The sequence below is a fragment of the Mauremys reevesii genome, linkage group 2 (genome assembly GCF_016161935.1).
Source record: "Mauremys reevesii isolate NIE-2019 linkage group 2, ASM1616193v1, whole genome shotgun sequence".
NCBI classification, from domain to species: domain Eukaryota; kingdom Metazoa; phylum Chordata; order Testudines; family Geoemydidae; genus Mauremys; species Mauremys reevesii.
In genome coordinates, this window is record NC_052624.1 from 281851450 (window position 1) to 281919330 (window position 67881).

The 67881-nt window shown below is 51.8% G+C and overlaps 8 protein-coding genes across 15 annotated transcripts in view; 4 read left to right on the top strand and 4 right to left on the bottom strand.

Annotated features, from left to right (window-relative positions):
* LOC120399541 (nicotinate phosphoribosyltransferase-like) overlaps positions 1-2901 on the top strand; it is a 22793-nt gene extending 19892 nt beyond the window's left edge. For 2 of the 3 annotated variants that reach the window (XM_039527880.1, XM_039527882.1), the window contains 2 exons: positions 361-471; positions 1283-2901. In XM_039527880.1, coding sequence (XP_039383814.1) covers positions 361-471; positions 1283-1342 — 171 coding nt within the window. In that variant the 3' untranslated portion in view covers positions 1343-2901. The remainder of the gene's footprint in view (positions 1-360; positions 472-1282) is intronic. The other variant, XM_039527881.1, reaches the window with a different exon arrangement.
* Positions 2902-4937: 2036 nt separating this feature from the next.
* Positions 4938-6102, top strand: LOC120398391 (heat shock protein 30C-like). The gene has a single exon (XM_039525793.1). It carries the CDS (start codon positions 4978-4980, stop codon positions 5635-5637), a length of 660 nt encoding a protein of 219 aa, XP_039381727.1. The 5' UTR covers positions 4938-4977; the 3' UTR covers positions 5638-6102.
* A 7421-nt stretch (positions 6103-13523) lies between these two features.
* On the bottom strand, positions 13524-14312 carry LOC120396844 (heat shock protein 30C-like). The gene has a single exon (XM_039521960.1). The coding sequence runs from the start codon at positions 14215-14217 to the stop codon at positions 13531-13533; it is 687 nt and encodes a 228-aa protein (XP_039377894.1). The 5' UTR covers positions 14218-14312; the 3' UTR covers positions 13524-13530.
* Positions 14313-15199: 887 nt separating this feature from the next.
* Positions 15200-16230, top strand: LOC120399670 (heat shock protein 30C-like). The gene has a single exon (XM_039528135.1). The coding sequence runs from the start codon at positions 15303-15305 to the stop codon at positions 15987-15989; it is 687 nt and encodes a 228-aa protein (XP_039384069.1). The 5' UTR covers positions 15200-15302; the 3' UTR covers positions 15990-16230.
* A 7610-nt stretch (positions 16231-23840) lies between these two features.
* Positions 23841-24832, bottom strand: LOC120399671 (heat shock protein 30C-like). The gene has a single exon (XM_039528136.1). The coding sequence runs from the start codon at positions 24758-24760 to the stop codon at positions 24083-24085; it is 678 nt and encodes a 225-aa protein (XP_039384070.1). The 5' UTR covers positions 24761-24832; the 3' UTR covers positions 23841-24082.
* A 1076-nt stretch (positions 24833-25908) lies between these two features.
* On the top strand, positions 25909-26922 carry LOC120399672 (heat shock protein 30C-like). Its single transcript, XM_039528137.1, has one exon. The coding sequence runs from the start codon at positions 25977-25979 to the stop codon at positions 26610-26612; it is 636 nt and encodes a 211-aa protein (XP_039384071.1). The 5' UTR covers positions 25909-25976; the 3' UTR covers positions 26613-26922.
* A 2345-nt stretch (positions 26923-29267) lies between these two features.
* On the bottom strand, positions 29268-53042 carry LOC120398869 (ubiquitin carboxyl-terminal hydrolase CYLD-like). The gene is made up of 15 exons (XM_039526614.1): positions 52789-53042; positions 50506-51000; positions 49608-49889; positions 48955-49030; positions 46765-46973; positions 45467-45620; positions 43986-44121; positions 40213-40321; positions 37526-37634; positions 36239-36305; positions 34948-35080; positions 34500-34608; positions 34148-34266; positions 33429-33648; positions 29268-32896 (listed from the first exon to the last, which is right to left on the bottom strand). Exons 1-15 carry the CDS (start codon positions 52798-52800, stop codon positions 32712-32714), a joined length of 2415 nt encoding a protein of 804 aa, XP_039382548.1. The 5' UTR covers positions 52801-53042; the 3' UTR covers positions 29268-32711.
* Positions 53043-60335: 7293 nt separating this feature from the next.
* Positions 60336-67881, bottom strand: part of LOC120398927 (1-phosphatidylinositol 4,5-bisphosphate phosphodiesterase gamma-1-like) — a 76187-nt gene continuing 68641 nt past the window's right edge. For 5 of the 6 annotated variants that reach the window (XM_039526701.1, XM_039526700.1, XM_039526699.1 and 2 more), the window contains 7 exons: positions 67842-67881; positions 67026-67174; positions 65377-65491; positions 64345-64506; positions 63432-63520; positions 61649-61833; positions 60336-61304 (listed from right to left, as the gene is read on the bottom strand). The exon at positions 67842-67881 is cut by the window's right edge and continues 185 nt beyond it. In XM_039526701.1, the coding sequence (XP_039382635.1) occupies positions 61253-61304; positions 61649-61833; positions 63432-63520; positions 64345-64506; positions 65377-65491; positions 67026-67174; positions 67842-67881 (792 nt within the window). In that variant the 3' untranslated portion in view covers positions 60336-61252. Of the gene's footprint in view, positions 61305-61648; positions 61834-63190; positions 63302-63431; positions 63521-64344; positions 64507-65376; positions 65492-67025; positions 67175-67841 lie in introns of those variants that run through there. The other variant, XR_005594826.1, reaches the window with a different exon arrangement.

Sequence of the window (67881 nt, forward strand, 5' to 3'; positions counted from 1 at the left end):
ACTTTCAGCAGCATCCATGGTTTAGTGCTGGGTTCTCTCTTCTGCCCTGCCTTTGGCTTGCTGGGTGACCTTGGGCAAGTCACTGCCCTTCACCGTGCCTCAGTTTCCCCCCTAAGTGGGGATCATATCTTCGGGGGGGAGGGGCTTTGAGAATGAATGTGTACGAGGCGCTTTACACTTACTGTCTCCTGTTCTGCCATCGCAGTGTTGTAACATTAAATCTTAGATGTGGGGAGAAGCAAACCCCAGCTCTGAACTCCCCCAAACTCAGCTTCATCTTGGATGCAGACCCCTGTTCTGCTCAGGCCCAGCTCTTGCTTTTAATACAAACCTTTGTCCTTCTGTCCTCCCCCTTCCAAGCAGGTTTGCCAGGCTCTTCCCAGCCTGCTGGAAATCAAGAGCCACGCACAAGCCTCTTTGAGCATGCTCAGCCCTGCGCACAAGAGACTCCGGGACCCAGAGCTGTACCAGGTACGTGAGCCAACTAGCTGTGACAGGCCATCTCCAACGGCAGGGCGTTCTCGAGCTGAGCTCTTCCACCTCGACCTGGGATCACGCCTTGCAGGGGCAGGCCTGATCAGTACTTGGCTGGGAGACTTCCAAGGAGCACCCAGGGTCTCCAGGTGGTGCTCTTCCTTCTGACCCTGCTGTCCATGCAATACTCAGGAGGGTTACGCTTCAGGGAGCAACGTGAGTGGCTGAGTAGATGTGCTCTCTGGAATGCCCTCTCGCAGCACTAGGGGGCGTTGTGCTGCCCCCTTTCAATGATGCACCCCTGGGCGGTGTGCCTCTGCAGTGGCATCTTTCAGAGGGGAAGTAAAACTGAGGTCCTGACAACCTGTGATCATTAAAGACCCGCTGGCACTTTTTGCAGGAGTTAATCCTGGCTGCATTCTCCATTCTGTCTCCCTAAACATGCTTTGCAGTTTCAGCTCATGCAGGATTTCCTCTGCACAGCATTGCTATGTGCTGTTAAATGACTTTCCCGTTCCACTGCAGAGGTGGCTGCATTTCGCTGGTGGATGAAGTGTTTCCTGGCTAGAGTGTGTTCATTGCTTTGTGATGAGAGCCACCATGGAGGCGCCCATTCTGATAATATATCCGACCTTTTCCTTCTGTTCTTCTCTGCCCGTCGTCTGGGGTCTCTGGCAAGTCGGGAGCCTTCATCCCAATCGTACAAGGCTCCGTCCCTCATAGCCTGTGATGACACAACAAGAGAACAAGAGTGGCATCTTACATCAAACCACTGACCGGTTTCCTCCCATCTCCCCCCTGTTCACAGGTTGCTGTGACTGAGAAGCTGCACTTTCTCCTCAGTGACCTGCGTCGATCCAGCCGGTGAGCTGCCCTGCCTGCATCATCTCGTCCAGCAGCAATCTGCACCTGTGCAAGCCCGAATTAACCTGCACAAAGACCTGGCCGCCCTCAGGGCCTGGGCCTTTCTATTTAATTGTCTAATCCTTTTTGAATGATGGTTTTGCTGTGCAGGGCAGTAGCTACAGGGCAGTCCAGCTCCAACAGGTACAGCAAACATTCCCAAACAGGACCTGCGCAGACGGGAAGGAGATTTTTCTGATCTGATTTGAAATGCAAGGGGAGGCGTTGATGGGGGCAGAGATCCAGCAAGGCTCTGCCTAGTTTTACTCTACTAACAGTGTGGCTTAAGTGTTGGGATCCGCAGCTGTCCTCGGTGCTGTTTTTCCGCCATCTCTACCATGTGTTTTGGAAAGTAGTATCTCCTAATGTCCCTCCCAGACTGCGGCACTTTCCTCAATAGGCCTGATTGCTGCGGGTCTTTGGAGTCGCACCTTCTGACTTTAATGCCTAAAATAAGGGGGTGTTTGTAGTGCAGAGCCATCCCAGCTATGGGAGAATGAGCTGGATTCTACTCTGGGCTCGTGCATCATGAACAAAGTTGTTTAAGAAACAGCAGATTCATCCTAAGCAGAATCAAACTCTCATCATAGACACATTGATTAGGAAATTCTCTGTTTAAAGTCTAGGGCTATTAATTCTCTTTAGCTTATAGCTAAGCGTAGGCTCTCAGTAATTGTATTGGGCCAGGACTTGTTCTGTATCCTGTCCAATGGTGGCCAATGCCAGCTGCTTCAGAGGAAGGTACAAGAAACCCCATGGGCTGCATCTAAACTGGGGAAATTTATGATCTAATCCTGAAATGAGCTGTGGCCAGGGGGCTTCCAGTGGGGTTCTGCACAGAGCTCCTTGCAGGAGCAGCAGTTTAATCTTCAGTTGTAAGTTTAAGAATACAAACTGACCTCTTACAGTTGGATCTTTGAGTAGGAATCAAGCCCATTATTTCTCCCAATCCCACTTTGCCTGCAGATCCCAGGAGAGGCTTTGCAGGGTCTTCAGAAATACAAGTACAGTGTAAACAGCATAGAGGCAAGTGATTGGAGCCCCACAATCTGCTTTGTGGAGCTTTCGTGAAATCTCTCTCTAAACGTGATGGAAACGCTTCCCCTGCAGTGATTGACAAACTATTAAATGTTTGGATTGCAAAGGCCCCGTTGTGCTGCACAAAACAAGGAGAGATGTGGCCCCTGCTCTGAAGAACGTACCCAAAGTCAGTGCCTGAAAGCTAGAGTGTGAAACCAGAAAGAGAGAGAAATGAACCGGTTAGCTTGTTTTCACTGTCCAGCTTGAGAGAAGTACAAAAAGGTAAAAGAATTTTTAACAGGGTAACTGACCATTAGGGATGGGGTGGATTCTCCGTTACTTGGAGTCCTTAAATCAAGGCTGAATGGCTTTCTAGAAGCTGTAGCACAACCACAAGCTATGGGCTGGCTGCAGGAATCACTGCGTCAGGGTCTGGGACCTGTGCTGTGCAAGAGGTCAGACTAGAGCAGGGGCACGCATGCCAAAGGCGGCACCCGAGCTGATTTTCAGTGGCACTCACTCTGCCTGGGTCCTGGCCACCGGTCCAGGGGGCTCTGCATTTTAATTTAATTTTAAATGATGCTTCTTAAACATTAAAAAAAACGTATTTACTTACATACATACACTAGTTTAGTTATATATTACAGACTTATAGAAAGAGATCTTCTAAAAAACGTTAACATGTATTACTGGCACGCAAAACCTTAAATGAGTGAATAAATGAAGACTTGGCACACCACTGCTGAAAGGTTGCCGACGCCTGGACTAGATGATTGTAATGGCCTCTTCTGGCCTTCAAATCTATGAATCTTTGAATGTTTCTTTAAATGTTTATCCTCTCAGGTGTGTTTAGTAGCACAGAGATCAGTTTGTTTTCAGATCATATTTGTACCCTGACTCTTGTATTGAAAAGTTATTCCCAACTTTCTGGGGCAGTTTCTGTTGAACAGCAGCGATCAAACTTAGCATCTTCGGCAGTTCCCTGGAACATTCACGCACATTCTGGCTGAAGCGTTTCCTCTTTAGAAAAGAAGAGAAAACACCACTTGCCTTAAACCAAATAAATGTTAAAAATAAAAGATCTGCCCCCTGCTCTAGCAGAACAGAGGCTGGTTCTCTCCAGTCACACACGGGGGAGAAGTCGGAACCTGCTGGCTTTAGATGTCTTTCCTAGCGTTCAGTTTAATGAAGATAGCAGTGGGTGCAGCAGGGGGTTGGCTGGAGGAGGGGGGTCAGCCAGTTAGATGTGTCTGTTGTCTGTGGAGTAGGGATGGCAGTAACATCGCTGTAAAGAACCCAGGAATCACGTGGCCTCTGCTGTGGGGTTTGTAATGGCTCTGTGACACTCTTCTTAGGGAGCCTAGAACAGTAAGCCAGGCTGGTACCCTTCTGCCTCCGCAAGAGAGAGCGTGTGTGACAGCCCCTGCCACACCGGTCTGGCCACCCCTCCAGCAACCACCTACAGTCTAAACCACGCCTGGCAGGTACCATTCAGTGAACAGGAGTTCCCCAACACATCTCTTCGCAGTGTCCAGTCCCTCCCCCGGGCTGCCGACAGAAATGAAGTCCCCGTCTCCAAGGAGACAGCACACGCACATACTAGCCTTTAATACATGGCACTGAGGTGGCTTATAGTAAAACTTAGAATACGTTTACTAATAACAATGATTGACATGATACTGAGCGAGAGAGAGACAGGGCTGGTTACAAACCAAACAAAACAACCTGCTTTCTAGGCACTAAAACTTAACTTTAGAAAGTATCAGAGGGGTAGCCGTGTTAGTCTGGTTCTGTAGAAGCAGCAAAGAATCCTGTGGCACCTTATAGACTAATAGATGTTTTGCAGCATGAGCTTTCGTGGGTGAATACCCACTTCTTCGGATGCAAGCACCTGCTGCCCCCGCGGGGGTCGGGATCTGCCGCTTGTGGGGCGGCCAAACTTGGAGGGTTTCTCAGCTGCCCTGAAGCTCCTGCCTGGTGCTTGTGAATGGACGGGGCGCTCGGACAGGGTGTTCTCCCTGCCGCTCACCCCGGGCCTCTTCCTAGGCTCTGGCTGAGGCGAGGGGGGGTCAGAGACAGCTGCAGGTTGTGACCCCCCCCCCCCCGACCGGTACAGGACCGGACACGAGTCTCTGTTACTGTTTATTGCACGCGCGCTGTGGGGGTGTTCGCCAAACTCACGGGTCTGCTCCGCACATCGACTGTCCAACCCGCCCCCCGGCCACCGGCCCGGGAACTGGCTCCCCGGGTCCCAACCCCCGCCGGGTCCACCCCTGCCCCCGGCGCTGAGTCCCACCCCCCCCCCCCCCCCAACACAGCGGGATCGGGGAGGCTCCACCAAAGCCCAGCCCGGGAGCTCCGCCCACTAGCGGCTGCTAGAAGCTCCTAGGCCCCAAGAGAGCCAGGCCCCGCCCCCATCCCGCAGGAGCGGGAAGGTTCCCGAGGTGCCCGGCCCGCCCCCAGCCCGGTATAAAAGGCGGCGCTGGGGCTGCCGCAGCCAGTGAGTAGCAGCCAGGCAGGGCGGCGGCAGCGGCAGCAGCAGCAGCAGCACTCGGACCAGCTACTCCAGCCCCGCGCAGAATGTTCCCGCTCCGAGTGTGGCTTCGCAGCAGAGCCCCAGTGTCCAGCCTCCTGCGGCCGGGTCCCCACAGCCTCTGGGACCAGCTGGTGGGGGACGTGCAGACGCACCTGGACGAGATGGAGCGAATGAGACGCTCCCTCCTTCTGGCTTATCCCCTTCTCTGCAGGGAGGGCGAGGGGAGGAGGACCCCGAGGCAGAGCAGCCAGTCCCTGGCTGAGGGTGCTGGGAAGGAGCCTGGGTCCCAGGCGCAGGGGAAGGAGACGTACCAGCTCTCCATGGACGTGAGCGGCTTCTCCCCAGCTGAGCTGATGGTGAGAGTGGACGGGAGGAAGCTGACGGTGACGGGGAAGCATGAGAAGAAAACGGAGTCGGAGGCTGGAGTCTGCTCCCACGAATACAGGGAGATCCGCAGAGAAACTCTCCTGCCGGAAGACGTGAACGTGGAGGCCGTGCTCTGCTCCCTGTCCCAGGATGGGCAGCTCTGCATCGAGGCACCACATCTGGCCCTGCCAGGGGCACAAGGGAGAGACATTCCCATCAGTGTCTGCCAGGGGGTGAAGGCAGGAGAAGGAAAACTGCCCACGGAGGGAAAGGAACCGGGGAGCAGCGAGATGGAGACAGGAGGAGAGAGCGAGGCGACCAGCCCCATAGATTCCTGAAACCAGCCACCGACTCCAGTAACCCTGGGACTCTGTTCCATTGATTCCCCTCAGCCCAGCTAGAGCAGCCCTTGGTCTGGGTGTGAATGGTCCTGAGCATATTCCTGGGCTGCCAGAATCTCTCTGTAAGAGAAGTGACTGGGGGATGCTCCATTTCTCTGCTCTTTGTTTGTTTGTTTTTGTTATAATGTTTATACTTGTTTGAATTTGAAAATTAAATACCAACCTTTCTAGTAAATACAAACCATGCTGTCTGGTGAGCTCTGTCTGCTTGATTCACCATTTCGCGTTATTTCTGGAAATAAACTGCCATTGTCCCAGCTCAGTTCTCATCTCTCTCTGCAGAGACCCCTTTCAATCTGCAAGGGAGGGAACATGATGGTTTTGAGAGTTCAGAGCTGTTGATTGTAGGGTGCAGGTCTAAGATAAGAGCAGAACAGCTGTGATAAAGGGCCGGGTTGCTGTTTTGAGGGGGAGTGGGGAGAGTGCCTGATTAGGGAGGAGACGAGTAACCAAATACCAGGCCCAGAGGCATGTAACCCTGTAGACAGCTGTGACATATATGGCAGTGCCCTGCAGTACTCTTGGGAGCTTTGACTGTACAAAGTTTACATATCACTGTGGCCCAGGGACTGTCTGTACTATAGTTCTAAGGGGGGTGGGGGCGTGGAATCCTTAGGGAAGGGCTTGAAGGATTGACGCTTGCCGGAACCCTTGGCTGGAGCTGGGCTGACTTCAGCTTTGTAGCATGGTCACCCTCCCTCACGTGTGGGTTCTTGTCTGGCTGGGAATGTGCTTTCTCTGTAACGCTTTCACCGTATCAGTGACTGTGCTTGAGCAGAAAGAGCTGGATAGTAACTAATCATCACTGAGTGTTCCGGCTCTGAAGAGGAAGCAAAGCGCAGATGCAGGCTGTTTGGGTCAGGGTGGGCTGCAGGAGGGAACTGTGGAGCCTGGAAAGTTGCCCGTCAGGAGGGAGAGAGATGGGGGTCTCTGCCAAGGAGACGTGATGACTGGGTGCCAGAAGCCCAAGGCTGATGCCATTGCTGGACCACGCAGGGGGAATACAGGTGCCATCGTCCTGCAGTGTGACAGTGCCTATAGGGGCCAACGTTTCCTCCAATCAGCACTTGCAAAGCCGGCTAGGTGCTGAAGCCCTCCCCAGCTGCTCGAAGGCTGAGCTGAAGCTGAAGCTCCAGAGGTGCCGGAAACAGAATTCTCAAACTAGTCAGGGGAACGATTCTCTCCCCAGCTTCATCCTGTAGGGCTGCTCCACCATGCATAACACCTCGGACCTGCCAGCCCTCACAAGAGACGAGCCAGAGACTGGTACCCACAAAGGACAGCTGGAGCCATGGGAAAATAGGGTGAACCAGGAATCGTGCGACACAGAGAGAGATGTGGGTTTGGCTAGTAGGACATGGGCTACGTAGGAGGCTAATTTGGCATAGGTGCCTGGCTCCGGGAGAGGGTTTGAGGCTGTGGCTCCTGAGTGGAGGGAGGCACTGATCTCTGGCCCATCAGCCAAGGGTACCAAGTCAGCTGCTCAGACACCTAAACCCCTGTTCTGTACCTGCCCATCTGATTGACAGTTTCAACTGCCTGGCTGCAGACAAGCCCTTCCTTCGGCACCTACCTATCCCCATGCGATGCCTGGTCTTGGTGCTATTGTATTGATAGCAGGGGCCCAAAGAGTTAAAGGTGTTATAAACTCCTTCACGGTCCAACAGTGAAATTGTGATAAAAAGGTTCAGGAGTGGGAGGCTGTGTAGAGCCACTGACTTTCTACAGAGACCCTGGCTTCTTGGCAAAGACCCAAACGCACTCATTCTAAAGTTGGAAGTTTACTGATAAAAACACAAGTAAGGACTAGAAACAAAATTCAAACTGAGTAACTGTAGAAAACAAGGTAATCAAATCCTATTAAAAGTCTCCCGCCTTTTGGAAGTTATGATGGGGCGGACTAGGCTTTGAGGCCCCCTGCTGGAGGCCTTGTGGTCCTGCCACACCTTGCCCCAGAAAAGAGTGGTAGAGAGGTCCTCCAAGCTGCCTAGAGCGGCTGTGTGAGAAGCATCCAATCAGAGCCCAGAAGGTCAGTATAAGAGCTGCAGGGTGAGACCACATTCAGTTCCTTATTCCAGCTGGAGGAGAGTGGCCGTTGCTCCAGGCTGGGTGTGGGGACTCCACAAGGACAAGGCCGAAGAATGTGTGAGAGCCATGGAGAGGTGGCCCAGCTAATTAGAGCAGCAACTCAGTTTATTTAAAGGGACATTGCGGATGGCTGCTCTCTATAGGGTCCCTGTGCTGGGACCTGACATAGAGGGTGGACTTCAGTCATCCGCCCCCACCAGCCACTGGGAAAGTGGGTTGGACTTTGAGGCACCTCAGAAGGGGAACTGGATATGATGAAGTGGGTTCTAGGCCACGAAATCTTATGCCCAAATAAATGTGTTAGTCTCTAAGGTGCCACAAGGACTCCTCATTGTTTTTGCTGATATAGACTAACACACCCCCTCCCACACACCCCAACCCCGCAATATCATGAGCATTCATGGCCCACCATACAGTTTCCATAGCCTGATGTGGCCCTCGGGCCCAAAAGTTTGCCCACCCCTGATTTAGGTGAATCTTGAATGCAATAATATCATTGTTGATGTGTCTCTTTGAAGTTTGTGATAGACTGCCTAATGAATAAATTGCCTTAGATTAATTTGTGTAACTACAAAGTGATGCTTAGGAAATAAATCTCCATAATTACCCATTGTTTGCTGAAGGTCTCCGAACTATCAAAGAGAGCCTGAAAATTGTATAAAAGGCTTTTGGGACCTGATTCTTTTTATTCCAGATCTGCTTCATGCAGGGGAAGCTTAAGCCATAAGACTGAGATCCCAGTCCCGACTGGACCACCCTGAATATAAACATTTGGACTATAAGCTATGAACTAAATCTGGGGCAGTCTTGGCAGGAGAAACCCAAAGTTTCATGGCAAGGCACCTTGCTTATATGTTGTACTTACAGTACTGCACAGGATCTTTTCAGGGGGAATAAGGCAAAGCACTACATTTATTGGTAATAGATGTACCAAGCCACACTGTATCATATGCATATGTTATATTACACTCACGCACACACAAGCACACTCCATCTTGTTGTTGTTACCAACTAGTGGCTCCCCTTAACTTCAGTGGCCAGATGAGTTAGATGGGGGAGGGATGGAACTGGGATTATTGATTAACCAGGTGTGGGTTTTTCCAGAGTCTGCAGCCTTGAGACCCCAATAGACATTCCTGGGGCATATCAGCAACTTCAACACAATTCTTATCAGGAAGGATGTGGGGTCAAGCTACTGTTTCTGTGGCACCCCAAAACTCCCTCCCCTCCTGCCTTGGTCAAGCTGAGATTGCTGAATGGCCAATTTACAACTTGCTGATTAGGCTGCCTTTAAGAATAAGCCATAGTGGTTTCAAGCACTTTACTGGTTTGCCAAAGTCTCCCTGTACATTGCAACCTCCTGGCGCCCTTGCGTCTGTCTTTGGTTCATCCTGTGACAGACCCAGACCAGTGGGGTACAGGAGTCTGGTAGAGGGTGTCACGGAGTCCCCGGGCAATGCTCTGGAACTGCTCCCCACCAAGCCAGTCAGGACTTTGGGGAGCCTCCTCTCCCTTGGAGCAGACTGTTTTCAGGGCAAGAAGCTCACACGGCTTCACCTCCTGGGTCTCTCCTTGGAGCATTCAGCATCCTGTGCCCCTCCATGTGCTGCCCTCAGCGAGCCCCAGCGGGGTCCTGGGAAGCCACAGGGTCCTGTACCCCCACTTCATGGTCAGATGTGCCTCTCGGCCAGCCAGTAAAACAGAGGTTTAATAGATGACAGGAACATGGTATAAAACAGAGCTTGTAGGTACAGGGAACCGGACCCCTTGGCCGGGTCCATTCTGGGGGGCAGTGAGTCAGACCCCCACATCTGCACTTCACTCTTTGTCCCCCGCCAGCTCCAGACTGAAAACAACTCCAGCCCCTCCTCGTCTGCTCAGTTCCTTTCCCGGGCCAGGAGGTTACCTGATTTCTTTGTCCTTCCACACCTTTAGCATCCCCTTGCAGTGGGGGAAAGGCCTGGCCATTAGTTGCCAGGTGACAGAGGGTCGGCCAGGAACTGAGCCCCCCCCACAATAGTCCCAGTTCATCACAGAGGGCAAATATACTGGTCACTGGATGAGTAGTTTTCTGTTCCCTGAGTGACCAGAGCAGGGGCTGCACTAGAGTAATCAGGAACCTGCTAGAACCAATTAAGACAGGCAAGCTAATCAAGACACCTGGAGCCAATTAAGAAACTGCAAGAATCAATTAGGACAGGCTAGCTAATCAGGGCACCTGAGTTTAAAAAGGACCTCACTTCAGTTTGTGGTGTGCATGTGAGGAGCTGGGAGCAAGAGGAGCTGGGAGTGAGAAGACATATTGCTGTAAGACTGAGGAGTACAAGCGTTATCAGACACCAGGAGGCAGGTCCGGTGGTGAAGATAAAGAAGGTGTTGGGAGGAGGCCATGGGGAAGTAGCCCAGGGAGTTGTAGCTGTCGCACAGCTGTACCAGGAGGCACTCTAGACAGCTGCAGTCCACAGGGCCCTGGGCTGGAACCTGGAGTAGAGGGTGGGCCCAGGTTCCCCCCAAACCTCCCAAATCCTGATCAGACACAAGAGGAATTGACCTGGACTGTGGTTTCTACCAGAAGGGAAGGACTCTGGGCTGTTTCCCGACCCACATGGTGAATCTGTGAGGCGAGCAAGTCCGACAATAAGTGCAGGACCCACCAAGGTAGAGGAGGAACCTTGTCACAATCCCTAAAACATCTGGTTTGGTGATGACCTTCACACTTAGCTTTTAACACACACGTTGCTCATTCACACACAACACAGAATTGATTTACACAGAGCATTTGAACAGGAAGATCAAATTGCAATGCAAGAGAAAACAATCATATTCTTTTACTTATTTTAATATACTAAACCTGCAACAAAGTGGTGACCCTAAAAGATCTGTTACTGCCTTGAAATCAGCTCAGATACAGAATTATACAAAATACAAACATCAGCTCCTACAGTCACAGAAGTGTCTTCACGTCTCCTGTTTTTTAACAGACAGGCAGACTAACACCAGGTGGAGAAGTGACAGGATAGAAAAGGTAGAGAAAATACAGCTTTGGTGGACGATCTTGGAGCACTGGTTGGCTGCTCAGTCCCACCTGGATGCATTAGGCTGGCCGGTCAGCTGCAACACCTTTGGCTCAGGACCTGGGCTCACATTCCATCAGGAATATTATTTGGTTCCTTTCTCCTCAGATGGGGCAGCACTAGACGGGCCGTCTCTTGCCGTGCTGATGCATGCAGTAAAGCTGGTTTCAGGATCCAATGGAAAGCTGAGACAGTGAGAGTGAAGGAAGAATAGCTGGGCAGAGAGTTACATGGAAGGGGAAGGGAGATGGAACAGGATCTCACAGGATGGTGCCTGAAGCCCCTCGGTGCTGACAATCAGGGATCCCACCTGAGGGCTGGATGGCGTGATACCATGATCAATTCCAGGACTCACTGGTGAAGAACAAAGTTCCTGAGACTAGTGGTGGATTAGCCACTGGGCCAACAGGGCCCATGCCCAGGATCCTGGCCAATTGAGGTCCCCCTGCCCACCCGGCAAACCTGCTGGGGAGCAGGGTCAGGATGTGGGGGTTTGCCGGGTTTTTTTTTTTCATTGACCAATTCAACCCATTACCGAGAGCAGGGGTCTCTGTCCCCAGCCTCTGGCCTTCCAGCCAGAACAGGTGGAGGGTCCGCGGCTCCCCATAGCTGCCTGCATGACTATTACCCCAACCCCGACCCAGCTCCAGCTTCTGTCCTGGCCTGGGGCCTCAGGGACCAAAGAGCTGCAGCCGGGCCATGGCAAGAGCAGGCAGCTGTGGGGAGCCACAGACCCTTCATCTACCCTGGGTGGGGGGCCCAGAGGGCACGGGCACAGGCTTGGGGCTGCTCTTTTGTGCCCCCACCCTGCGCAGGTGGCAGGTCTGTAGTTTCCCAGGATCCCTGGGCCCGTTACCCTGGCCAGGCTCCAGCTTCTGGCCTGGTTAGAGGGTGGGGACTCAGCGGAAGAGGAAGGGCAAGGGGCCGGGCCCATGGCAGAAAACAGGGAAGTCCATGGCCTGTAGGGCCCCCCTGCCCTGTTCTGGCACCCCAGGCTGTATAAAATATTATAAAATAATGATATGGTAGAAAGGAGAAAGAAAAGCCATTTTTCAGTACTAGTGGGCTGTGACCCTTTTGTATTTCTATGTCACATTGTGTAAGCAAGTAGTGTTTCAATGAGGTGACCCCTGGGGCTAAGCTAGACAAATCAGACTCCTGAGAAGGGGCCAGTGGTCTGGAAAGGGTAAGAGCCACCATCCTGGCACACACACACGGCATTCTGCTGCCACAGCCTCCTAGCGAAGTCCCTGTGTGCCTGGGAGCGAAGGAACAAGCTGGGTTTCCCCATGGGGCAGTGAGCTGTGCAGCTGGCCCTGCCAAACAGGCCTCTTCCCATAGGATTCACTGATGAGTGATAAGGCCACATTTTGGCTCCCCCTTGACTATCCTGAGCACTGAGCTTTCCAGAGCTTGTTTAATATTGAACTCCCATCGCAATTATTCATCTGTGCCCCCCAGGGCCTGCCCCTTGCGTGCACCAGGCAAATTGCAGGATGGGGGTGGTAGAAACAGAGTGCTGCTAGTTGGTTCCTAGTCCCCTCCCTGACCAAGTGCCTATCCCTTTAGTCAGTGGCTCTCAAAGTGTGGGGTACACTCCCCCACTGGAGCACAGAGAAATATTTTTTTGGGGGGCACATGGCATGGCTCCACTGCTGAGGAAGCCTGGGCTGTGCAGTAATGGGGGGGGGGGGGGGCAGGGTGGACAGATTCCATTTCTGGTAAAGGGGGAGCGACTGGAAAAGTTTGCGCAGCACTGGCCTGACACTCTCAGAACAGTGACCTGACTTTAGTCACAACTTTCTGATTATCTCAGACCAGGACTCTACACTCAGCATATCCGAACCCCCACCAGGGTCATGTTCCCCCCGTTTTAAAGAGAAAAGGGTTTCTCTGAAGGAGGCTAAGAATTGACCTGGTCCATTTCCAGAGTTAGGCATAAAATAGTGACTCAAAGACACTGCCAGGCAGACAAAACCCTGTATTTCCGCTAAAAAGCTCGATTTAATTTGACATCCCAGAGGGGTCTATGATCTAAGGTGACAACTGAGAGGTAGGTTTGAACATGGTAAAGACATGTAAAGAGAGGCTTTAAAGTCTAAAGAGGCAGAGAAGTCATTAATATTACCTTTCAGGATGGTGGCCCAGGTGTTCGGTTCCCAGCCCCCTCCAGTTCCTGACACCCTCCTTCAGAACAGTGACGGAGCTTTTGTCACAATTGTTCTTCTAATACCTCAGACTGGACCCTACAACCAACAGCTCTGAACTCTCAGCAGGGTCGTGGTCCGCCCCTTCACATGAATCGCTACAAACAGGGAGGGGACTGGCCCTGGCAGAAATGAGGGGTGGGGTCTCTCTCTACAGGTTAAACATCAAATATAGAATTAAAGGAACTAGAGCTCATCACACGACACAAGTTTGTACTTAAAATAAAAATCTTTATTTTGTAATTCATGAGAGGGATAAAAATTGTAGAAAACCCCCAAACCCTAATACAAAGCATCGCAGAGTCCCTGCTCCTAAAAGGAAAAACTTAGAGAACAGAACAGCTCCTGGCAGCCCAGGAATGGGCTCCTAAACATTCACATCCAGGCCAAAGGCTGCTCTAGCTGGGCTGAGTGGAATCGATGGAACAGAGTCCCAGGGTTACTGGAGTCAGGGGCTGGTTTCAGGAATCTCTGGGGCTGGTCTCCTCACTCTCTCCTCCTGTCTCCATCTCGCTGCTCCCCGGTTCCTTTCCCTCCATGGGCAGGTTTCCTTCTCCTGCCTTCACCCCCTGGCAGACGCTGATGGGAATGTCTCTCCCTTGTGCCGCTGGCAGGGCCAGACGTGGCGCCTCGACGCAGAGCTGCCCATCCTGGGACAGGGAGCAGAGCACGGCCTCCACGTTCACGTCTTCCGGCAGGAGAGTTTCTCTGCGGATCTCCCTGTATTCGTGGGAGCAGACTCCAGCCTCCGACTCCGTTTTCTTCTCATGCTTCCCCGTCACCGTCAGCTTCCTCCCGTCCACTCTCACCATCAGCTCAGCTGGGGAGAAGCCGCTCACGTCCATGGAGAGCTGGTACGTCTCCTTCCCCTGCGCCTGGGACCCGGGCTCCTTCCCAGCACCCTCAGCCAGGGACTGGCTGCTCTGCCTCGGGGTCCTGCTCCCCTCGCCCTCCCCGCAGAGAAGGGGATAAGCCAGAAGGAGGGAGCGTCTCATTCGCTCCATCTCGTCCAGATGCGTCTGCACGTCCCACACCAGCTGGTCCCAGAAGCTGTGGGGACCCGGCCCCAGGAGGCTGGACGCTGGGGCTCTGCTGCGAAGCCACACGGGGCCACAGTCACGCGACTGCCACACTCGGAGCGGGAACATCCTGCGCGGGGCTGGAGGAGCTGGTCCGAGTTCAGCTGCTGAGACGCTGCTGCTGGAGCTGCCTCTGCCCGGCTCCCTGCCTGGCTGCTGCTCACTGGCTGCGGCAGCCCCAGCGCCGCCTTTTATACCGCGCTGGGGGCGGGCCGGGCACCTCGGGAACCTTCCCGCTCCTGCGGGATGGGGGCGGGGCCTGGCTCGGGGGCGGGGCTGGGGGCGGGGCCTGGCTCTCTTGGGGCCCAGCAGCTTCTAGCAGCCGCTAGTGGGCGGAGCTCCCGGGCTGGGCTTTGCTGGAGCCTTCCCGATCCGATCCCGCTGTGATGGGGGTGGGACCCGGGGAGCCAGTTCCCGGGCCGGTGGCCGGGGGGGCGGGTTGGACAGTCGATGTGCGGAGCAGACCCGTGAGTTTGGCGAACACCCCCAGAGCGCGCGTGTAATAAACAGTAACAGAGACTCGTGTCCGGTCCTGTTCCGGTCCGGGGGTGGGTCACACCCGGCACTGTCTCTGCCCCCCCCCCCTCCCGCTTTAGGAAGAGCCGCTGGGGGGGGGCTGAGCAGCAGGGAGAAGACCCTGTCCGAGCGCCCCGTCCATTCACAAGCACCAGGCAGGAGCTTCAGGGCACCTGAGAAACCCTCCAAGTTTGGCCGCCCCGCAAGCGGCAGATCCCGACCCCCGCGGGGGCAGCGGCTGGAACGGAGCAGGGGGGAACCGGGCTCGGACCCACCGGGTAGAGCCGGGCTGCGGCCCCTGCCCCGCCGCGGAGACCCCCGCCCCCCTCACAGCGGGATCGGATCGGGAAGGCTCCAGCAAAGCCCAGCCCGGGAGCTCCGCCCACTAGCGGCTGCTAGAAGCTGCTGGGCCCCAAGCCGAGCCAGGCCCCGCCCCAGCCCCAGCCAGGCCCCGCCCCCATCCCGCAGGAGCGGGAAGGTTCCCGAGGTGCCCGGCCCGCCCCCAGCCCGGTATAAAAGGCGGCGCTGGGGCTGCCGCAGCCAGTGAGCAGCAGCCGGGCAGGGAGCCGGGCGGAGGCAGCTCCAGCAGCAGCGTCTCAGCAGCTGAACTCGGACCAGCTCCTCCAGCCCCGCGCAGGATGTTCCCGCTCCGAGTGTGGCAGTCGCGTGACTGTGGCCCCGTGTGGCTTCGCAGCAGAGCCCCAGGGTCCAGCCTCCTGGGGCCGGGTCCCCACAGCCTCTGGGACCAGCTGGTGGGGGACGTGCAGACGCACCTGGAGGAGATGGAGCGAATGAGACGCTCCCTCCTTCTGGCTTATCCCCTTCTCTGCGGGGAGGGCGAGGGGAGCAGGACCCCGAGGCAGAGCAGCCAGTCCCTGGCTGAGGGTGCTGGGAAGGAGCCCGGCTCCCAGGCGCAGGGGAAGGAGACGTACCAGCTCTCCATGGACGTGAGCGGCTTCTCCCCAGCTGAGCTGATGGTGAGAGTGGACGGGAGGAAGCTGTCGGTGACGGGGAAGCATGAGAAGAAAACGGAGTCGGAGGCTGGAGTCTGTTCCCACGAATACAGGGAGATCCGCAGAGAAACTCTCCTGCCGGAAGACGTGAACGTGGAGGCCGTGCTCTGCTCCCTGTCCCAGGATGGGCAGCTCTGCGTCGAGGCGCCACGTCTGGCCCTGCCAGCAGCACAAGGCGGAGACATTCCCATCAGTGTCTGCCAGGGGGTGAAGGCAGGCGAAGGAAACCTGCCCACAGAGGGAAAGGAACCGGGGAGCAGCAAGATGGAGACAGGAGGCGAGAGCGAGGTGACCAGCCCCAGAGATTCCTGAAACCAGCCACCGACTCCAGTAACCCCTGGACTCTGTTTCATTGACTTTACTCAGTCAACACTTCTGAGCCTATTCCTTGGCTTTGTCTCTACTCTGCTCCCTAACTGTTTCTATGTTTGAGGAAGATGTCAGATGCTCTGTGATGCTGTAGAGCACAGTTGTTTAGAATTTTTTACCTTGTTACTGTGATAACCAAATTTGTTTTTGTACTGTAAATACAAATGCTGTTGTCTGAATTCTGTTTTCTGTGTGATTTCTTCCTACTTTTGCACATGGTTCAATTTTTCCCCATGGTGTAGAAATGATTTTCAGTCTTAACTTCCCCCCAGCAGCGAGAGGATGTGAGACCTGGTCAGGTGTTAAAAGCCATGGATTGGATGGGCTGGTTAAAGGAGCAAGTGTAGTGAAAGTCAGGCCCCTCCCTTCTGCAAGAGGCTGCCAGGGAGCAGAATATCTTGCAGGTGGATTGGAGAGCCCAGGGCCTTGCACTGCATAAGGAAATAACTGTGATTGGGCTGGAGTAGAAGCAGAGCACCTAGCACCTGTACGCTGCCCCAGTGTAAGTCGTACACGTTTTCAGAGCAGGGAAGGAGGGAATGGCAGTACAGCTGCAGCTAATGGTGCCCAGCACCAGGAGTTCTCAGCCAGGGGTCCTGCCCTGCTATGCAAATGGAGAAGCTCAAAGAAGAGCGAGAACTGCTCTGCTCAGCTCTGGGGGGACGTCATTTTTAAGTAGTGCTTTTAAAGGGAGCTCTGAGCCCTTTAAATCCAGCTGCAGCCCGGCTGCTGGAGCTGTGTGCGGAATTCAAAGGGCTCTGGGCTGCCCACAGCTACGGGAGCTCTGAGCCCTTTAAATCCTGCCTGCCTGAGGCACGGGGGGTATTGAAAGGGCCCTGGGCTGCCTGCTGCCGTGGGGATCCCAGAGCCCTTTAAATCCCTGCCACGGAAGCTGGTGCGGTCCGGCACGGTGTACTGGCTCTTGCTGGTACGCTGTACTGGACCTGCTTACTTTCCCCTCTGCCAGAGACAGGCAACCAACTCCAGGACACAGCCCCAAGATCAGAGCTGCCAGACCTTAGTACTTTGCCCATGACATTGTGCAGAAACTGGAGTCCCCCAGATGGACCTGATTCTGACGGCCATCAGGAAAAGTTCATCTGTCTTATGGGGAGTGGTGAGCACTGTATGTGTAGCAAGCGCAGTCTGGTTTTGGTGGTGGTTAAGAAATAGAGGTTATGTAGGATAAGAACATAAGAAAGGCCGTACCGGGTCAGACCAAAGGTCCATCTAGCCCAGTATCTGTCTACCGACAGTGGCCAATGCCAGGTGCCCCTGAGGGAGTGAATCTAACAGGCAATGATCAAGTGATTTCTCTCCTGCCATCCATCTCCATCCTCTGACGAACAGAGGCTAGGGACACCATTCTTACCCATCCTGGCTAATAGCCATTTATGGACTTAGCCACCATGAATTTATCCAGTCCCCTTTTAAACATTGTTATAGTCCTAGCCTTCACAACCTCCTCAGGTAAGGAGTTCCACAAGTTGACTGTGCGCTGCGTGAAGAAGAACTTCCTTTTATTTGTTTTAAACCTGCTGCCTATTAATTTCATTTGGTGACCCCTAGTTCTTGTATTATGGGAATAAGTAAATAACTTTTCCTTATCCACTTTCTCAACATCACTCATGATTTTATATACCTCTATCATGTCCCCCCTTAGTCTTCTCTTTTCCAAACTGAAGAGTCCTAGCCTCTTTAATCTTTCCTCATATGGGACCCTCTCTAAACCCCTAATCATTTTAGTTGCTCTTTTCTGAACCTTTTCTAGTGCTAGAATATCTTTTTTGAGGTGAGGAGACCACATCTGTACACAGTATTCGAGGTGTGGGTGTACCATGGATTTATATAAGGGCAATAATATATTCTCAGTCTTATTCTCTATCCCCGTTTTAATGATTCCTAACATCCTGTTTGCTTTTTTGACCGCCTCTGCACACTGCATGGACATCTTCAGAGAACTATCCACGATAACTCCAAGATCTTTTTCCTGACTCGTTGTAGCTAAATTAGCCCCCATCATGTTGTATGTATAGTTGGGGTTATTTTTTCCAATGTGCATTACTTTACATTTATCCACATTCAATTTCATTTGCCATTTTGTTGCCCAATCACTTAGTTTTGTGAGATCTTTTTGAAGTTCTTCACAATCTGCTTTGGTCTTAACTATCTTGAGTAGTTTAGTATCATCTGCAAACTTTGCCACCTCACTGTTTACCCCTTTCTCCAGATCATTTATGAATAAATTGAATAGGATTGGTCCCAGGACTGACCCTTGGGGAACACCACTAGTTACCCCTCTCCATTCTGAGAATTTACCATTAATTCCTACCCTTTGTTCCCTGTCCTTTAACCAGTTCTCAATCCATGACAGGACCTTTCCTTTTATCCCATGACAGCTTAATTTACGTAAGAGCCTTTGGTGAGGGACCTTGTCAAAGGCTTTCTGGAAATCTAAGTACACTATGTCCACCGGATCCCCCTTGTCCACATGTTTGTTGACCCTTCAAAGAACTCTAATAGATTAGTAAGACACGATTTCCCTTTACAGAAACCATGTTGACTATTGCTCAAGAGTTTATGTTTTTCTATGTGTCTGACAATTTTATTCTTTACTATTGTTTCAACTAATTTGCCCAGTACCAACGTTAGACTTACCGGTCTGTAATTGCCGGGATCACCCCTAGAGCCCTTTTTAAATATTGGCGTTACATTAGCTAACTTCCAGTCATCGGGTACCGAAGCCGATTTAAAGGACAGGTTACAAACCTTAGTTAATAGTTCCGCAACTTCACATTTGAGTTCTTTCAGAACTCTTGGGTGAATGCCAACTGGTCAGTGACTTGTTAATGTTGAGTTTATCAATTAATTCCAAAACCTCCTCTAGTGACACTTCAATCTGTGACAGTTCCTCAGATTTGTCACCTACAAAAGCCAGCTCAGGTTTGGGAATCTCCCTAACATCCTCAGCCGTGAAGACTGAAGCAAAGAATCCATTTAGTTTCTCCGCAATGACTTTATCGTCTTTAAGCGCTCCTTTTGAATTTTGATCATCAAGGGGCCCCACTGGTTGTTTAGCAGGCTTCCTGCTTCTGATGTACTTAAAAAACATTTTGTTATTACCTTTGGAGTTTTTGGCTAGCCGTTCTTCAAACTCCTCTTTGGCTTTTCTTATTACACTCTTGCACTTAAGTTGGCAGTGTTTGTGCTCCTTTCTATTTGCCTCACTAGGATTTGACTTCCACTTTTTAAAGGAAGTCACTTATCTCTCACTGCTTCTTTTACATGGTTGTTAAGCCACGGTGGCTCTTTTTTAGTTCTTTTACTGTTTTTCTTAATTTGGGGTATACATTGAAGTTGGGCCTCTATTATGGTGTCTTTAAAAAGGGCCCACGCAACTTGCAGGGATTTCACTTTAGTCACTGTACCTTTTAACTTTTGTCTAACTAACCCCCTCATTTTTGTATAGTTCCCCCTTTTGAAATTAAAGGCCACAGTGTTGGGCAGTTGAGATGTTCTTCTCACCACAGGGATGTTGAATGCTATTGTATTATGGTCACTATTTCCAAGCGGTCCTGCTATAGTTACCTCTTGGACCAGCTCCTGCGCTCCACTCAGGATTAAATCTAGAGTCGCCTCTCCCCTTGTGGGTTCCCGTACCAGCTGCTCCATGAAGCAGTCATTTAAAGTATCGAGAAATTTTATCTCTGCATTTCGTCCTGAAGTGAAATGTTCCCAGTCAATATGGGGATAATTGAAATCCCCCACTAATTCTTAATTCTGATAGCCTCTCTAATTTCCCTTAGCATTTCATCATCACTATTACTGTCCTGGTCAGGTGGTCGATAATAGATCCCTACTGTTATATTTTTACTAGAGCATGAAATTTTATATTTCATATTTGATATTTGATATTACTGTGTAAGGCTCTTTCGCTGGTAAAAGACCCTGTAAACCTGCAAAGAAAATTAAGCCCTGAGTCCAAAGGGAAAGGAGTGTTTGCTCTAAGTCCACAGGGAAAGGGTAGAGCCCGGAGCCCACGGAGGGGTAAAGTTAGGTGCTTTTTGCCTGGAGCCCTAGGAACTGGGAAAAGGTGGGTGCCCTGTTGTGTGCAGGTAACAGATCTGAACTGCTAGAGTCTAACACAGTAAACAATAGCAAAGAACCTGGGCCTTCTGTCAGAAGGGTCGCTACCTATGTGGCAGAATGACCATCCAGAGCAACAAGAGAGAAAGGGAACGAAGAAAAGGGACCAGGAGCCCACCCTCCTTGCTGAATGGCTAGTGGGACAAAGCCTGTGCCTATGGGAAGGGGCAGTCCAGTGAGGAAAGCAGGATCAGGCCCAGACAAGCAGGCAGGCAACAGATAATGAGATTGGAAAACAGGTTGGGAGCTCTGAGGGGCATAGTGGCAGGAGTAAGGAAAAGAGTAAGTTAGTCCAGGCCTGGGGAATTCAGATGCTGGAACAATACTTGGAATGGTGAAATCTGAGTTGATGAAGGTGTCATTTTGGGAAATAAGAAAGTGAGTTAAGGAAAGAGAGTGAGAAGTTAACTCTGCAGAGGCAGGAGGGAATTAAGCAGTTGAACCTCGTAAAAATGTTAACAAAGAAAAGTGTTAGAGAAAAAGAATTCTTGGTTTCTTTGCAGCCATTCTGAAGGGAAAATGGGCCCTTTTCCAAAGGAATGTTTGTAAATAAGCCAGGCAGAAAGACGATCTGCTTTGAATCATTTGACTGAACAATTTAGTCAAATTTGCTTAAAGAACATAAGGGGTTTCTATTGGAACTTACCAGACCCCAAACGTATAGCACATTCAATCTACGTAGAGCTGTGTAAAACTTAAAGCAGCGTAAGGGATGTTAAGCTGAAGAGTGTGTATGAATCTGTGTGTGTATAGATATATTGTGTAAGTGTGTGGCGTGTTTGGGACCTAGGCTGACACTCCTGACGTGAAACTCTGTTTTGGAGGTTTAAGATAAATTGGTTTTTGTTTTGGTTTGGTTTTAAATAACACCACTAAAAAGCCATCTGAATCTTTCATTCAAAGGAGCAAAACTGAGAAACACTTTTTGCCAGACACAGGTAACAAGTGTTGTTTGGCTGTGGTATTTAGCATTTAACCCTTCGGGTACCCTGATGCTTTATAAAGGTCAATATCTTTTTAAAGACCAAAGTCCTGACTGCAGCAGGGCAGTCAAACCCAGGAGAATGGGGAGAAATTCTGGATCCATTTTTTTGTGTGTGTGTGGTAACAAAATAGCAGATAAGAGCTGTAGTAAAGGACTAAAAGATTAAAAAAAGACAGTGTCCCTCTGGTGCAACAGCAGGGGTGAGGGGCACAAAAGAGAAGCAACATTAGAAACACTGAGCCTTAAGGTGGCTCTGAGTAATCAGACTGTCACTTTGATAAAGGTACATGAAAACTCTGAGTGAGCACAAAAACAATTACACCTTATGTACAAATTGATATGGCTAATATAGTGTTATAGAAGTTAAACTATGAAAGGAATGTAAAAGCAGCAAAGAGTCCTGTGGCACCTTATAGACTAACAGATGTTTTGGAGCATGAGCTTTCGTGGGTGAATACGTGAATGTCTTGCATCCGATGAAGTGGGTATTCACCCACGAAAGGTCATGCTCCAAAACGTTGTTAGTCTATAAGGTGCCACAGGACTCTTTGCTACTTTTACAGATCCAGACTAACACGGCTACCCCTCTGATACTATGAAAGGAATGTGCATGTTTCCCAAGACACATGCAGTGTATATTGTAGACGGGGTAAAAGAAATGCAAACAAAGCATGCTACTTCACTAAAATCCTATTAGGGCTCTAAAGGGAGCCACACTAGGTTGTGTTTTCTTTTTCAGATCGCTGTGTTTTGGAAGCAGGAGAAAGCAAAACTCAGGTGGAAGTTGATTGTCCCCCTTTTAAGACAGGGTCTCTGAACTGCTGATGGCTTTGGATCCAAAAGCAAGCCAGAAAGCGTCTGATAAAGGAAGGTGGAAAAAGTAGTCAAACCTAAAATAAGAGAGGGACAGGTTAACCCTAAGTAGGAAAAATATTCTTTTTGTGTGTGTATGAAGTGCTAAATTCTGAAGCTTTTAATAGATTTGATGCTAATATTAAACATTGGGATACATTTAATGTTAATAAGTACCCCTGTAACAATGTATAGTGTGTATGATTTTTGGAAAACCCTTTAAGGTCATATGGTAATGATGCTTCTCAGCTATTACCTGTGAATAAACTTAAAGCTTTGCACAGCAGGAAAAACATTACAAAATTGGTCTGCTGTATAAGAAGGAAAACTGAGGTACACCACCTCATAAGTCTCATAACTGAACAGTGGGATAATTTCCCCATAACCGTTAAAAGGTAGGAGCCATTGAAACCTGGCCTGCCTGTAGCACAAAAACACAGGAAAGTATGGGGGTAATTCCTCTGTTTTGCCTTTAATCAGCAGGATTATTTGTAAACAAGTGGATATTTTAATCAATAATCTGCCACCCCAAAAGGAGTAGAAACATGTTCTTTTAGTCTTTCAGAAAATCAGGAAAAGCTGGTATCAGCTGAGGAGCAACCCAGAATACCATGGATCTACTGTCGTGACAAAGATTGTGTTTTATGTTTTGTCTTGTGGTGTTTGTCTCGTTGCTAGCATTGCTGTGTATTGTGTTACAAAACAAGAAAATACTGCATTAGGCAGAACAGGAGGAGCAAGTATTTTAACTGTATTTACAAAAAACAATGTTGCAGAAGGCGAAGGTCAAGAAAGACCAGTCTGTTAACAGGGAAACATCCTTAAGTGGTAAGGGCACATTTAAAGGCAAAATAAGGATGAGACATAAGGTGTATCTGTTGGTGGGAATAGAAGGATGCACATGAAAAGTTTTAAAGTACAAACTGAAATTACCAAGGGAAAAAGGGGTGTGTAAAAACATTGGTTACTAAAAGAATGACTTGCCAATTATTACTTCTTAGTCAACTTCCAGCATGCGAGCCCCGCTGAATGCGCCTGGGTGTTGTATGACATTGGATGGAAGGAAAGAAAGGCCCAGTGAAGGTATAGCTGCCCTAACACTATCTCAGTGTGAACTGCTGAAGATTATTGGATTTTCCCTGGTAGCCAGGAGGGATTGGTAGCCTAAGAAAAGGCTCCCAAGAAATGTACTGAACTGCTTTGGGTGGAACTGGATTAGAAGTTGGAGTGCTGGATGCTACTAACATAGAGGTATTGGCAAACAAATGAAGTTAGGTTATAAATGTTTCTGTCATATTATAGCAATTTGACTTTGAATTTCATGTACTCAAATTTAAATATAGTCAGTTAAAAGTGTCTTATACTTTGTATTCTATTGTAACACCTGTTCCCCTTGGAATGGATTTAACTGCTTTACAAACATTGCTTGTACACCTTGATTTACAGAACCAGCTAGATACTGCAAAACAGGAAGGGCACAGAGTCATGGTTACCATGCATCATAATGCCAATGAAATTAAACAGGTATTTGCAAGAATTGGCCAAGACCTGTCACACCATTGGTGGAAACTGTTGTTGGGATGGTCCCCCACTGGCACAAGCATCCTGAATTTAGCCCTAGACTCCATCATAGTAATTTTGGGGGTACCAAATAGTAGTGTTTGTTGTTACCAGCCTAATGACATGCTGGACCTAGCGCAAAAATGTGACAATTGCAAGTCCCCCCAGACAGATGAGTCAGTGGTGAGCCAGAGGTGAAACACAAAATGGTGAATTAAGCAGACAGAGCTCACCAGACAGCACAGTTCGTATTTACTAGAAAGGTTGGTATTTAATTTTCAATTCAAGACAAGTATAAATATTCTAACAAAACAAACAAAGAGCAGAGAAACGGAGCATCCCCCAGTCACTTCTCTCACTGAGAGATTCTGGCAGCCCAGGAATATGCTCAGGACCATTCACACCCTGACCAAGGGCTGCTCTTGCAGGGCTGAGTGGAATCGATGGAACAGAGTCCCAGGGTTACTGGAGACGGTGGCTGGTTTCAGGAATCTCAGGGGTTGGTCACCTCACTCTCTCCTCCTGTCTCCATCTCGCTGCTCCCCGGTTCCTTTCCCTCCGTGGGCAGGTTTCCTTCACCTGCCTTCACCCCCTGGCAGACGCTGATGGGAATCTCTCTCCCTTGTGCCGCTGGCAGGGCCAGACGTGGCACCTCGACGCAGAGCTGCCCATCCTGGGACAGGGAGCAGAGCACGGCCTCCACGTTCAGGTCTTCCGGCAGGAGAGTTTCTCTGCGGATCTCCCTGTACTCGTGGGAGCAGACTCCAGCCTCCGACTCCGTTTTCTTCTCATGCTTCCCCGTCACCGTCAGCTTCCTCCCGTCCACTCTCACCATCAGCTCAGCTGGGGAGAAGCCGCTCACGTCCATGGAGAGCTGGTACGTCTCCTTCCCCTGTGCCTGGGAGCCGGGCTCCTTCCCAGCACCCTCAGCCAGGGACTGGCTGCTCTGCCTCGGGGTCCTGCTCCCCTCGCCCTCCCCACAGAGAAGGGGATAAGCCAGAAGGAGGGAGCGTCTCATTCGCTCCATCTCGTCCAGGTGCGTCTGCACGTCCCCCACCAGCTGGTCCCAGAGGCTGTGGGGACCCGGCCCCAGGAGGCTGGACACGGGGGCTCTGCTGCGAAGCCACACGGGGCCACAGTCACGCGACTGCCACACTCGGAGCGGGAACATCCTGCGCGGGGCTGGAGGAGCTGGTCCGAGTTCAGCTGCTGAGACGCTGCTGCTGCTGGAGCTGCCTCCGCCCGGCTGCTGCTCACTGGCTGCGGCAGCCCCAGCGCCGCCTTTTATACCGGGCTGGGGGCGGGCCGGGCACCTCGGGAACCTTCCCGCTCCTGCGGGATGGGGGCGGGGCCTGGCTCGGGGGGGGGGGCGGCGGGAGGGCGGGGCCTGGCTCTCGTGGGGCCCAGCAGCTTCTAGCAGCCGCTAGGGGGCGGAGCTCCCGGGCTGGGCTTTGCTGGAGCCTTCCCGATCCGATCCCGCTGTGATGGGGGCGGGGGTCTCAGCGGCGGGGCAGGGGCCGCAGCCCGGCTCTGCCCGGGGGGTTCCCAGCCCGGTAGCACAGACACACACACCCCGCGCCGCGAACGGGCTATTTCTCCTCCCGGTTACAGAGCCCCGCCCCTGAGGAACCAGAGTCACGTTTGGCATGAAGTGCCCCCCCCCCCGCTCCGTTCCAGATGCTGCCCCCGCGGGGGTCGGGATCTGCCGCTTGTGGGGCGGCCAAACTTGGAGAGTTTCTCAGGTGCCCTGAAGCTCCTGCCTGGTGCTTGTGAATGGACCGGGGGAGGGGGCGCTTGGACAGGGTCTTCTCCCTGCTGCTCATCCCCCCCAGCGGCTCTTCCTAAGGCGGGGGGGGGCAGAGACAGTGCCGGGTGTGACCCACCCCCGGACCGGAACAGGACCGGACACGAGTCTCTGTTACTGTTTATTACACGCGCGCTGTGGGGGTGTTCGCCAAACTCACGGGTCTGCTCCGCACATCGACTGTCCAACCCGCCCCCCGGCCACCGGCCCGGGAACTGGCTCCCCGTGTCCCACCCCCCGCCGGCTCCAGCCCCCGCCCCCATCACAGCGGGATCGGATCGGGAAGGCTCCAGCAAAGTCCAGCCCGGGAGCTCCGCCCACTAGCGGCTGCTAGAAGCTGCTGGGCCCCAAGAGAGCCAGGCCCCGCCCCCCGCCCCGCCCCTCCCGAGCCAGGCCCCGCCCCCATCCCGCAGGAGCGGGAAGGTTCCCGAGGTGCCCGGCCCGCCCCCAGCCCGGTATAAAAGGCGGCGCTGGGGCTGCTGCAGCCAGTGAGCAGCAACCAGGCAGGGAGCTGGGCAGAGGCAGCTCCAGCAGCAGCGTCTCAGCAGCTGAACTCGGACCAGCTCCTCCAGCCCCGCGCAGGATGTTCCCGCTCCGAGTGTGGCAGTCGCGCCCCGTGTGGCTTCGCAGCAGAGCCCCAGTGTCCAGCCTCCTGGGGCCGGGTCCCCACAGCCTCTGGGACCAGCTGGTGGGGGACGTGCAGACGCACCTGGACGAGATGGAGCGAATGAGACGCTCCCTCCTTCTGGCTTATCCCCTTCTCTGCGGGGAGGGCGAGGGGAGCAGGACCCCGAGGCAGAGCAGCCAGTCCCTGGCTGAGGGTGCTGGGAAGGAGCCCGGGTCCCAGGCGCAGGGGAAGGAGACGTACCAGCTCTCCATGGACGTGAGCGGCTTCTCCCCAGCTGAGCTGATGGTGAGAGTGGACGGGAGGAAGCTGACGGTGACGGGGAAGCATGAGAAGAAAACGGAGTCGGAGGCTGGAGTCTGCTCCCACGCATACAGGGAGATCCGCAGAGAAACTTTCCTGCCGGAAGACGTGAACGTGGAGGCCGTGCTCTGCTCCCTGTCCCAGGATGGGCAGCTCTGCGTTGAGGCGCCACGTCTGGCCCTGCCAGCGGCACAAGGCAGAGACATTCCCATCAGCGTCTGCCAGCGGGTGAAGGCAGGCGAAGGAAACTTGCCCACGGAGGGAAAGGAACCGGGGAGCAGCGAGATGTAGACAGGAGGAGAGAGCGAGGTGACCAACCCCTGAGATTCCTAAAATCAGCCCCCGGCTCCAGTAACCCTCAGACTCTGGTTCATTGACTTTACTCAGCCAAGCTAGTGAGGCCACTGTAATTTTGTCAACACTTCTGAGCCTATTCCTTGGCTTTGTCTCTACTCTGCTCCCTAACTGTTTCTATGTTTGAGGAAGATGTCAGATACTCTGTGATGCTGTAGAGCACAGTTTGTGTTTAGAATTTTTTTACCTTGTTACTGTGATAACTAAACTTTTTTTTTTTACTGTAAATAAAATGCTGTCATCTGAATTCTGTTTTCTGTGTGATTTCTTCCTACTTTTGCACATGGTTCAATTTTTCCCCATGGTGTAGAAATGATTTTCAGTCTTAACTTCCCCACAGCAGCGAGAGGATGTGAGAGCTGGTCAGGTGTTAAGAGCCATGAGTTGGATGGGCTGGTTAAAGGAGCAAGTGTAGTGACAGTCGGGCCCCTCCCTTCTGCAAGAGGCTGCCAGGGAGCAGAATATTTGGGGTGGATTGGAGAGCCCAGGGCCTTGCACTGCATAAGGAAATAACTGTGATGGGGCTGGAGTCGAAGCAGAGCACCTAGCACCTGTATGCTGACCCCATGTAAGTCATACACATTTTCAGAGCAGGGAAGGAGGAAATGGCAGTACAGCTACAGCTAATGGTGGCCAGCACCAGGATTTCTCAGCCAGGGGTCCTGCCCCGCTATGTGGATGGAGAGGCTCAGAGGAGGGCAAGAACTGCTGTGTTCCAGCTCTGGGAGGACGTCATTTTTAAATAGTGCTTTTCAAAATTGTGAGCAAAGGGCAGAGATTTGTGGAGGAAGGAGTTGTTGATGGTGAAGCAAGCTTGGGGCAGGACCGTCTGCCAGTCACAGGGCTGTCTGTCCAGGCTGGAAGGCACCTTCCCTCCTGGGAGGCCATGTTCTCCAGCTCTCCAAGCACACTGTGGGCCTGATACAGATGATAGCAGCAGCTGGGATGAAGACAATGGTGTCAGTTTAAAAAAAGAAAACCCAAACCCTGCCATGTTCCTACAGGGTATTAATCCAAATCATTCCCAGCTTTGCCCCTGTAGAGTCTTATGCTAGAACACGTGGTTCTAGGTGGCCTGGATGGATCCCCTCTCAGGCCTCTCTTCCCAGCCCGAGTCTCTTGGCAAAAGCAATTGAAAAGGGGAGGGTAAGAGTTCATATGAAGAGAATTTGGACAGAAACAGGTACAGGCTGGTCCTTTGCAAAGGCGATGGTTATAGATCCGGTGCAATAGTTTGGAAGCGGAGCAGCAAAGCTGCCTTAAGCAAAGCTGTCTGGCCCTTTGGAGGCCAAATGGGGAGTGGATTGGCCCAGGTGCAGAACTAAGCCAGTGCCACCTCTCCCCAGCCCCTTTACACCAGCAGGCCTGCTCCCCTTGATGAGCCCGCTCCCCTCCCCACTGCTGGAAGCCTTAGCAGAGCCCTTCAAACAGCTAAAGAGCTTTGGGCTGCCCCCAGGCCACACCCCATGGGGATCTGCTCCTAGGCTTGATGCAAGGCCAACACCAGCCACTGCTGCATCCCTATGTCAGGAAGTGGGGACGGTGGGCGGGAAGGCTCACCAGCTGACCCAGGATGGGGGTAGAGGCCTGGCTGGCAGAAGGGGGGCTCCAAAGAGGAGTCAGGACAGCACTGAGCCAATAGCTATGTGGCAGTAATAGGGGATCCCTGCAGGGGATGAGCCCCTCAGCCCACAGTGGTGCTCCCTGCTATCCAGCAGGGCTGAAGGACCCACCAGCAAGATAGCAACTGGAATGGAGCTGGGGGAAAGTGGGAGGAAAGAAAAGGGTTCCAGCAGTAGGAGGCAGAAGCAGCATCAGTATGAGGTCCAGGCTCAGGCTGTAATGCATGAAGGGACGCGCCAATGAATGCAAGAACAGGCCTGGCACTAACTCACACCTGGAGCCCAGCTGCATAGGCTCACCCTGCAGACGCACAGGGGGCAAGGGGTCTGAGAAGCAAAGCCACCCCCCTCCCTGGAGAGCAGGAGCCAGAACAATAAGGGGAGGGGCCCCAGCTGGGTTCTTCCTATCACCTGGAGAACTGCTCTAGGATTCCCCAGCAAGCGCTCTCCCAACTGTTCTAAGCACCAGCGCGTGTAGGCTCACCAGGTGGTGGGGAAGCTTTTCCTGACCGGGTCCTCCACCCTGTCCCACAGAGTCTCCTGCCCTGTTCAGAGTCCCCTCCAGCCTCCTGTCCCTTCACCAGCCCTGTATTTTCCTTCTTTTTTCCTAAGTCTTCTACACCCCACCCTGCTACGCCACTTCCTTGTCCATCATCTCCTGCTTCCTAATCCCTGACCCCTCTGAACCCTTAGATACAGCCAGTTTGCTCAGGGTTATTCACAGAGACCAGGGTGACCGTTAGTCTGGGGAGTTTGACACACACATGGCTCCTAGCTGTCATCTCCATACTGTCAGATGCCTACACTTCGCTTGAGAGCCTGGTTTCCTGAATCACCCAAACACACTAGGAGTGGACCAGGGAGTGGAGAGGGAAAAGCTCCTGCTCTGACTCCAGCTGTGCTCTCACCGATAGGGGAGAACATGTCCCCCTTAGCCCTACCCTGGAACAACGGCTCATTGAAGAACAAACACAGGCCAATGGCTTTATTAGAAGACATTCAAATTGAACTGGTACAATTAATCGCATTGCCTGGAAGAAAACAGACCGCGTATTCTCCTCCCCAAATCAGTTTAAGGCAAAGTTACAGAAACCACTAAAAGAAGAGACTTATGCATGAAACAAAGAACAGAAACAAATCTGTAAAATATACAGAGGTTTAAACAGTACAGAAAACATCAACCAAGCAATATACTACAGAGGAAGCACTGAGAGAGGCTAATGCACATTATTCCTGTCTGACTTATCAAGCATCAGAGCAGTGACTGGGTTACTCCAAGTGAAGTCAATCTGATATCCGGAGTCTGGATTTTCCCAGCATTACAAACTAGTGACATGTCACAAACCATGCAGCATCCATAGGCAAAAATGAATGGCTTCCACTTGTTTTGGCACTGAAACCTCTAGTTTTTAGGATATGGCATAGATTTACTGATGGACGCTCCTAATGCATGATGAATGCAGGGAAATCCAACTGGATTTGTGCATCCCACTATTGTCCTGATCAGAGAAATTCATTTCAAAAGTGCTGAAAGCTGCTTTGGTATTTTTGCAGTATTGGGGGTGGGGGGAGGAAACAGTGGAAACCCTACAGAGCTTAGGGATGTGCCCTGGATCAGCTCTTTTAGAAAGCATGGCTTGCTCTGTCCCCTGTGCAGAAGCTACATCATGTCAAGAAGGCAGTGCTTCTGACAATTAAAAAAAGGTGTCTTGTGCTTAGAAATATAAAGAGAAACAAATCACATAAGTATCTGAAGTAAAAATCATCTGATAGTTACCATTTATACTGTAAAATCCCAGAAGAGCTAACTCACACCCTAAGAAACCACAGGATGGCTCCTTGAGAAACAGAAGCCCGGCCCATGCAATACCTGAGAAAAGAGGCCAGAGCTGTTAAGAGACGTCATATGGAGAAAACCAACTTGGGCCTGAACAGCTAATCATGGCTTTGAAAGAGAGCGGAGAAAGAGGTTTCTACAGCTCTATAGTTAACAGGGCATTAGTCATGGCAAGATCAGCAGGTCAGTTCGCATTAGAGAGCGGGAGAACCCAGCAACCAACACTTTAAGGAAGTTTGATCTTCCTGACAGAGACATAACTGCAATGAGCAGGAAGGATAAAAGTGAGGAGGTGGGCTGGCTAAAGGAATCCCATTGCTGAGGGAGTCCTGTGGCCCAAAGCTCTCCTGACTTCTTCAGACAGAAGCACCAAATTAGCTGTGGTGGAGCTGGGAGTGAGTGGAGGATCTTGAGGTTCATACAAGACCAGCTAAGAGTCAAGAGAAGCACAGGGCACCTGGAGAACAAGTACCTGATATGTTAACTGAAGCCAGCTATATGGGAGAAGATATTTGGGGCCGGGATCTGCTGGAGGCTTTCAAACCTCCTGTACTCCTGGAGCCCATGTGCCATACAACACTAAACTAATACTATTACTGTTACCTTAGAAACCGCAAAAGCTTCGCTCCCAGGCACGGTGCATACACAGGATCTAACATGGATTTAAATAGCAGGCGATGCGGAAAGGGGAAGAACACCCACAAGCCCCAAGGCAATGGGAATTATAGGTGCCCAGCACCGGTCAGGATCAGCCCCCAAGGATGATGCTTTTGAGTCGAGAAGGGGCATCAGCCGCACTCTGAACTTCCTGGCTTGTGTCAATGTAACTCTGGTTTCTGTGCGTGTTTGGAAAGCCAGCTAAGATAACAGCATTTGTTCTAGTTCTCCAGGCCTTTCGGCAAATCCAAGTTCATTATGTGGATAATTTTCCCAACAGCTGAAACCATATGGAACCAGAACACCGTGTTTCAAACTGGCATATTAACTTAACAGGCTGTTATAATACGGAACTGGTTAATAACAGGGTGGCCAAAGATGGGCTAAATGCAGCCCGTTATGCTATGCACCATGACTTCCCTCATCTGTACTGGAAAGGGGCGGCCCATAGACACGACACAATGTTCCAGCTTGACCCACACAGACAGGTCACTCAGATCAAGACAGTGTTGCATGCTGTGAGTTGCTGCTGCCACACCCCATGCATAAAAGAGGACAGCTGCAATCAGCTACCTGTTCTACACCCATTCTGGACACCCCTCAGCTTCCTGACACTTTGGTTGGGTGACGTTTGGGCAACCTGGTCCCTAACTCTCCTAGGGGCCTCCTACCAGCATTAGGAGAAGAGAAACTTTGCAGCAGGCTCAGTACCAGATTTGCAAAGGTTAACTTGGCTGTTCTAAAAAAGTTGAAAGTCAATAACTCCCCCCAGACATACCCTCACCGTAGTCCTGTTACGGGTAGAATACTGAACAGGTTCATTTTTAAAAAGCATTTTTTCTGGGAGGTTTGTTTGGTTACCGCTGTTCCACATGTGCCTCAGGAAACCAGAACAATGAGCTTTAAAATGATGAGCTACAGCTAGAAAGCCACACGCTCCGAGCAATCTCACAGCCTTTGGCGGAGGACATTCCTATGCTGGTTTTGACTGTATCTGCCCCAGTTTTGTTCTTAAAATTATATTTTTGTTCAAAGTGCGGCTTGAAACAGTGAGACAAAAGCTTCAAGTCTTGAGCCAAATGTCACGTCTAAAAAGAGGGGACTTCCAACAGAAAGTGCTACTGATGTTAAGCAGAGTGTCAGAGAAATTAGTGCTGAACAGGGGGAGTAAAGGAACACAAGGGAGGTCTAAATAAGGGAGTGCAGGTCTGCATCCAGGGAATGGGGAGGTTCAGAACGGCCCGTTACTGGGACCTCAGGATCATAGTCACATACCCCAAAATTTAGTGAAGATCTACGCAAAATTCCCTTCCTGAGAGGTTTGATTCCTGACCATCTAGAAGGCGCTTTTGCATTTACATTCAGGAAGCCGATGAGCTGAGATGTCACCCAGAGGCCTAGTGCAGTTCTTTTGTGCTCTGTTGAAAACTGGAGAGTCACAGCCCATGCCTTGACTTGGGCTTCCTGATTCCTGAGCTTTGGGGAAGAGTTAATTGAGAGAATGAAAGGCTGGAGGGGTTCTGGTGAGCCCAGAGCCGTAGAGAGGGTCTGGAGAAGGAAGGATGATGGAAATCCGGGGTCTGGACAGGGGAATGGGATGAAGGTGAAGTTCTCTTACTCAGGATATGTAAAAGTGTAAACTGGTTCTGAGTCTGGATTTGCAGACGGTCCAAACTGTCCCTCGGCTAATGCCGGCCACAGGCTTTCCACCACCGAATGCTGCTCTTATCAACAGTCTGACACTCGACTTCGGAAGAGGTTAGCAGAGGCAAAGCTGAAAGGTCACTTGACCTGGACTCTGGCTGGGTTTTCTCAATTAGCAGCTGCAGGCAGCTACTGTCTGGTTTGAACAAGCCCCCATTTCCAGTGTCTCATGGCTCTGCACGGGAGCAGCAGGGTCTCTCCCAGCCCAGGCTGGGGTCATTTGTAAAGTGCCATCTTCTTGCTCTGGTACATGTACATGTAGGCGTCACAGAAGAGGCGTTTGGCCACGCCTTCCATGTCCCGGGGCTGCTCCATAGCCAGCGCTGCCACTGGCAATTGCAAGTACTTGGCAACTTCAGGGCACAGCGTTACGATGGGAATGTTGAAGCCATTCTCATCACCTGAATATGAGAGAGAAGAGGGGAGGGGTGAGCCCAAATCTCAGTTCCCAGGGGACAGGTGTCTACAGCACAAAGGAACACTAGGGCAAGTGGCATTAACTGGGCCCCAGTCGGCAGGGTCAGCAGAGAGGCCAAGGACTGACTCGGCCGCGACTGAGCTGTCTTTGCACCCCTAGAAAAAGTCCCTCTAGCTGAGGTTTGAAGCACTGGTGCGCAGTGGAGGGGGCAGCCTGCCTGGCCACTACCTGTCCTACACTTACACAGAGGCCGTCAGTCCCCAGAGCTGTCAAGCCAGCACCATTCACCAGCATTAAACTCCCTGTAAAACGCTATGTTTGAAGAAGTGACACCTTTCCATGCTTCCCAGCAGACGGACCCCGTGGAGTTCGGACACACAGGCCGCCTGTTTTACATTACAGATCTGTGGAGAAATGACTCATGACCGCTGTGCGCTGGGACTGCAATTCCTGCACAGGGTCGTCCAGGTGCAAAGGGCCGACCAGCCTCCCCTCCGAGCAGAGCCCCTCCTCACCGTGCCTGTCAGCCATGCTGTCGAAGAACAGCCAGTCCTCTTTCTCCGGCCCGTACTTCACAAAGGAGACGTAGTGACTGGTCTCTATGCAGAGCACTGCGAAGAGCTCCATCCTCTCCCGCGGGATTCGGGGGCTGTCCATGTGGCTCCTGCTCTGAAACTCCTCAGGGACATGCAGTTTTGTTGGTCTGTGCGCTCTGCGCTGGTAGTGAGAATGAGCCTGGGGACAGACAATAGGGGGCGCTGGTGGGTCAGCAGGGCTATCACAACTTTATATACACCTACCCTAAAGGGAAAGAGGAGCTGTCTGAGGACAGGCTGGCAATCGGTCACCAATTTGTTCTGCCGTCACCTGCTTTCCACTCAGTTCCTCACCTGGGTCTTTCCCATGTGCCAGGAGACTGCTTGGATGGGGACCTCTAAGGAGAAGCGAGGGTGCTGCAGGAAGTGGAAAGGCTCTTCCCTCAGAGCCTGCCCAGAATCAGGGCCCCAGCGTGGTAAAGCACATGGGGTCCCCTATGGATGAGGGCCCATGTATGTGCAAGTTCGTGATCCTGCAGCAACTACCCTGAGTGGCTGATCCAGTCAGCAGTGCTGGTCTGCTCAGGAAGGAGCCTCCCACCTGACTGGCTGCAGGGAACGCAAGGGAAGGCAGAGGTTTCGGTCTGTGATCTGCCTCCTGGGGGATCAGTAAACACACAGAGGGGGAAACTGGATACCTGTCTGCAGCAGGACTTGCAGTACTGCTTCATCCCCGTAACTGCAAACATCTTGTCTTTGAAGCACTCGGAACACTCCTCGGTGGCTACGTCCCCGCACACAAAGCACTCCCGGGGACCTGCAGCGGGAACACAAATGTCAGCAGTGGTTGTATGACAGGGAGTCAGTATGCTCTGGCCCCTGCGCCTGCCATGCAAGTCCCACTCTGTGAGGAAGAATCACATCACGGTCCTGCCCTTACCATACTGCTTACACCTGAGCTAGGCCAGCCTTGCCACCTGGATCCAAACGAACACGTGTGCGCTAACGTGGGCAAGACAGCCCCAGAATCCCCAGTGCCCAGGAACTTACTGTCGAGCAGCAGGTCGGTGATGTCCAGCTCCAGGGAGGGAATGATTTTGCTGAACATTTTATATTCCTTCCCGAACCGTGGCATTTGGATAATGAAACAGGAGGGGATCTGGGAGAAAAAAAGCAAGTCACCAAACATGGGGAGACAACGCCTTACCCCACCCACATAACCCCCTCTTGGACCTGCTCCCCAACCCAGAAGCTGGATGACACCTTCTCCACTCAGGTTCTCCACAGCCCACTATCTGTGAAGTGTCCATACCCCCTTTCATGTTCTCCACTGCACCCCTCCGGTTCTGGCGGTGTGCTGGGGGGCTCTGCTGCATAAAGCCCCTCGCCAGCCTTGCTGTGGTGATGGGGAGTAAAACGTTCGAACAAGTCGTGTGCATGGGGCAGGGAACGAAGGCGGACGCGAAAGACAGAGGAGGAAAAGGGTAGCTGCACTCACCTCCACTAGCTTGAGATTGGAAGACAGGAAGGAATGTTCCACTAGCTGCTGCACGTTTGGCACGACCAGCCCCTCTTGCTTGTCTATGAATATCTGGTAACAGTAACACTCCTGCTCCTTCTGGCCTCCAGATCTGGGAGCAACGTTCCAGAGTCAGGGCACTGGGGCTGCCTCTCTGCACTATGTACATACCCGGGGTGCCCTGGACGGCGGCGTTCTCACAGGACACAGCCTTTGAGTTCTAGGCCAGCCTCCAACCCTGGCACTAAGGGGCTCCCAGCTCTAGCTTTCAAAAAACGAAGCATTTACCATCCAGAAACACCCAACAAATGTGATGGGTGATGGATACCGACCAAGTATCATTCTCACTCGCATTTTGCTCCTCTGCAATGGGCCAGACACACGTTTTTTCCCCTTTAATTTAAAAATGAAGACACACTGATTTTCTTGTAAGTCAGCTGTTTTACAGTGTGACCAGAAGATTCCTAGATCTGAGTTATAAGGTGCCAGTTTTGTGATCCAGCCGCATGGAAAACTGCAAAGCAAAGCTGGCTGCATTCCCAAGGCAACTTATACATGAAAGATCCTCCAGGATCCTTGTGCTCCCCTGAAGCAGCATAGAAAGGATTCCCTGGCAGGAGGGTTGGAGTGAAGCGAGACAGGCTTCTTTGTATCCACTGCTTTTCTGAGTAGCTCCATGATACAAGCCACTGCACATTCCTCCACGGGGAACCCACAAAGCTGGCTACCCAGGTCTAAACTCCTGAACAATGCAGCTATTTTTGGGAGTCCTCACACTAAGTGAATCTCCTCTGGGACTAAATTCAGTGGATTCCCTGTTTGGGAGCTCTAGGCTCTCTGCTAATTTGGCAGTCTGGAAACACCAGACTCTTCAGAGGTATCTGCTATACTACTCTACAGCCAACGTATCGAAGACTAGGAAGACAAGCCCTGTGTTTCTCATGCCACCATTGACCCTATCCAGGGATTACTCTATGCATCTGATCACTCCCTGAAGGTGGCACATATGGGAATGATTTATAAGTATCCTCTTCCAGGTACTGTCCTTCCTGGAATATGACCACAATGTGATGGGCAGGCGTGATCACAACGTGATTCAGGGGCACAGCGGAGAATAGTTGGGCACAAACTTTTCTATCTCCTTCATGAACAAGGGAAATTCACCGATCCAATCCAGTCAGGCCTTATCTAACAAACCAAGTCACCTCCTTCCCTCCCCAGTCTCAAACGTGTGCAGCATCAGTAAGATCACAGAGAGATGTCAACTTACTGCAGTTTCAGTAGTGGCTCAATTCCCAGGATGTGATGCATGATGAGATTGAGAAACTCCTCGGGGTCTGAAAGTTGAGGGAAATCACAGTTCAGGCCAAGCCAACACACTTCCTGTCCCGCCTCCTCCAGGAAGGAAACAGCACCGTCAATTATGGGCTGGTGTTCCTGACACTGAGCTGCTTCTCTCTCACCCCAGGTATGGCGCTGGCCTGATTAGGAGCTGAAAACACTTGGTTAGTTTCATAGTTTGAAAGTTCTATGGTCAGTGTCAACGCAGAGAGATAGGGGAGAAGGAGAGGACAGAAGCCTGGTAAAAGGACACATTTCTCTTAACTCCTTCACTGCTGAATGATTTCTTTGCTATATTGAGGGAAAAATCACATTCATGCATCACAGGTACATTTACTCCATTCATCTGCACTCAAACGCGGGGGGAGAAAGATCTTGATAAATATTTACTGCTAGCCCCAAATTCATTAACGGACACCGAAACCAGGGGCAGTGCTGGAAACTGGAGGAACAAAGAGCAAAAATCTGGGGTGTCGCTGGCCAAGATACAAGAAAATATCAAACAGATGAAACAAAAATGCTGTTCAGTAAATGACGGGACATGAGAGCAGAAGATGGAATGTAACTTCTACTTTTTAATGTTTATACAGCCATGATGACAGCATCTGGGTATTTCAATAATCCTTTGGCATTCTGCAGCTCCTTTCATCTGCAGATCTTAAAGCACTTTACAAATACTATCCCCGAGGCAAGGCAGAGACAGAAGGCTGTCTACTTCTGGACGGGAATGTGGTAACTGTTCAAACATGCATAACAACTAACAACAACAAATGCAGAAGAAGAATCTCTATCCGACTGAATCTGCAGAGGAATTTAGGTGAGCAAAATGTAATGAGGAGACGTGGAATCTTGCAAAAACCACATGGTTAACGCCCCTAGTAGGGCCTACAGAGTTTAACTGTAGACTGCAAATACAAACCAGTGGGTCAGATAGAAACCCCCCTTGGGCAAATTCTGCTTTGGTGGTGGTTTCTTCTGAGCAACAGGCCAGCAGCAAGGAACCTAGCAATTCCAATCTTTCCATCATACTTGGGGAACCTTCCTGCATGGCCAAACCTAAGCTGACACGTCTGAGGAATTCTCCAGATAGCAGGACATTTATTTAAAAACAAGCGTTCTGGGGGCAGACAGGAAACCAGCTTGCGGGGTTGCCTGACTGGAAAAGGGGAAGATAAGAGACCACTCTGATGTAAGACATCTGCAGAGAGCACATTACCTTTCTCAGACGTGGCAAAGCTCGAACACTGGCCCTTCTCCGTCAACTGCTGCCTTAGGTGCATCACGCTACTAGCGTCAACAAAGCCATTCCTGGGAATGAGGGGAAGCTGGGGATGAGCTCTCTGTGCATCGGCAAACTTACATCTCAGGGGCAGAAAATACAGCAGGTGAAGCATGGAGCCCACCTGCCAAAATCCAAGTCAAGATGCACCCTCCCAAAAGGCAAGAAGTCAGCGCCAGAGGCCGGACCACAAGCAGCGCTGAACAAAACACTCCTGCCCCATAAGCATTGGGGGAGGGAAGGAGTGGACCAAATATCCTTGATGAAGGCCAGTGGATACTCACTACCCTCCGCAAGGCCCTGTTTCAGTCACCAGCCTTACAGGCTGGCGGTGCACAGGTAACCCTTTGGAGCCGTTCAGTATTTCTATGAGCCAGCTGTTTAAGCAACATGGATTACTTGCTCCCTGGAGACTTTGCTCCCTTATCAGCATCACTCCCAGCCCTGGGAGCAAGAAATCAGGGCAACAGATTAAATCAAAGTCCTTCATGTGACAGTGCAGGGGGCCCAGCCTTTAATTGTACATTTCTTCCCCTCTCCCACAACACCTCGACTGAGACCTCTGAACCCCGGGATCCCTTCTTTAACCTTCTCACCTTCAACCATGAGTCATGACAGCCTCCCTTCTGGCCCAGGAGAGCAGGATGTGGCTTGTCACCACCACTCCCAAGTTCTCTGTTGACCCCTCCAGAGGGCCACAGGCAGCCTTCTCCTGCCTGGGACTTTGCAGCAGCATTTAGCAAAGGAAATCCACAATCTCAGCATTTGCTGGGTTAATATGAGTGGGAAGGAAGAGCAGAAAAACTTCAGAGTTGGCCAAGAGACATGAATCTCTAGGACACTTCTTGTCTCAGAGGCATCTGAACTATGGCTGTCAAGCGATTAAAAAAATTAATTGCAATTAATCATGCTGTTAAAAAATAATAGAATACCATTTATTTAAATATTTTTGAATGTTTTCTACATTTTCAAATATATTGATTTCAGTTACAACACAGAATACAAAATGTACAGTGCTCACTTTACATTTATTTATTACAAATATTTTGTAAAAAACACAATAGTATTTTTCAATTCACCTCATACAAGTACAGTAGTACAATCTCTTTATTGTGAACGTGCAACTTACAGATGTAGATTTTTTTGTTTTGTTACATAACTGTACTCAGAAACAAAACAATGTAAAACTGAGAGCCTACAAGTCCACTCAGTCCTACTTCTTGTTCAGCCAGTCACTCAGACAAATTTGTTTACATTTTCAGAAATAATGCTGCCCACTTCTTGTTTATGTCACCTGAAAGTGAGAAGAGGCATTCACATGGCACTGTTGTAGCCAGCGTTGCAAGATATTTACGTGTCAGATGCGCTAAAGATTCATATGTGTCTTCATGCTTTAACCTCCATTTCAGAGGACGTGTGTCCATGCTGATGATGGTAACAGTCCAAAGCAGTCCCGACCAATTCATGTTCATTTTCATCAACTGAGTCATATGCCACCAGCAAAAGGTTGATTTTCTTTTTTGGTGGTTCAGGTTCTGTATCATCAGAGTGTTGCTCTTTTAAGACTTCTGAAAGTATGCTCCACACCTCGTCCCCCTCAGATTTTGGAAGGCCCTTCAAATTCTTAAACCTTGGGTCAAGTGCTGTAGCTATCTTTAGAAATTTCTTCGGTACCTTCTTTACATTTTGTCAGATCTGCTGTGAAAGTGTTCTTAAAAAGAACAATGTGCTGGGTCATAATCCAAGACTGTTATAACACGAAATATATGGCAGAATGTGGATAAAGCAGAGCAGGAGACATACAATTCTTCCCCAAGGAGTTCAATCACAAATTTAAGTAACTTATTTTATTTTATTTTTTAAACAAGTGTTATCAGCATGGAAGTATGTCCTCTGGAATGGTGGCCGAAGCATGAAGGGGCCTATGAATGTTTAGCATATCCACACGTGAATACCTTGCAACACTGCCTACAAAAGCACCATGCGAACACCTGTTCTAACTTTCAGATAACACGGTAAATAAGAAGTTGGCAGCATTATCTCCCATAAATGTAAACAAACTTGTCTGTCTGAGCGACTGGCTGAACAAGAAGGAGTGGACTTGTAGACCCTAAAGTTTTACATTGTTTTGTTTTTGAGTGCAGTTATGTAACCAAAACAAAAAAACCCTACATTTGTAAGTTGCACTTTCACGATAAAGAGATTGCACTACAGTACCTGCATGAGGTAAACTGAAAAAATACTACTATCATTTTTGCAGTGCAAGTATTTGTAATAAAAATAATACTATAAAGCGAGCACTGTCCACTTTGTATTCTGCATTGTAATTGAAATCAATATATTTGAAAACATAGAAAAACATCCAAAGGTATTTAATACATTTAAATTGGTGTTCTACTGTTTAACAGTGCGATTAAAACTGCAATTAATTTTTTTTAGTCGCGATTAATTTTTTTAATTGCGATTAATTTTTTTTTAGTTAATCACGGGAGTTAATTGCAATTAATCGACAGCCCTAATCTGAACTGTGACAGGCCCAATTCCGGCTGGAAGGAGGTGATAGCAGCACGGAGATTACAGAAGAGAGACTTGCGGCTTCCAGTAGTCCTACGTACAGTACTCACCGTCGGAGGATTCACAATCTCAGCCGGGAGTATCTTCTGGACGTGCCCGTTGGGTGGGTGGGAGGGCTTGAAAAGCATGGAGTCCAGCACAGAGGTACAGGAGAAGAGGCTGGGAAGAGAGAGTGGTTGGTAACAGTGGAATCAGGTAATATAACAGTGTTTTTTGTTTTAAATGATACACAGCAGAGAGATGGACAGATTTAAGGGCGAAAGAGAGAGATTTATAGTGTCACAGATGCCAAGACCAGAAGGGACTAGTGAAATCATCTTGTCTGACCTCCTCTATAGTGAGGCTCGGCAGAATTTTATTTGTCAAAATTATAAAGAAATAAAAACCAAAAAATAAAAATAAATATTGATTTTTATCAACTTGAATTTTCAGTTGGAAGAAATAATGGGGGGGTCAGACAATTATTTAGTGACAGTAGACGTTGAGATTCAAGACGTTAAAGTTATAACCATTAACACACAAATTATCAACATCACATGGTAAAACACACACAGTAGGTATCCTTAAATCAAACTCTAAGAAGTTCTCAAGTGCATTTGACCTATTTTCCCCATCAGTAAATTTCAATGATCATCAATGGAAATATTTTTTTGTTGGGGTGTGCGGTGAAATGGACGTTTATACCAAAATTATTCAATAAATATCTAGTCCTTCCAAGCCTATCATAACACAGGTCACAGAACTTCCCAAAAATAATTCCTACAGCAGATCATTTAAAAAAAAAAAATCCCCAGCCAATCTTGCTTTACAAATTGCCAGTGATGGAGAATCCACCATGACCCTTGGAATACTGTTCCAATAGAGTAGCTAATTACCCTCACTGTTAAAAATGTACACCTCTGATTTGTCTAGTTTCAACTTCCAGCCATTGGTTTCATGTTAGACCTTTCTCTGCTAGACTGAAGATCTCATTACCAAGTACAGATGCCCCCTGGGTTATGCAAACCCGACTTACGCAAATCCGCATATACAGAAAAAGTTCCACAAGCTAGAAATAGGAGGGTTTTTTTTGTTTTTTGTTTTTTTTTGCGTGTAATGGTCAGGTATATGTTTCCAACTTACGCAAAATTCGAGTTACGCAAGGCGTTCCACAATGGAATGCTTGTGTAAGTCGGGAAGCATCTGTATTTGTTCCTCATGTGTGTGCTTATAGACTGTAATCAATTCACTCATTACCATTCTCTTTGTTAAGCTACATAGATTGAGCTCCATCAAGTCAACATTATAGGGCATACTTTCTAATCCTTTATTCATTCTCATGACTCTTCTCTCTAAACCATCTCCAATTTATCAACATCCTTCTTGAGCTGTGGATACCAGAACCAGACACAGTATTCCAGTGCTGGTCGCACCAGTGCTAAATTCAGAGGTAAAATAACCTCTCTGCTCCTACTCGAGATTCCCCTGTTTATGCATCCAAGGATCTCAGCCTGTTTGGCCACAGCGTTGCACTGGGAGCTCACATTCGGCTAATTATTCGCCATGACCCCGGAATCTTTTCAGAGTCACTGCTTCCCAGAGTCCTCCATCCTGTAAATACGGCCTACATTCTTTGTTTTTAGATGTACAGATTTACATTTAGCCATATTAAAATGCATACTGTTTGCTTGTGCCCAAGTATACCAAACAACGTAGTTCGCTCGATATCAGTGACTGTTCCTTTTCATTATTTACCACACCCCCAATTTCTGTGTCATCTGCAAACTTTATCAGTGATGATTTTGTATTTTCTTCCAGGTCATTGATAAAAAAGTTAAATTACCGTAAGGCCAAGAACTGATCTCTGCAGGATCTCACTAGAAACACACCCACCCAATGATGATTCCCCTTTTACAAACACATTTTGAGACCTATCAGTTAGCGGGATTTTAATCCACTGAATGTGTGCCATGTTAATTTTATATCATTCAATTTTTTTAAATCAAAATGCCTTGCAATACCAATTCAAATGCCTTAGAGAAGTGTGTTACATCAACAAATTTTCAACCCAACTTTTAATCCCATCAAAAAACAAACAAACAAAAAAAAAGCAAGTTAGTTTGACAGCATCTATTTTCTATAAACACATATTGATTGACAATTATTATGCTAGCCTCCTTTAATTCTTTGTTAACCGAGTCCTGTATCAGGTGCTCCATTATCTTGCCTGGGATCAATGTCTGATTGAGAGGCCTATAATTACCTGGGTGATCCCATTACCCTTTTAAAACACTGGCACATTATCTTTCTTTTAGTCTTCTGGAACTTCCCCAGTGTTCCAATACTTATTGAAAATCAACATTAACAATCCAGCAAGCTCCCCAGCCAGCTCTTTTAAAACTCTTGGATCCAAGTTCTCTGGACCTGTTGATTTTAAAAAGTCCAACTTCCGTTGCTGCTGTTTAACATCTTCCCAAGATACTAGTGGAATGGAAAGAGTGTCATCATCATGATATGACTGTGTCATCTGTTTTTTCCTCAATACAAAGGAAAATATTTATTGAACACTTCTGGCTTTTTTTGCATTAGTATTGATAATTCTACCATTTCCAGCTAGTAATGGACCAATATAATTGTTAGGATTCTTTTTGTTCCTAACATATTTAAAAAACTCCTTAACTCTGCTGGCCATACATTTCTCTTTGTGTCCTTTTACACTGCCTTCCTTCCTCAATTGTGGCTTTTTCAATACCTAGTAAACTGTTCTTAAACAACTCTCAATTATCATTCACATCATTCATCATCATTCATGCCCGTCACCCCAGTCGGGATATGGGCCGCCAACAACATCTTTCTGATTAAATTTTTCCTCCTGGCTGATGTGACTCATAACTGTTTTCAGCTTTGTGAAATTTGTCCTTTCAGAGCACCAAACATATACACCACTACCTCGATATAACGCCACCCGATATAACACGAATTTGGATATAACACGGTAAAGCAAGGCTCTGGGGTGGGGGTGGGGTGGGGGGGCTGCGCACTCCAGTGGATCAAAGCAAGTTCAATATAACGCAGTTTCACCTACAACGCGGTAAGATTTTTTTGGTTCCCAAGGACAGCGTTATATCGAGGCAGAAGTGTATATTACTGGTCTGAACTTTATTCCGCTTGGACATTATAAATGTGATCAAGTCATGATCACTTTGTACCTAAGATACTATTAATTTTTAGATGTAAGGACTGGAAAGAGAGAATGCGTGAAAGTGGCAGTGTGAAATGAGAAAGTTTTCCATCGATTGTGGATGAGTGAAATCCTGTGGCTTGACTAATTTAGGAACATTTGTAGCTAGGCAGGGTGAGATAATCAAATCTCATTCTTCAGGGCTAAAACTGACTGCTTCTGGGGGTCACCAAGGGATTTTTTTCCCCCACGTACAACATTATACCATCAGCTAGGTGCATTACTAGAGGTTTCTCTTAAGTATCAGTTTCTGGCCATTACCTGAGATGACATACCAGACTTGTGAGGACCAGTAATCTAATCTAATGTGGCAATCTATGATTTTTCATTACACACAAATGGTGTGTGCTTAGCATCTAAGAACTTTCTCCTTCAGGTTACTGGGGGTTGGGACCTGTCATCTCTAGGCTGCATCTCTATATTAAAGAGCAATTACGTTCTACTCTTTGTGCAAATTACGTGTCATCCCTGTGCTCCTGGTGAGCTGCCTGGTTTGATGCTCAGTAAGGACCATCAGCCCTGGATGACGGTCCTCACTTAACAGAGGGAGATGGTCAAGAGAGGCCATTCTGCGTGAGGTTGAAGGAGAGTAGTGCCTCCTACCTGAAAAGGGCAGCATCCATGTAGCAGGAGTTGCAGTGGCCTTGAATCCCTCTCATGCGCCCTTGTAAAACATGCACGGCTGTGCCATTCCTGAGAGGAGGAGAATTAGCCAGAACCGTAGGACTATCCATCCTACCTGCAACAGAAACAACAGAAACTGCCTTTAGCATCCCCTTGCCCTCGGGACAGCTTTGCCCTCCTGTTCCTTTCCTGTGGGACTAGTCCACCTACAAAGGTCACAACCCACTGTTTGTTCTGTACTGTACCCACCCCTGCATTCAGACCGTAACCTCTCTGGGACAGGGACTTGATTGCTCGGCACACTTACCCACTATAATCTGCTGCAAGAGCACAGACCCATAACCTCAGCATGAGAGGGAACCTCTGGGCAATCCGCTGACCACTTGTTCGGCTGCTGGACTTTTTAGCCACCAGACATTCCCTGCCATCCACACCGCTGGTACTATCCTCATCGTCCTGCCAGCGAGCGTCTGACGCTGAAAGGGCCCACAGTGGAGGGAGCTAGTTTCCTGACACCGATTTGAATGTAAGCTTGAGATAATGGGATCTCTGTGTAAAGCATTCCTAGAAAATGCTTCTGCACTGCAAGTGTCCAACAACAAGCTAGAGGGATTCTCAGGGCTGCTGCTGTAATGCCCATTCAGCCCATTCCTGTCAGCTTGGCTTTGGTATGGATTAGTTGGCCTAACCATACTAGGGGAGGGAAGGAGTGCTTCTCTAGCTCAGGAAAGCAGCAAAGATGCAGATGGTGTGTGATCTGTACTTCCTTGCCCTTTAAGTCTGCTGGGCCTCCATGCGTAAAGGCTCAGGAGCATTTATTCTGTGGGGTCCACAGCTCTGTCCCGAAGATCTACACCCTCCACTCCATGCCAATGTGGTCATACGACCATTCCAGGTGGCCCATAACTATTCCATTGCAGCACAGATAACCTCCTGAAGGGCAGATACAGCATGTGATGCAAGCGGTAAGGGGATATTAGAGCAGCAGGATCTCAAATGCTTTAGCCTGACAACAACCCTGTGTAGCTGGTAAGTATCAGCCCCATTTTACAGAAGGGAAAAGTTAGGCAACAGAGAATTTAAGTGACATGCCAAGGTCACAGCAAGTCAGTGGCAAATGTCAGAATAGAACTGAGGAGTCCCCTGCCTCTACCACTAATAGCTTGAAAACGAGAAAATGGAAGGTGAAAGGAGAAGGGAGAGATGAGAAAGAGGACGAGAGAACAAAATTAGTCGCAGAGTCAGTTCGAATGGGGACGGGCGGGGGAATACAAAGTGCAGTAGATTTAGTTGTGCTAGGATACATCAGGGCTATTCTCTGGGAATGGAGGGGGGCACCTTGGACTCTCAGAATTATAATTTTACACAAAATGCTGGTCCTCAACACAGAGACTAGCAAAGACAACCCACATATGACCCTCCTATCCTAGCCGGAGCCATTAGCTTCTAAGGGAACTCACTGCAAGTGCTGGGGTCCAGGAGGCCGCTGCTCACACACTGGAAGCGCATGTCGGGCTGGCATGACTGAAGCTTCACAAAGAGGCCACGCTTCGGGGGGCAGTGGAAGTAGCGCGTGCCTAGCCATTCGCCATCTGTGACCCCCTTCTCTTCATCCTGTGAAAAGGACAGAAATCCATCCACAAGCAGTTCCAGGCCAGGCTTTCGAGGAATGAGTTAGATCAGTGGTTTTCAACCTGTGGTCTGCTGATCCCTGGGGGTCCACAGACTATGGCTAGGATTTCCAAAGGGAGCTGCACCTCCATTTGACATTTTTTAGGGGGTCTGCAAATGAAAAAAGGTTGGGGGGAGGGATAGCTCAGTGGTTTGAGCATTGGCCTGCTAAACCCAGCGTTGTGAGTTCAATCCTTGAGGGGGCCATTTAGGGATTGGGGCAAAAATCTGTCTGGGGATTGGTCCTGCTTTGAGCAGGGGGTTGGACTAGATGACCTCCTGAGGTCCCTTCCAACCCTGAGATTCTATGATTCTATGAAAGCCGCTAAGTTTGACTAAGCAGCGCTTGTGAGCACAGCTGTGGAAAAAGAGTAACAGCAACAATTTCGCCACAAGAGGGCCCAATCATCTGAAATGTTACATGTGACCAAACACTGTAGTAAACAAATCACACTGTCAGAGTTGCACATATCTGATGGCTGCTCTAGGGCTGATGTTAGGATGGGATTTCATGACCTGACAACTACATACAACTTTATACTTATTTTGACCCATTTTTTTTTTATTTGGTTTAGTTACATTTTAGACCAGTGAATCCCTTTTGTGAGCACAGAATGAATTTCATGAATCCAAATCCCAACAGCAGCAGCAGCTGTTGTCCAAGGATCTCAAAGCACTTCACAAATAACTAATGAAGCCTCACAGCACCTCTGCAGGCAGGTGAGAATGATCCCATTTTACAGATGGGGAAAAAGACAGAGAGGAGACTTGACCAAGCTCACACAGTGAGTCAATAGCAAGGCTAGGAACGGAACTCAGGAGTCCTAGCTCCCAGGTCCATGCTCTCACCAATGTACCACTCTCCCTCCACTAAGAAAGTCTGCATACCAGTATCTGTATTCTCCCATCCATGATCCCAGCAAGAGAGGCCTGCTTAATCTGCCCTGACTCTTTAATTAAGCAGTATGAAACGTTAGCAGCCTAACCTAGGGCATGCTGTGAAACAGACATGCTCATGACCCCCAAAAGACCTGCCAGTTCTGACCTCAGTGCCCTCAGAGAACAGAAACATTATTTTGCTACTTACTAATTCAACTCCTGCCATTTTGGGCTTAATACCGGGCAGGTACCCCAACCAGCGGATGATTCCAGAGACTGGATTCCCCTTGCCTAAGGGGATCTGTACCATGGAGTTCACGTCCAGGGACTGGTTTTCACTTTCCAATTCCTCCCCACTTCCGCTTCTCTCTCGCTTCAGTTGTCTCTGAGATCCCGGGGCCACGTCTGGCTCAAATACTGAAAATTCACAATACACACAATAAGGCCTGGGCAAGAGTTGGGGTGGAAAGTCTATCTTTGTTCATTAGACTAAGTGGTCACCAAATATTCTGCAGCATTGTTTTCCTAATAACAATACAACCTAGTGTTTCTGTGCTTCTCAGAAGTGGATCTATGACAGAGGTGGGCAAACTATGGCCCGTGGGTCACATGCGGCCCACGGGATCCTCCTGCCCGGCACCTGAGCTCCTTCCCCAGGAGGCTCGCCCCTGGCCCCCCCCCTGCTGTCCCCCCCTCCCCCGCAGCCTCAGCTCGCCCCGCCGCTGGCGCAATGCTCTGAGCGGCGCGGCTATGAGCTCCTGGGGCAGTGCCACTGCAGAACCTGGCCTGATGTGGTGCTCTGTGCTGCACGGTGGTGGGGCTGGCTCCAGCCAGGTGGTGCAGCTGTAGCACCGCCAGCCACTGGTGCTCCAGGCAGTGCAGTAAGGGGGCAGGGAGCAGGGGGGTTGACAAAGGGCAGGGGAGTTCAGGGTGGTTGTCAGGGGTGGGGGTGGATAGGGGTTGGGGCGGTCAGAGGGCAGGGAACAGGGGTTGATTGGGGGCAGGGGTACCAGGGGGTAGTCAGGAAGGAGAGGGGGTTGGATGAGGCAGCACGGGATCCGGGGCTATCAGGAGATAGGGAACAGGGGATGGATGGGGCAGGAGTCCCGGGGTGGCCGTCAGGGGATGGGGAGCGGGGTGTGTGGATGGGGCAGGAGACCCGGGGGAGGGTGCCAGGGGTAGAAGCGGGGCAGATAGGGGTTGGGGCCAGGCCATGCCTGGCTGTTCGGGGAGGCACAGCCTCCCCTAACCGGCCCTCCGTACAATTTTGGAAACCGGATGCGGCCCTCAGGCCAAAAAGTTTGCCTGCTCCTGATCTATGAGGAGGCTAAGAAGAACTGAAAGGATACAGAGGAACTGGAAGAGGTTCAGAGAAGGGCAATGGAACAGCTTCCACACAAGCAGAGACTGAAAAGATCACGGCTGTTCAGCTTAGAAGAGAGGCCTAAGGTGGGAGATGATCGAGGTCTATAAAATCATGAATGGTGAGGAGACAACGACTGGAGGAGCGTTATTTATCCTTTCCAACATCACAAAAACCAGGGGTCACCAGACGAAATTAATAGGAAGCAGGTTTAATACAAACAAGAGGAAGGGCTTTTTCAGACAACATACAATGAACCTGTGAACTCACTGCCACGGGATGCTATGACGGTCAACAGTAAAACCGGGTTCAAAAAAAGAATTAGATGAGTTAATGGAGGATAGGTCCATCAGTGGCTATTAGCCAAGATAGTGCATGGGGATGTATTACACCTCTGACTACCGGAAGCCGGGGGGCTCTCCCCATAATTGCCCTGTTCTGTATAATCCCCCTTAAATTCCGGTACTGGCTGCCCTTTCAGACAGCGCACTGGGCTAGATGAACCACTGGTCTGACCCAGTGTGGACGTTCCTATGAGAGTCAGGAAACTCGGGGACTGACTCTCAGTCAAGCTATGGCCCTTTTATACTGCTCTGGAGAATTCACCGCTTCCTTTTGGTTGTTTGTTCTAATGGTTAATCCCCTCACTGTTAATAATCCGTGTCCTATTTCTCATTTGAATTTGTCTGGCTTTAACTTCCAGACATTGGGTTCTTGTTCTGTCTTTCTCCAACAGACAAAGAGCCCTTTAGTGCCCTGTATTTTCTCCCCAGGAAGGTATTTATACACTGTAATCAGGTCGCCTCTCAGTCTTCTTTTCAATAAGCTAAATATACAAAGCTCTCGAAGTCTCTCACTGTTGGGCATTTCCTCCAGCCCTCAAATCATGCTTTTAAAAACGTAACAAACGCCTCCATTGCATTTAGCCTTGTCAGCCACACGGCAGAGAATGAGATGAAAGAAAAGGGGAGGGGGGGAGAAACAGCAGATCCCATTCTGCGCTAGTGGGGTGGCTGTACTTGTGTGCTGCTTTACCTGGGGAGAGCAGCCCTTCCTTCACCACAGAGTCCATAGGGATATCTCTGAAAACATCTGTTGGGCCTTCTTCTTCCTGTAAGAGACAATGCAATAGAGCAGTGGTTCTCAAACTTTTGCACTGGTGACCCCTTTCACATAGCAAGCCTCTGAGTGCAACGCCTCCCCCCTTATAAATTAAAAATACTTTTTTATATATTTAACACTATTTTAAATGCTGGAGACAAGCAGGGTTTGGGGTGGAAGCTGACAGCTCTTGACCCCCCTCCATGTAATAACCTCACGACCCCCTGAGGGGTCCCAACCCCCAGTTTGAGAACCCCTGCAATTAGGGTGACCAGATGTCCTGATTTTATAGGGACAGTCCTGATTTTTGGGTCTTTTTCTTATATAGGCTCCTATTACACCCCGTCCCGATTTTTCACACCTGCTGTCTGGTCACCCTACCTGCAATAAAGGGTTATGCCAGCTAAATGGTCTGTAAGTGATGGGGTAAGATGAGGAAAGTCTCCCACAGGAAGACAAAATGGTTTTGTTTGCCCTAGACAAAGACTTCACTCCGTGTGCAGGAACTGATTTTGCACATCGATAAGGCTCCTACCACAAGGCAGGCCACAAGATAAGAACGAGAAATAAAGGCAAGCTCCTCTTACCGGGCAAACTTTAACAAGCCACTGGGTTCCCTCCTTGTACACGTCCATAGCTATGCCTTGTCTGAAGACGTCATCCAGGTAGAAGCCAATTGTGTCCCCGGCTTTTACAGGAACAACCTCGTCCACATCCGGTTTGGGCTCCTCTCTCGCTGGGTCACTGCCCAGCACCGGGATAAACTGGATTTTGTTAAGCGGCAGAAAGAGTCCACAGTTCTGCTTACACTTAAAATACTCAGAGCCGTTATAGGTGCCATCACTGTGGCCTCTGCCTTCACCGTCACCCTGAGGAACCAGCAGAAAGGCACATTATATTCTGGGCAGGGACAAGTCAAAGAGAAGCCACCTGACCCTTGGCACAGTGACATGATCCCATGTCAGAAATGAGGTACCCACCCAACCCAATAAGAACAACAGAGCTGTTATACTGGACCAGAATACAGACCCACCCAACCCAATAAGAACAACAGAGCTGTTATACTGGACCAGAATACAGACCCACCCAACCCAATAAGAACAACAGAGCTGTTATACTGGACCAGAATACAGACCCGCCCCAATTTTACAATGAGGAAACTGAGTCAGAAAGACACAGAGAAGCCTGAGTCACACAGGGAGTCTGGAACAGAGCCAGGAACAGAACCCAGGAGTTCTGATCCCAGGCATACTGACCAGGGCCTTGCTATTAGGATAAAAAGGCTAAATGTTCAGTGAGGTATGATTAGAACTAGCACTTCCAGGGCAACAAGATTTGTTTTCCTGACCAAGGGGTTTGATTATAAGATGTGACAGGGAGGCAATGCAAGTCCACGCCCCTCAGCCAGACCCCTTTCCATTGGGCTGGGACGCTGGGCCTATATAAAGTTAACTGGGGGGGAGGGGGAGGGAGGCATCACCTTACCTGTAACTCCACCCCAAAGTAGGATGGACAGAGTGGGGAGGACAAAGGGCTCTTGCTGATCTTCCCAATATAGCGGATGGTGCCAGTGAACAGTTGTTGGTTGAGATCCACTATCACCTGTTGGCCCACTGTAGCCTTCACTGCTACTTCAAGGCTACACCGGTCCAGGAAACAGTTCAAGCGCTCATTGAGGTTGTTGATGGCCAGAAGGAAAACAGCTTCCTCCTCATTCACGGGTTGAAGAATTTCTGCCTCAATAGTGGCTATGGAATGGTCATCCAGCATGGTGACCCTCATGTAGCGAGTGGAAGTCGTGCCACAGGCGATACTGTGCAGATACGTCTTCTCTTTGAGGAAGCACATGCTCCCGGAGGGAAAGCACTTGCTGCCATACGGAAAATCATCTGTCAAGATGTAATAAACGTTTCCGTCCCCTTGTGAAGGCAGAGGGCTGCCTGGTACAACTGCTGTAGTCATCTTTGCTTCTACTCCGTCCTGAGAAGTTAGAGAATCACAACAGGACAGCACAGAGCTTGTGATTATTATTGTGTTTTATGGTAGCACCCATATGTGCTAGCTGCTTTTCATAAACACAAGCAGAAACTGTGCCTGCCTTGAGGAGATCACAGATTAAGGGGAGACAGGCATCAAGAAAAGGGAACAACTACCCGGATTTTCTATACAAGGTCCATACAGGCAGTCTAGCAAGGGTAGGAGTCTTGCAGATGAGTTCAGGGAAGTGAAAACTCGCTGGGGGGGGGGGGGGGGAACTGCGGAAGAAGGTGATTGTTTGAGAGACTGACATATAGGCAGTCTAGAGTGAAAATGTTGGAGGAGTCTGGATGGGGAAGGGGAGGCTACGCAAAGGTAAATAAGTAGAAAGGGGCAGAGCTATACAGAACCTGGAAGGTGACCAGGTATCGGGTTCGTTTTCAAAAGGGTTAAAAATCATCATTCGTAGTGTGGCAAATCTAGACATTAATGCCCTGGCTAAAAACCCCACAGAGCCACAAGTAACCAGGGAGGAAGGGCTGGGGGATTCTGTGCAACAGCCCTGGTCAATACCCAAAACATCTGGCTACTAGACAATGCTCCTCTGGCACTGATGGCGGCCAGGACACCTGAACAGGTATTATATCCAATGAGCAATCCATGCCTGGTGAGACAGTTGTCCTGCCAGATCCTGCCCAAACCTGCCAGTATGGTTAACCTTGCCATTAAATATAGGAAGTCGATGGACTCTGTACAGGTAACCAGGGCTGGCCACCAAAGGTCTCATCCAAGACTGGGAGAACTCTCTCTCTCTAGGTGGTAACACAGAGGCATTCACCCAAATATTCTATGTAAGTACACTTCCAAAGCAGTCTGGTATCATTATAGTCACAGCGATGCTTTGTGGGTGTATGAGGTGCCCTGAGTCTGTGATGCACGTAGTCTTAGTCAGGGACTCTGCACTTTAAAGATCTGGAGATCAATCACCTTGTTACATTAATAAGAAAAAACACATGTCACATACAAAGGTACGTTCTTTCATTTCAAATTAACACAACACCGAAATCTCACCGAGTTTTATACCCTGGCTAAAGGGACACCAACGTGAAATCCAGCCAGATTTAAAAAGTGAAGTAAAAGCAGTTTCTGGTGCTGCACTTGCCAATTCCCCCTGCCTAACATGGTAGTTTTGTAACAGTTTTTTTTTTTTTTTTTAAGTTCTCTCTCCATGGGGAAAATAGTAAGTCTGACTGTATAGCAGGGGCCGGCAACCTTTCAGAAGTGCTGTGCTGAGTCTTCATTTATTCACTCTCATTTAAGGTTTCGTGTGCCGGTAATACATGTTAACGTTTTTTAAGGTCTCTTTCTATAAGTCTTTAATATATAACTAAACTATTGTTGTACGTAAAGTAAATGAGGTTTTTAAAATGTTTAAGAAGCTTCTTTTAAAATTCAATTAAAATGCAGAGCCCCCCCGGACCGGTGGCCAGGACCCAGGCAGAGTGAGTGCCGCTGAAAATCAGCTCATGTGTGCCATAGGTTGCCTACCCCCGCTGTACGTTATGTGCTGTTGAATGCACAAAACAAAACTGAAAATAAAACATTTCTTCCTTCTAATCTCTTTCGGTTATAGGACCCTTTCGTGTTACTTGTATCTATACTGGTAAAAACACATTCAGGCAGAGGCGCGATTTTTAAGTTTGGCTTCTTAAATAGTGCTGTCATTGTAGCGTGAAAACCCTACACGCATTTAGAAACAGCATTTAACTGCCTGGGTTAGTAACAACATACCAGATTCTTCATACTGAAATGACTGTTAAGACCTCTGCACTGGTGCAGCTCACAGCGACTTCAATAGGGCTCCAGGTGGGCACACAGCAGAGCCCCTTGCAGGGTCAAGACCTTACTTGGCACCATTGTCGGCTGTTTGCTGTGGGCACGCCGTATACTTTGGACGGTCAAACTGCACGGGATGATTTCATGTTTGCTCCTAGTCTGTATCACTCCCCAGTTCCCAGCTCTTTTTGGAGTATTTGGATCCTGACACAGGCAGCTGGAGGTTCCCATTTAAATACAGGATTTTCCAACTCCTTGTTGATTAGGTTTGGTAAATTCGGGGACTTCCTTAAAACCAAACCCTCGCGGCTGGGCTTCAGCTACCTGACCTTTCACTTCTGCAGCACACAGAGCGCTGGGGGGTCAGAAGGGGTGACCCTAGTGCACTGGGAATGGGGTCCAGTGGCAGTTGGGCGATTCTCTCTGGGGGGGTGTTCTGGGGGTGTCCCTACAGGGTGAGTGGGAGTTCCCTGAGCGGTAAGGGGTGCACTACAGGCTGGGACTGTCTCTGTTGGAGTCACAAATGGGGGAGGGGGTGTCCCTGAGTGGAGGTGGTGGGAAGATGACTGTAGGGGGGTTGGGGATCCCAGGGGGTGGGGTGCCCATGGGAAGGAGGAGAGGGGCCCCAGGTAGGGGTGTGCCAGAGGGGAGGCAGTGGAACGATGACCCTGGGGGGAGGGGGTCATAGAATATCAGGGTTGGAAGGGACCTCAGGAGGTATCTAGTCTATTCCCCTGCTCAAAGCAGGACCAACCCCAACTAAATCATCCCAGCCAGGGCTTCAGCAAGCCTGACCTTAAAAACCTCTAAGGAAGGAGATTCCACCACCTCCCTAGGGAACCCATTCCAGTGCTTCACCACCCTCCTAGTTCTGTCATCAGGTACCACGTCCTCTTTGGAACCCCCTTTCAGGTAGTTGAAAGCAGCTATCAAATCCCCCCTCACTCTTCTCTTCTGCAGACTAAACAATCCCAGTTCCCTCAGCCTCTCCTTATAAGTCATGTGCTCCAGCCCCCTAATCATTTTTGTTGCCCTCCGCTGGACTCTTTCCAATTTTTCCACATCCTTCTTGTAGTGTGGGGCCCAAAACTGGACCCAGTACTCCAGATAAAGCCAGGGGCGGCTCTAGCCATTTCGCCGCCCCAAGCACAGTGGCACACCGCGGGGGGCGCTCTGCCGGTCGCCGGTCCCGCAGCTCCGGTGGACCTCCCGCAGGCATGCCTGTGGATGCTCCACCGAACCCGCGGGACCAGCGGACCCTCCGCAGAGACGCCTGCGGGAGGTCCACCGGAGCCGCCTGCTGCCCTCCCGGCGACCAGCAGAGCGCCCCCCGTGGCATGCCGCCCCAAGCACGCGCTTGGAGTGCTGGGGCCTGGAGCCGCCCCTGGATGAAGCCTCACCAATCTTGAATAGAGGGGAATGATCACGTCCCTAGATCTACTGGCAGTGCCCCTACTTATACAGCCAAAAATGCTGTTAGTCTTCTTGGCAACAAGGGCACTCTGTTGACTCATATCCAGCTTCTCGTTCACCCGCAACCCCATGGTCCTTTTCTGCAGAACTGCTGCCCAGCCACTCAGTCCCTAGTCTGTAGCAGTGCATGGGATTCTTCTGTCCTAAGTGCAGGACTCTGCACTTGTCCTTGCTGAACCTCATCAGGTTTCTTTTGGCCCAATCCTCTAATTTGTCTAGGTCCCTCTGTATCCTATCCCTACCCTCCAGCGTATCAACCACTCCTCCCAGTTTAGTGTAATCTGCAAACTTGCTGAGGGTGCAGGCCACACCATCCTCCAGATTGTTAATGAAGATATTGAATAAAACCGGCCCCAGCACCGACCCTTGGGGCACTCCACTTGATACCGGCTGCCAACTAGACATGGAGCCATTGATCACTACCCGTTGAGCCCGACCATCTAGCCAGTTTTCTATCCACCTCATAGTCCCTTCATCCAGCCCAGACTTATTTAACTTGCTGGGGGGTGGGGTGCCAATGGGATGGGTGGGAGGGGCCCCAGGTGGGGGTGTCCCAGAGGGGAGGCTGGGGGGAGGGAGTCCGGGGGGAAGGGATGCCCGGGAGCGGGGCACGGGGCCGCCGGCGGGGCTGTCTCACGGGGAAGGGGGTGCTGGGGGAGGAGATCCTGGGGGGAGGGGCTGCAGGCAGGGCTGTCCCAGAGGGGAAGGGGCCCCAGGCAGGGGCTCCCGGGGAGGTCTGTCCCAGAGGGGAGAGGGTCCCGGGGAGGGCCCCAGGCAGGGGTCCCAGGGGTCCTGGGGCTGTCCCAGAGGGGAGGGGCCGCCGAGGGGGTCGCTTCCCGCTCGCGACGGGGACCCAGGGCCCGGCCGGAACCCGCCGCCGCCTCTCACCTCGCGCCCGGGCGCCGGGGCCCTTCGCGGAGCGAGCCGGGGCCTCCCGCAGCCGAGGCGCTTCCGTGTTGGGGGGGGCACCATAGAGTCCCGGGAGTTGCGGGACAGAGCGGCGGCCGCTCTCTCCCCGCACAGCGCCCCCTCTCGGCCGGGCGCAGAGCCCCAAGGGCGGAACCAAATCGGGATGAGGCGGGGGGGGGACCTTGCGAACGCGGCTGTCCTATGAGAGGCGAGAGGGAGGAAACGGGACGGAGCAAGCTGACCCCGCCTCTTGCTGGAGGACTTGCTGTGTGTCATAGTCCCTCCACTGCTGCTCCTGAGGGGGAGTCCCCACCAGCCTTTCTGGGTGGGAATAGGGTGGGGCTGGGGGTGGGAACCCCTCCACTGCTGCCTCATGCTCCAGGGCCATGGCCCTCCCCAGCAGCAAAGTGCCACCGGAGTCTGAGGCACCCCGCGGGTGGGACTCCTGCACCTGGGTGGCGGGTGCACATGCTGCCCGGGCCTGGTGGGTGTCTGGCTGCGAAGGGATGGGGAATAGAGGGTTGTGCATGGTGCTTCCCTGCTCTGGGGATCCCCAGCAGGGATTCTCTGCAGCTTGAGGTCTTCAAACCACAATTTGAGGACTTCAATAACTCAGCCAGAGGTCAGGGGTTTGTTCCAGGAGTGGGTGGGTGAGATTCTGTGGCCTGCGTTGGGCAGGATGTCAGACTAGATGATCATAATGGTCCCTTCTGACCTTAAAGTCTATGAGTCTACTTGTCCTGGTGGAGGGAGGGGTTGGCTTTGGTGGGGGTCAGGGAGGAGGGCCTGGGATGGCAGCTGGGCTGGGGGGAGGGACGAGGAATCCCACTCCCATGTTGTCTTTTCTTTTTCCTTTACCTTGCTCTCTCCCTGCTCTGGCACTAATCGTTTCTCCCCCTTTCCTCCTTTTTTTCTCACTCTCAGCCTCTCTGGCGTGTCTGTTCTCCATCACACTCACTCACTCCGTCCCCAGCCGGCTTGCTGCTCAGGGCTGGCCCCGTGTGTGTGCACTCAGTCAGCCGCTGCCAATGCCATTGGCTCAGCCATGCAGGGGCTCCTTCGGGTGGCCAGTCTGCTGAGGTTTATGGAACAAAATGTGCAAACCCCAGCATTGACCCAGTGAGAGGCCCTGCAAACAGAGTCATTCCTGGTTGGCAGGGACACATGAGCAGCCTACGCACCCTCAAACCCAGGCCAGGGAGCCAGGGGCTGGGTGAGGAGCTGATCATCACTGTGATATTTCCCCCAGGGTTTTTAGACGAGTGGGGAAAGCATGGGTCACCCATGGAAAATGATGTACGAGGATGGGATGGGGTCTGAGGAGTGAATCTTTCTCAGTGTCTGTCTTCACTATAGTCCTTTTCTCTCTCCTTTATCTCTATTTCTTTCCTGTCTCCACTTCTCTTCAGGGTCAGGGATTGTGCCCAGTGGGACGGACTGGTGCAGTTTCATTAATAACGTAGAAGAAGAGAGTAAGCAGCATGTTAATTGAATCCCCACAGGGGCCAGGAACAGAGCCAGGGCACCTTTCTCTCGGTCTGAGCAACCCGTCTGCTGGGATGGGATTTTAACCTGGAGCACTGCAATGTGTTGGCTCCAGGAGCTGCCCCTTTTCCTTACAGATGAGGAGAATGATGGGCTGCATTTGGCCAATGTCCTGCTTTGAATCCAGAATTGAGAGCTAGCAGACAGAGACTGTAGAGGTCTCTGGGGTGAGTGGGGCAATGCACCAACAGAAAACAAGACCAACACCTGTGTGTATAAATATTGGCTAAATAGATTTATTTTCATACAAAGAATTCATGGATCTCCCTGCAGTGACACCAGCAGGACGCCTGATCCCCCATAGGGACACTCTATCCTCCTGCATGAGACCTACAATAACATCCTGACCCGATACCTGCCTGAAGCTGCTGCAAAGACCTGTCTTCCAGCTGCTGACTCCCTTGTGCTTCTTTTATTAGCCACTCTTGGAAACGTCAGTACCTGCCCCAGTGCCAGCGTCTCCTAGCACTTTCCAGGGGCTGACGTACAACTGTGCACCTCCTATTTAACAGGAGGGGAACCAGCATCTGGCTTCCCCCCTTCTCATCCACATGGGTCCAAAACAAATATTGAGTCAGATTCAGCCATGGTGTAGGTGGGCACAATTCCGCGGGCTTCAGTGCTTACACCCAGGCTGCATCTGGCCCACCGAGGCACCTCAGGCATTTTCCTGGCATCCCCCCCTTATTATGTTGCATTCACAACAATCCCAGAGCTGGGTGGACACGGGATCCTTCTTCTTGGACCCGAGATGCTGACTTTTGGAGCTGAGAGGTTGGACAACCCCTCACAACACAGGCATGAATCCAAAGTGGTTTCCTGCACTCCTCCTTTTATTTATCCTACTGGGGCTCTGGAAGGCAGGGAAGCTCTGTCTGGGATTCCTCGGAAGGGGTTTCACTTGCCCCTTCACTGCTCTCAGATCAGAGGTACTGTTTTTAAAAAGAAGGGATTTATGTAGGGGTGATGAAATAGCAGGGATCTGCAGCAGCTGGGAGGGCAGGGGAATCTCAGCTGGGCATTTGGTTTCTTCCCAGCTCCCTTCTGTAGCCGTATGGCACTGTGGATTGCACTGCCAGCGGGACTCAGGAGACTGATGTCTATGGTCAGCTCTGCCACTGACCTGCTGGGTGATCTTGGGCAAGTCACTTCACCGCGTTGTGCCTCAGTGTCTCCTCTCACCTTTTGCCTGCCGTGTCTCTTTAGTAAGTTCTTTGGGGGTAGGGACTGCCTGTAACTATGTGTTTTTGCAGCACCTAGCACAATGCAGCCCATATATCAGCTATTGTCATACAAATAAAATAACAATAAAAATAATAATATAGCACATTTCATCCTGAAGGATCCCAAAGTGCTCTCTAGACTGATCTCTGAAATGCAGCCAGCTCTGGGGTGGGATGTGGCAGCTGTTTAACACCACACATCAACACCATACAACAGTGTTTAAAGAAGGGCGAGAAGGATAAACTCTCTGACTAACTGCGCTGGGCATGCTAGATTGGCAGAACGTCGTTCCCTGAGCTGGAGTTTCGTGCGTACCCTCCTCCTACCCTTGTCCACTCCCGTCTCCTACTTTCTTCCATCCTGCACCACATGCCTGGAACAACCTCCCCATGATCACAGGCCGAGCTCCCTTTGCCTCCACCTTCCCCAAATGTGGCCTGCAAGCTCCAGTGACTGGGTCCTGTTTATGATCTGTCAACTGAGCAGGGCCCGCTCTGGCTATTTTGCGGCCCCAAGCAAAAAAACCCACCAAAACCGTGCAGGGCGGTCGGAGCGGCGAAGCAAAAAAATAAAATAAAAACCGTGGAGGGCGGCCGGAGCCAGGGTGCAAACTTTCGGTGCCACTTATTTGGCGGCTCACGGCTGCCTCCCCTGGCCACGCTGGCTAGCGGGACTCCCTGCGTTGCAGACGTGCCCCGGGCAGTGGAGTGCATGCCCCGGCTAGCAGAGGGGAAGGGGGAGGGAGCGGGGGAGAGAGAGAGAAGGGGGGCAGCCAGGGCTTCCTTCTGCCGGGGTGCTCGCCAGTCGGCCCCTCCTGCCGCACTGCCTGCCAGGAGGGCTCCACAGCGCTCCCGCCTGCAGGTGAATTGAAGGTCGGCGGGGAGGGAAGGACGCGGGCTGCCAGGCTTGCTGCAGACCTGACACCGGCTGGGGCAGACGGAGCGTGCAGCCTGCTCCCAGCAGGGTGCTCCCCTCCTCCGCGCCACCGCCCCCTACAGGGCGGCCGGAGTGGTGAACCAAAAAAAAAAAAAAAAGGAAAAAAAGGGCGGCCGTGCCACCAAGGATTGAACGGAAAGCTGCCCCTTAGAATCTGCCGCCCCAAGCACGAGCTTGCTCGGCTGGTGCCTGGAGCCGGCCCTGCACCTGAGTTTAGACTGTCAGCCCTGTGAGGAAGGGGGCTGGTGTCGCTCCTCTATTTACAGCACCGCAGATGGGATTGGTAATGACAACAACAAAGGAACATGCCCAGGGCACTCACTGACTGCGGGTGGTCAGGGCCTTGGTTTTACATCCGCGCTGAAAGGTGACTGTCCCTGCAGAGTGCAGGCGGAGCTCTGCCCAAGCCTGACCCCTCTCCCTCATTCTGTGAGGTCTCTCAGGGGACAGGGCATCATTTCCACATGCCCTGATACTGAGGCTGGTCACAGAACCCTCCCCGCAGTTCATACACACATTGAAAAAAGAAATCGCAGCTATTTCTCGAGATCCCAGCACAGTTCCTGGGTCTACATCTTCCCTGTGCAGCTAAATGGCCTGGAAACCTCAGCACTGGCTCAGTGAGTGTCTCATCCATACTGGCACCCGCTGGAGATCCCAGCTGTTAGTATGTGACACCCGAAGGGCGGCGCAGCCTGTGTTCCTGCCCTGGGCAAGGGCTCAGAAGTGGGTCTGAGTGAGCCGGGCTCCTGTCTGTGTTGCTTATCCTAGTCATTGTGTGATCGCGCCTGCTGATAGTCCTTTCTTAGGCCAACTCAAACGTGCAGGGAGGCAGCACGATCGGTTGGACGCCTGGGTCCGAAGCCACTGGCTTGTTGCATGCCCCCTTCCCTTCTCTGTGCCTCGGTTTCTTGGTTGGTCCGGTGGGGCGAACGATCCTGACTCACCTCCCTGCCGGGGGTTGCGGAGCTCTCCAGCACTGGGACGACGGAAAGCCTTAGCTACGTGCTGAGTGCAGCTGGTTCTCAGTCCACCGATTCCTCATCCCGGTTCCCTGCACCCTTCTGCTTGACAAGCTAACGAGGTGATGGGCAGTGGGTAACGCAGAGGTGAAAAGCCCTTTCAGTGGCAATGACAAGAACCCCTCGACCTCAGCTGCACAAGGCCAGGCAGAGCCAGAAGCTCCACTCACCAGCCTGAGCCGGGCAGCTCCCCAGGCTCTGATCTGCTCCAGGAGGAGGGAACTCCAGCAAGGGGGAATGGGAATGTACCTGTCTTACTGGAGCAGGGCTGGGAAGCCCCCCACAGCTGTGTGGCTCCCGCCGTCGGCCGTTCAGCCTGAGGCTCCCAGGGATGCACTGGGGCCTCTGCCCCCCAGCATGTCAGGGTGACTGGTAGTGGCCTTTGGCTGCCTCTTGGGAATGTCTGAGGGCAATTCAGACCGTTTATCTCGTTGCAGAGCAGGAGCCTGGGGGTCACAGCAGCTCCCCAGGCCCTGCAGGCTCAGGGAGAGCTGCAACACATCAGCAAGTGTCACCCCGACTCTAAAGGGCCGCGGAGCAAGGGATCAAGTGCCAGCCTCCCAATAAATAAATAAATAGGGGGCAGGGTTTCCTCTAACCCTTGTGAGGGGAACAGCCAGGCAGAGCACACACCCTCCTGCTCCACACACTGCTCTGCCGGTGCCCCTCCATTACAACCTGCAGCCCCCCGGGCCAGTCACTCCTGCTACCCTTGGCACTCCCAGGGCCCCTGTGCGTGCGGTGGTTTTGTACGGCAGAGAAATGTCATCTAGGGACGCCACCGTGAACACAGACAGACTGGTGAGTTACGAAAGGATTTGAACCTACAGCTCCTGAGATGTCCCTCTTCCCTCCCCTCCCCCCTTTTGGAAGTCTCATGGTGGTGACTTTTTTTTTTTTAAACAGATGTTGAAGCAGATCAGACAGACTGGGGATAAGGCGGCTGATGGGAACCCCTGCCCCGGGTGGCTGCTCGAATCCTCTTGAGAACATTGCGCGCCCTGACACGTGACCCCTTTTCCATCTCATTGAAAAGCTCGGTTGTTACAACAGGAAAGGTGCTAACACAGCTCTGCACTCCCATCTTCAGAGCCACCTCTAGTTCTCTCCAGGTCCTGCAAGTGCTGTGGTTCTAGCAGCCAATGTCTCTTCCCCCCAGGGCAGCTGACGGATGCAGGGTGAGAGCAGCGAGCCAGCTGGAAAGGTGGACTGTTGAGGGGATGGCTGGTAGCAGCAGCCAGATCTCCTGCGGGCAAGGATTTCCAGGCTCCCCAGCAGAGGGCCCCAGCTGGGAGAGCCCCGCGGCTGGCTCAGTTGTGCTTGTTGGCCATCTGTCGATCTCGCTTCTTTTTCTCCATCAGCCTGGAGGGGGAAAGAATGTGTAACATGGCTTTGGACCGTTAGCCATGGCCCCCTGGGAGCAGACAGCAGATGTCTGCCCGCTTCACAGCTGCTCCCTAAGGGACTGGGATTTGTCACTGCATGAGAGGATAGTTAGGGAGGAGTGCATGTGTGATCACACTGCCCTCCAGTGGCTGGTCTACAGAGTGGATAAAGGACCTACTATTACTATAGCTAAGGGAGTGCTCCTTCAGCTGCGGGGGCAGCAGCCTGTTTTTTTCATGCTGAAGTAGCTGGGTTCTATCCCAGCTCCCCAGGATGGGTGGGTGGGTGGATGGGGTTTATCACGTGGGATCAGGACTCACTTCCTGTTGCGCACTTCGGTCAGCTCCATCAGCCGCTCCTTGGCTGCCCGCAGCTCGTCCAGCCACTGCTGGTGGCGCAAGTCACAGTTGTTGCTGTGTTCGAAGCTCGAGACCCGGTTGGAGAGTTCGCTGGCTCGGTCACGCAGCTGCTGGATGGAGGAGTACAGGTTCTCCTCGTCTTCTTCCTGCAACAAGGAGACGCACAGGGAGTCGGGAGCTGAGAAACTGGCCTGACCTCCTTGCTCCACCTTGAGAAACACACTCTCGTGAGGCAAAGAGGGGCTGCGGCTCTGGGTAGTCCAGGAGCCAGGAGTCCACTAGCCCTCCGGAGCTAGACAGCTGGCTTCAGAATCACTTTCGATCACAAGTGGCATGAGTTTGCCAGCCTCAGCATGGTTTCTAACAGGGATCCACATCCCCAACTGCCCCATCATTTAATGACATGCAGACCCCTTAGTCAATTAACCCAATGCTTTAATTAACCCTCAGAGCCCACTCTGTGAGCCAGGACAGCATCTGAACCATTCTCCCCATTTCACAGATGGGAGAACTGAGGCAGAGAGGGGCAGGGCCTTGTCCAAGGCCACACAGTAAGTGAGTGGCCAAGCAGCAAGCAGAACCCAGTTCCTCTAACCACTATGTGACACTCTCCCTGGGGACCTTCCAGCTGCCCAGGACAGCTGAGCCCGACTGGCAGGCAGCAGTGAGGAATGCAGACTGCTCAGCTCCCACGTGGGAGTGAAAGTGCCTCACACTGCTCCGCAGTGCCCTCTGCAGCTGGTGAGTGAGCAGTACCAAGCCACAAGGGGTATATCTAACTAGTGAAGTGTGGGTGCTCCTTAGTGCCTAGGCCGGCGGTTGCCTGGGCTTGCTTAGATTTTGCAAGGGCCCGGGGCTGAAGTCCGAGCCCCACTGCCCAGGGCAAAAGCCAAAGCCAGAGGGCTTCAGTCCTGGGTGGCGGGGGTCAGGTTACAGGCCCCTTCCTAGGGCTGAAGCCCTTGGGTCCCACCGAGGGCAGTGAGGGTTGGTCTTTGGCTTCCCGCTGCCCACAGCAGGGGGGTTCGGCCGGGCTCAGGCTTCAGTCCCCACTCCTGGGGTTGTGCAGTAATTTTTGTTGTCAGAAGAGGGTCGCGGTGCAATGAAGTTTGAGAACCCCTGGCTTAGGCCCTCGATCAGGGCACCCCTCCTTTGTCCAGCTACAGGTCCTGTGGGCACCGCACCAGCAGCCATGTTCAGCTGGCACCCACCACACTCACATCGGGATAGCAGTGCAGCTTGTGAAGACTACAGATCCCAGCATGCAGAGTTCCTAGGGGAGCTGAGCCAGAAGCTGCATTGCATGCTGGGACTTGCGGTCTCCATGGGCCACACCTCTGTCGGAAAGATGAGGCTTCCCTGCTGAATGCTATAGGTTGTCCCTGCCCTGCCTGTTTAAGCTTCGTCTTTGGTCAGCTGGCGTGGGCTGCTCAGATGCCCAGCAGTGCCCTGAGCTCCCAAGGCCGGTCAGCAGGGGAAGGGTCCCTATGGTGCAGCCATCACTACCTTCAGTTCTCCTAGCCAGTCCCTTCCTTCGGAGGCTGGCAGCTCTGCGGGGCGAGGCACTGGGCCCGGGGCAGGGGCGAGCCGGCTCTGCAGCGCTGTTCGGAGTCAGAGCTGGGGGCCGGGTGAGAAGGGAGTTTAGGGAGCTGGCTAAAGACCAAAGGAGGCGAGTGACTTAAAGGCACCAGCCGATGCTGGGGACAGCCAGCTCCTGGTGGGTTGAGTCGTGTCACAGGCCGCTCACCTTGGCGTTGATGATTTCGATGTGGATGAGCAGGGAGGAGAGCTCCAGGTCCTCAGTGTAGCTGTTCTTCAGGGGCACTGACCGGTAGCCTGCAGGCAGCAGCGAGGTGATAACAACCCAGTCAGCATGGCTCCACCTCGGCTCCCGCGCCGCCCTCCCAGCACGCCCGGGCCTCCGCCTCAGCTCCCGCGCCGCCCTCCCAGCACGCCCGGGCCTCCGCCTCAGCTCCCGCGCTGCCCTCCCAGCACGCCCGGGCCTCCGCCTCAGCTCCCGCGCCGCCCTCCCAGCACGCCCGGGCCTCCGCCTCAGCTCCCGCGCCGCCCTCCCAGCGCGGGCCTCCGCCTCAGCTCGCGCCGCCCTCCCAGCACGCCCGGGCCTCCGCCTCGGCTCCCGCCGCCCTCCCAGCGCGCGGGCCTCCGCCTCGGCTCCCGCGCCGCCCTCCCAGCACGCCCGGGCCTCCGCCTCGGCTCCCGCGCCGCCCTCCCAGCACGCCCGGGTCTCCGCCTCGGCTCCCGCGCCGCCCTCCCAGCACGCCCGGGCCTCCGCCTCGGCTCCCGCGCTGCCCTCCCAGCATGCCTGGGCACAGATGCAAGCAGCCAGGACCGGCCTCCTCACACGCACGCTCCTGTGCACACGCAGATGTTCTTGCACACTCCCCTGCAAACCCGGCAAGCTCACACTTTGTCCTTCCTGCCATCTCACAGCAACACATTCGTTTGGGAAGGGAGGGAGCTGGCAGGTTTGGGGCACCAGGGGATTGCTGGTGAGGACAGAGCTGGGAGGGGCGGGCACTGCCAGCTGAACAGGGAGATGTCCTGGGGTGAGGAAATCCCCATGCAGAGCTGGCTCCGGGGACAGGCCTACCTCGGGGAGGGAGCGCGGAGAGGAGGGGCTGGCGGCAGGCAGTCTGTACCTGTTTTGAGGCCCTTGACGGGGAAGGTGGCCTGGGCCAGGAAGTTGGGGTCGCTGAACATGTCCTCCTCGTACACCACAAAGCGCAGGAAGGCAAACTCAGGGTTGTTGATGTCGAAGACGAACTGCTTGAAAAGCCACACGGGGTTCAGGCCGTTATCAGCTGGGGGAGAAGGGGGGGGGGGTGTCAGCGCACAAGAAACACAAGCCTCCGAATGCCTTACGCCAGCAGGGAACAAAGGGGAGTGCCCGCCGCCTGGCATGGCAAAGGAGCTGGCTGGCGCGGGTGTGTGCGTGCATGACACATACCACTGGCCCTTGCAGTGTGTGTCTGTAGGGACCCGTCACCGCCCCCTTGTGGCAGATGTCAGACCCACGCCGGGTACACTTGTCCGGATGGACACATCACCGCTGCCTGCTGGAGTGCACGGGACTCGCTAAAGAGCGAATCGGTTCCATTACTGGCTGCTCCCGGGGGGAACGATGTTACTAACAGATCCCCTGTTCTAGGGTCACGCTGTCCCTGTAGATCCACCCTCTGCCACGGGGAGCAGTTTTAAGGCAGATGCACTGAGAGACCACGGGCTGACATGGCTCCTTTTATAGACGCCCTCTCCAGCCTTGAGGGGTCACAGCCCCTTATTAGGGCAATTGCTACATCACACATCTGGGGTCCGCACAGCTGCTCCAGAGGGGCCATTCATGGGGGAGCTGCCCCTCGCCACCCCAACACGCAGGCTTCCAATACCCTGAGAGCTGCAGGGCACGAGTTCTGGTCCTGCTGCCTCCGGTACTGAGGCTGACAAGCTGGGGGCTGTGTGCGGCATGCAGAAAGCTCAGGGCATTGTGTGGCAGAGCAGTCAGGCCCCTTGTATTCATGCTGCAATTAATGAACAGCCCAACCATGCAGGGAACCAGCTGAATGTCTGCCCAAGCCAGGTGGGGGATGAGCCTGCTAGCAGCATTCTGTTCGGCTACAGGAGAGGGCCCAGTTCTGTTCTCTGCGATGCTTGTTCCCCCTCCAGCTCCTCACCTACGACGTCCGTCTTGTTCTTGCTGCTGTCAAACTCCGAGCCGCAGACCTCCACCTCCACGAAGGGGCACACGATGCTCCTGCCATTCTTGGGGAGATGCCGGGCGCCTAGGATCTGGGGCGAGGAGGCGGAGATGCCGGGAAGAGACAAGCAGACTGCAATGTTAGACCTGCTGCAGAATCCCAGCCAAGGGCACCAGAGGGCCATGGCCCCATCACATTTTACCATCCATAAGGGTGAGAGACAGAGCGGGGACAGGGGGATGGAGAAGAGTAAATGGGAGATGAGGTCTTGAGTGGGAAGAGGCCGCAGTGGGGCAGGACCTCAAGGGGAAGGGGTGGCATGGGGGGCGGGGCCATGGTTCAGGCACCAGTGGCCCCCTCCACACTTTTAGGAAGCTTCCGCCCAGGGGCAGCTCCAGGCCCCTGCACGCCAAGCGCGTGCTTGGGACGGCATGCCGTGGGGGACGCTCTGCCGGTCGCCGGGAGGGCGGCATCCGAGCCGCGGGACCAGCGGACCCTCCGCAGGCACGCCTGCGGGAGGTCCACCGGAGCCGTGGGACCGGTGACCGGCAGAGCGCCCCCCGTGGCATGCCACCATGCTTGGGGCGGCGAAATGGCTAGAGCTTCCCCTGCTTCCGCCACTCCTGATCCCAGCTCCTAGTCGCCTCATTTCTGACTCAATCTCTGTGCTGGGTTTCTGTAATGCCCATCTTTCGGGTCTGATCCTCCTCCCTAGGGATCCCCCATTCTGTCCTCAGGGGCAGCACAGTTATGACATTGTGTGTCCTAAATCATAATGCACCAGCAGGGGGCAGGCAGCGCCCTCCCAGGGGATGGGAGCAGCACACACCCGCTCCGGCCTCAGGGTTTTTTCCAGTGTCCCTGCACCCCTCACTATTCTATTCTAGAGAGATTTTTATACCGTGCTCATCACAGTGGTGTCTAAGCACCCGCCTGTACTGCCACGTGATCCCACATCTGTCACATCCCAGGCCCAGGTCTTGTTGCTTATCTGATTGTAATTCTTGGCAGCAGAAACACTCAGTCATGGAGCTGGGGGGCTTGACAAGATTCCTGACCTAGTCCCAGACGCTGCTCACCCTGCCCACTAGCATCCTGAATTCACCATCTTACTGACTCATCATAAAAAATGGCTCGCCCCACACAAGCAGGGAAGTAGAGTCCGTATATATATATATATATATATATATATATATATATATATATATATATATATATATGGGGCATTGCCCCCTACAGGATGGAACCAGAACTGCTCAGCTGTGTGTCATAGGCTGTATACTGCTAACACCCAACAGAGATTCTCCTTGTGCTCAAGCACTGGGGCCTCCCATGATTCTGGAGCAGGCTCTGAGCTCCCTGCCTGTGAGGGTGGGAGGGGTCACTGCACAGTGAAATATGTCTCTCTGTCATTGTCGCCTGTGTCGACACTGCCCTCTGTCACCCCCATGCGGCCACATTGGCTGCAGTGGGGTTCTATGGGTGTGACGGACATGAGGATTTGGCCAACGGCATTAATATATGAAAGAAACAGACATTAAGTGATTGATGGGCCTGAGGCGACAGGTCCCAGGACGTGGGTCTCTTGGTCCCTCCCCCACGTCCTAGGCTGGTCTCTCACTTACCTGGAGCTGCACAGTGATGGGTTCCACGATCTTCAGGCTGCTCTTGTCAAAGGGGTCAAACAAGTCGTCCCTCATGATGTCTGGCTGCAGGACGTAACCGCTGCGGCCTCCCAGCATGAACAGGGCCTGGTTCAACTGCATTGGTTTATCTGGAAGAAGCCCAAAGGCAGTAACCAATCAGCACGTGGAAAGAGACAACGGAACGTTCAAAGGGGCAAAAACCAATCAGCACGTGGCGAGAGACAATGGAACGTTCAAAGGGGCAAAAACCAATCAGCACGTGGAGAACGGGAGAGAGGAATAATCCAAGTGGCAATGACCAATGAGCTGGGGGAGAAGCCGTGTGGGGCCAGAGGCAGCACAGAGGCACGAGGTCTCCGTGCGGTGTGGAGGCATGTAGGGCATTGTGCAGAAGGCCCTGCCCCCGGCAGTGCTGTTGGTTGGGGGAGCTAATCCCCCCATTTCTCTCACACAGAGGCAAACCCATGCCTTGTACCCCGAGGGGAGCCAGTGCCGCGATCTCCCCAAACGGCACCTTGCAGTGCGTTCTGAGCCCTGCGTGGGAACAGCCAGTATAGTGGATGGAACCACCTGGGGTTGCTGGCAATTGCGTCAGGCTGGCTCTTGGTCACATGACTGCAGGGTCTTACTTAAGGAAGCCATTCAGCTGTGGGATTATCTCCTCAGGGAAGGGAGGGGAGCCCCATTGCTCAGGACATTCAAAGCTGGCTGGGCAAAGCACCTCACGCTATGTGAAAGGAAGTGGATCTGTGCCCAAACTGCCCCGTGCCCACTGCTTTGGGGCTGGAGAGTTACCGGGGGTCTGGAAGTTAAGGGCCACCAGCTGGCTGCCGCA

What these genes read in the sequence shown, in the direction of transcription:
- LOC120398391 (XM_039525793.1), top strand. Translation starts at nt 4,978, where the DNA reads ATGTTCCCGCTCCGAGTGTGGCTTCGCAGCAGAGCCCCAGTGTCCAGC.
- LOC120396844 (XM_039521960.1), bottom strand. Translation starts at nt 14,217, where the DNA reads ATGTTCCCGCTCCGAGTGTGGCAGTCGCGTGACTGTGGCCCCGTGTGG.
- LOC120399670 (XM_039528135.1), top strand. Translation starts at nt 15,303, where the DNA reads ATGTTCCCGCTCCGAGTGTGGCAGTCGCGTGACTGTGGCCCCGTGTGG.
- LOC120399671 (XM_039528136.1), bottom strand. Translation starts at nt 24,760, where the DNA reads ATGTTCCCGCTCCGAGTGTGGCAGTCGCGTGACTGTGGCCCCGTGTGG.
- LOC120399672 (XM_039528137.1), top strand. Translation starts at nt 25,977, where the DNA reads ATGTTCCCGCTCCGAGTGTGGCAGTCGCGCCCCGTGTGGCTTCGCAGC.
- LOC120398869 (XM_039526614.1), bottom strand. An exon ending in GGCTTGTTAAAGTTTGCCCG is followed by an intron (nt 49,031 to 49,607) that starts GTAAGAGGAGCT and finishes TGTCTCTTACAG; the next exon opens with GAAGAAGAAGGCCCAACAGA. An exon ending in CAGCATGGCTGACAGGCACG is followed by an intron (nt 32,897 to 33,428) that starts GTGAGGAGGGGC and finishes TCTCATATTCAG; the next exon opens with GTGATGAGAATGGCTTCAAC.